The sequence below is a fragment of the Cucurbita pepo genome, chromosome 11, assembly GCF_057944985.1.
Source record: "Cucurbita pepo subsp. pepo isolate OVF chromosome 11, ASM5794498v1, whole genome shotgun sequence".
Taxonomy (NCBI): Eukaryota; Viridiplantae; Streptophyta; class Magnoliopsida; order Cucurbitales; family Cucurbitaceae; genus Cucurbita; species Cucurbita pepo.
This window is the reverse complement of record NC_141808.1, coordinates 15,023,272-15,092,688: the sequence shown is the minus strand read 5'-3', so window position 1 is coordinate 15,092,688 and position 69,417 is coordinate 15,023,272. Positions and strand designations below refer to the sequence as shown.

Genomic DNA, 69,417 nt, shown 5'->3' with positions numbered 1-69,417 from the left:
TTTTAGAAAGTACTTGAATCAATAGTTATTGATCTTTTCCTTTTCTTTTCTGGATATTTGATTTTACTTGTTTCTCGAGAATGGTGGAGGAAGAAAGTAGTGGAAATCTTCGTATTTCTCTGTTAGGGTTTGTTGCAGGTGTCTTGAATTGGTGAAATACTAGTAGTAATCTTGTTTCTTGGTTTCTTGTTTCATAGAATTAGAATTTGTGAAGGTAAGACCGACGTCGGTGGGGGGAGAACGAAATACTCTTTATAAGGGTGCGAAAAACTTTTTCTAGTAGACGCGTTTTAAAAACCTTGAGGGGAAGCATGAAGGTAAAAGCCCAAATAGGACAATATCTGCTAGCGGTGGGCTTGGGCCGTTACAAATGGTATCAGAGCCAGACACTGGGCGATGTGCCAGTGTGGAGGTTGTTTTCTAAAGGGGGTAGACACGAGGCGGTGTGCCAGTAAGCACACTAGGCCCTGAAGGGAGGTGGATTTGGTAGGACACTAGGCTCTGAAGGGAGGTGGATTTGGTAGGGGTCCCACATCGATGGGAGAAAGAAACGAGTGTCAGTGAGGACGCTGAGCCTTGAAGGGAGGTAGATTGTGAGATCCCACATCGGTTGGGGAGAAGAACGAAACACCCTTTATAAGGGTGTAGAAACCTTTCCCCAGCAGACGCGTTTTAAAAACTTTGAGGGAAAGCTCGGAAGTGAAAGCCTAAAGAGGACAATATCTGCTAGCGGTGAGCTTAGGCCGTAGGGTTTGGAAAATCTTAATGGAACAGAACTATTGTGCTGATTTCTCTTGATCTTGCTTGAGTTTCTCATATCTTTTGTTTCACATCTTAAAACCAGTTTATGGTAAATTCCTGTTGTTTATTTGGTGAAATCTTACATCTAGAACTTGTTTTTCTGACTGTTTCTTTGTTTCTTTTGCACTAGAACCAATTAAAGTGTTCTTAGGAAAAATTACAAGCTGTTAAAGTGCTTTATGAAAAAGCTCTTGTAGACTGTTCTTGACCTGAGTGATTGTTAAAAAAAACACTTAAAAACACTTCTAAAAAGTGTAGAACTAAACATCAAAGCGATTACATCAACCCCTTTGCCGAGTTTACAGTGATTATTGAACTCCCCAAGTGTTTATGTATTGTATTATTGATCTGGAAGAGGAATTTTAATGGTGATAGGTGTTGGAAGAACTTAAGTATCATGTTTAGGAAAAACACGACTCTCTATTGTATGATATTGTCCACTTTGAGCATAAGCTCTCGTGACTTTGTTTTTGGGGAAAAGGCTTCATACCAATGAAGATGTGTTCCCTACTTATAAACCCATGATCATTCTCTAAATTAGCCAATGTGGGACTCCCTCCCAACCAATGATTCGATTTGAGAATTGTCATAAAGATTTGGTCCAGGAATCTTTTAGATTCATGAATACTTGGATTGATAAATATTTTTTGGTACATTCCCTACTTCGGTTCATGAATCTATTGGACTCGATTGTTTTTGCTTTTTGGATGGATCATAACGTAGTCACAACTCAAGGTTTGTCTAGTATTATTATGGATGCGGAGTGAGTATCATTTTGTATTTACTTAGAGGCAATTATGAAAGTGAGACTTTGTAGTGTGAGAGTGTAAGAGATACACTTGTAAACACTCTGGCTATAGTGATTGGCTACCATTCATGGATGTAGTGAGTCAGCTCACTGTTTCTTGGCCACGCCCCCTGCACCTAGATATAAGATACTTGATCTAAATTCTCAAATAGGAAATTGCATACCGTTCGCTGATATACGTATAGGAACATGGGTACATGATATAGAATGTCATCCAGGTCAAAGTGCAAAGCTGGCTCGAGAATTTCTTCTCTCCTTTGTTTCTTTCTGTTCGCAGGTGTGTGAGTGCGATCGATCTTGCTTCTGCTTCCGCTTCCATCAATTCCAACCGTTTTTATGTCTTGGATGTGGGTTTTGTTTAGTAGACCGAATCATCGAGGGTGTTTATATTCTTTTATGGATCTACTAAGTATTCGAACGTTTGTCATATTATATCATTAGATATATGTTTGTTCCACAGTTTTTCACATACTTTGTAGTATTCACAGTTTCTTTTTCACAGTGGAGAAATGTCGACATGATCTGGTTAGGGAGGAAGCTTCATCCCAGAGTGGAAAGATCACATTCTTGAATTGTTTCGACATGGGTTCTGGATTACTTGCTTGTGGTGTGAAGGAGGGGGCAAAGCTCTACTTCTACAACATCCAAACCGCTCATGTCGAGACAGTACAACGCGAAGCATTCGAGACCGCCCTGGCCGACGCAGTGACAGAGGGAATGTCTGTGAATGATGCAGCAAAACACGCATGGAAAGAGGGAGTTAAGGCAGCAGAGGTGGCAAAGCAACAAGCGAAACGCATCATAGGGCTGATCATCTCTTCCGGATGGGACTTTTTTAAAGCTCTATACTATAGTGGTACTGTAACAGAAGGGGTCCTCAGGGGCTCGGGGACGCTCGTTGGCGCATACTCGGGAGGCTTCATCGGCGAGCAAGGGCTCGGGAGGCTCGGCTACCTTGTAGGAAGTCATTTAGGTAGTTGGATTGGAGGTAGAATGGGAGTGATGGCATATGATGTTGTAGTGCATTTCTTACCCAATTTTGTTCATGAAAAGGAAGATTACGTTGGAAATGAGGCTTTTTTGGACTCCCGGGTTAACAAAGCTTCTATTTATGTCAGCTTTGAAGGTTGTGAAGAATCATAGGAATTTGATGGTCTTTTGGTTTTACTTGCAGAATTATATATTACACGTTAAGGTATAACTCTCATTTTAAAAAAATATAAAACATTATAATTAATCGAGTAATATTTGTAATTAAAAAATATAATATAATATTCAACATAATTTCTAATAACATAAATTTTCTTATAAATTTCTAAAAGAAGCTACGTATGAATGTCTATATGTATATAGACAGTGAAATACTCTTGAAATCCATTCACTTGGGTGAGATAGAGGAGAGCGTTATCTCATGTGTAGGGGTGAAATTCAGAGATCTACGAAGGAATGTCAAAAGCGAATGCAGCTCTCTAGGTTTCTACTGATGGTGGGGTGCGAAAGCATGGAGAGAGACTGAGATTAGATACCCTAATAGTCTATGCCATAAACAATGAGTGTTCGCCCATGGTCTCTGTGGATTAGGGGCCCATCTAACGCGTGAAACACTCCGTTTGGGGAGTATGGTTGGATGAGACAAGGATGTAACTAGAGACAGACTAATATAACCCAACCCTATTTAACTAGGCGTGACGAAGTTGAAAATCAAAATAGAAAGAAAGAAAAGAAAAAACAAAAACAAAATGGAACTTAAATGTAAGGAACGCGATGATGAAGAGAAGCTCAGCTGGCTAGACGATTGACGAAGTGGCGAGCACGCGCCATTAGTCCGGCGCCAAGACGGAAACACGAAGCTGGCTTTACAAATTAGGGGCGAAGCAAGAACAAAAAGATGGCCAAATTCGCAGCCGAGCCAATCCCAATCCCAAACCCCAATTCCAAATCCAAACCCTTTGCGCTCTCTCTCTCTCTCTCTCTCTCTCTCTCTCTCTCTCTCTCCACTCAAGCTCGCTCAGTCCCCACCCAGATCGCTAAGCGGCTCTGCTCAAAGCCCCCTTTTACTTTTCAACTCTCTTTCTCTCGGCTTTGATCCGGCTAGGATCCATCTTGCGCCGCTCCAACCTTCTTCCCTCCATCGCTGCGCAAGTGTTTGATCAGACCCATTTTCCGGCTTCCGACGAACCCAACTCGTCAAAAGTTTCACTGAAGTTTCCGACTCCTCCAACGTGGTGGGTTCGAGTTTTTGTTCAAATTGGGAAATGGGTTTCTGTTTCTTCGGCCGTCTTTAGGAAGAACCCTTCAATGGAGTTCCGTTTTTGACAATTGGCTCCTCGTTAGAATAAGGGGCGGAAGTGTTCATGTTTCAGCTTTCAGTTCCATGTATGTCGGGGTAAGTCGTTTACTTCAGCTGCTGCTGCTGCTGAAATCTTTTGTTTTAATGTTCTTAGTTTCTGCTCTTATTTGGATTGTAGCTTGAATGCTTGTTGAGATAGAGTGATTGTTGATGGCGTTAGTATTATGTAGCTTTGTGATCAGTAAATGAGCTTGAAATCACCAACTAACCGACTGGGATTGTTTAAATTGATCATTTGTTTACTTTCTATTAGCTTTTCCAGACTTAAATCCTCTGTAAATACTTGGAGATTAGACTGAATGATGCATTATCATCAATAAAATTTCTCCAATTTTGTTTGAGCACTCTGTTTCTGAAGGGACCTTATGGTTGGGAAAAGGAATCCCATGGTTTTGAGTGATCTTGACACAGTTCAGTTTGGTGTAGAACCTTTTAGTCTCTTGCCTGAATCCTTGACTCGACGCTTGCCGTTGATGGAGGATTCAAGGGAAGAACATGAGGGGTAGTTTGGAGCAGCTTACACTAAACCAAAACAACTAAACCAAAACAATCAAGACCGTCATTACTAGCAGATATTGTCTTCTTTGAGTTTTCTCTTTCGAGCTTTTCCTCAAGGTTTTTAAAACGTGTCTGCTAGGGAGAGGTCTCCACATCCTTATGAAGAATGCTTCGTTCTCCTCCCCAACTGATATGGGATCTCACAATCCACCACTCTTTGAGGCCCAACATCCTTGTTGGCACTCGTTCCCTTCTCCAATCGATGTGGGACCTCCCCAATCCACCCCCATTCGGGGCCCAACGTCCTTGCTGGCACATCGTCTCGTGTACACCCCCTTCGAAGCTCAGCCTCCTCGCTGGAACAGCGCTCGATATCTGGCTCTGATACCATATGTAACAGCCCAAGCCCACCGCTAGCAAATATTGTCCTATTTGGGCTTTCTTGCTCAAAACAGAGCATCGATCCTCGATTTGAAGCCCGAGATTCCAAGAATTGGATAGTTCAATCAAGGAAAAAGACTACCACCCCAACAACCTGCTTTTGGCTTTCAAGAACCTGAAAGGCTTGAAGGTTTGAACCTCAACTAGCCGCAGAACGTGGAAGATCAAGAATTTTGAATGAAAATAGACCTTCCAATGTTCAATGGAAAAGCTAAGCAGAAAACAAACAGCTAGAAATACTATCAGAAAGTACATTTTGAAAGTACTAAATGTTAAAGGCTTAAAATTCCCAGCTCAAGAACTTAAATGACCATTCGACGTCCAATCGACAGGATCGAAAATGGCCTTGATGTTCGATTCTTCTTTTCTATCCTTCCCATTTCTTATTTCATTTTTGCTGTTAAACAGGGACTGTTAATGGGAAAGCAGGAAACAAATGGACTGGAATGTGAATAATGCATTCAAAAAAGGTGTTCATATACTTATGTATGATGTAATTTGCCAATGGTCTTGTTTGTGTATTGTTTCGTTGAATGTTGGCTCTGTGCAAAGTTAAGATAGTTCATTTTAATGAATGTAGCCTTTCTTTGTGTTCCTGCAACTAGATTTGGAACCCAAGTCCACGATGGATATGTCACTGATACCAAGCATTGACCCGATTGATATCGATATGGGCTCGTCTGACAAGGGGAATCCAAATCCTTCAGCAAAGCCAAGAAAAAAGACATTGACATCAGTTTATCTCAAATTTTTTGAGACTGCTGCTGATGGGAAAAGCAGAAGATGCAAGTTTTGTGGACAGAGCTACTGCATTGGAACGGCCACTGGTAATTGCAACACTATCATCTTGATTGATTATGAATCAGAATGCTTGAAAAAACATTATAATTATTCTACGTGGAGCAATCGAGCTTCTTCCATTGGCGTTGTAAATTTTTACTACAAAACATGATGCCGAGGTTCGACTTAAAAGAGTTTTGTGTTTTAGAATTTGTTTTTGTAACGGTCTAAGCTCACTGCTAGTGGATATTGTCCTCTTTGGTTTTCCCTTTCGAGCTTTCCCTCAAGGTTTTTAAAACGCGTCTGTTAAGGAGAGGTTTGCACACCCTTATAAAGGGTGTTTCATTCTCTCCCCAGCCAATGTGGGATCTCACAATCCACCTCCCTTCGGGGCCCAACGTCCTCGTTGGCACTCGTTCCCTTCTCCAATCGATGTGGGACCCCACCAAATTCACTCTCCTTCGAGGCCAGCATCCTTGGCACATCGCCTCATGTCATCTCCTTCGGGGCTCAGCCTCCTCGCTGGCACATCGCTTGGTGTTTGACTCTGATACCATTTGTAACGGCCCAAGCCCACCGCTAGCAGATATTGTCCTCTTTGGGCTTTTCCCTTTCGGGTTTCCCCTCAAAGTTATTAAAACGCGTCTGCTAGGGAGAGATTTCCACACCCTTATAAAGGGTGTTTCGTTCTCCTCCCTAATCAATGTGGGATCTCATAATCCACCCCCCTTCGGGGCCCAACGTTCTCGTTGGCACTCATTCCCTTCTCCAATCGATGTGGGACCCCCACCAAATCCACCCCCTTCAGGACCCAGCATCCTTGTTGGCGCATCGCCTGGTGTCTGGCTCTGATGCCATTTGTAACGGCCTAAGCCCACCGCTAACAGATATTGTTCTTTTGGGCTTTCCCTTTCGAGTTTCCCCTCAAGGTTTTTAAAACGCGTCTGGTAGGGAGAGGTTCCACACCCTTATAAAGGGTATGTTCTCCTCCCCAATCAACGTGGGATCTCACAGTTTTGCTCCATTATTTTAGCACCTGTTTGTCTTTTCATTTGTGATGATAAATCTTTTCATTGGAACAGGCAATTTGAGACGACACCTAAGTAATCGACATCCAGGTTACGATAAGTCGGGTGATATTATCAGTAATCCAGCACCACAGCCTATCACCATATTCAAGAAATCTCAAACTCAGTGGAAACCACAACAGATTGATTATGATCATTTGAACTGGTTGATAATTAAGTGGCATATTATCTTCTCTCCCTCCTTCAACCATGGAAGAAAAATGGTTAGCCAACTCCTATAAGTTTCTTAATCCATCTATTCAACTATGGCCGGCCGAAAAGTATAAAGCAGTTATTCGGGGAGTTTTCCGAAGCATTCAAGAAGATGTACGAGCCTCGTTGGAACATGTTTCATCAAAAATCTCGGTCACTCTTGATTTCTGGGATTCCTATGATCAAATTTCTTTTATGAGTGTTACATGTCAGTGGATTGATGAAAGCTGGTCGTTCCAGAAGGTGCTTCTCGATATCTCTCACGTACCGTATCCTCGAGGAGGTCTCGAGATCTTTCATTCTATTGTGAAAGTTCTTAAGATGTATAACATAGAAGGTAGAATCCTTTCGTGTACTCATGACAACAGCCAAGATGCCATGCATGCTTGTCATGCTTTGAAAGAGCATGTGGATGGTCAGAAAGTTGGGCGTTTCTGTTATATTCCTTGTGCTGCTCGTACTCTAAACTTGATCTTAGATGATGGATTAAGGCCTACAAAAGCAATAATTCCAAAAGTTCGGGAGTTTGTACTGGAAATGAATGCCTGCTTGGATATCTCTGAGGATTTTGTTCGATTTTCTACAGTTTATCAAGAAGGTAACTGGAAATTTCCACTTGATTGTTCTGTAAGATGGAGTGGAAATTATCAGATGCTCGATATAGTACGCAAGGTATTTTCTCTTATATCTAAAATTTTTCATACTCGTGAAATGATTTCCCACATTGGTTGGAGAGGGGAACGAAGCATTCCTTATAAAGGTGTAGAAACCTTTCCTTAACAGACGCATTGGGTTGTGGAAACCTCTCCTAGCGGTGGGCTTGGGCTGTTACAAATGGTATTAGAGCCAGCACTGGGTTGTGGCCAGAGAGGACACTAGCCCCCCAAGGGGGGGGTGGATTGTGATCTCACATCGGTTGGAGAGTGGAACGAAACATTTCTTATAAGGGTGTGGAAACCTCTTACTAGCCTAGCAAACACCCTTTAAAAACTTTGAGGGGAAACCCCAAAGGGAAAGTCCAAAGAGGACAATATTTACTAGTGGGTGGGCTTGGGCTGTTACAAAAGCCAGACACTGGGTGGCGTGCCAGCGAGGACGTTGGGCCCCCAAGGGTGATGGATTGTGAGATCCCACATCAGTTGGGAGAGGCTTGAAGCTTTCCTTATAAAGGAGTGGAAACCTCTTACTAGCATATGCTTTTTAAAAACCTTGAGGGTAAGCCCAAAAGGGAAAGTCCAAAGAGGACAATATCTGTTAGTGGTGGGCTTGGGCTATTACAAATGGTATCAGAGCCAGACACTGGGCGGCGTGCCAGTGAGGACGTTGGGCCCACAAGGGGGGATGGATTGTGAGATCCCACATTGGTTGGGAGGAGAACGAAGCATTCATTATAAAGGTGTGGAAACCTCTCCCTAGCAGACGTGTTTTAAAAACCTTGAGGGGAAAGTTGAAAGAGGACAATATATGCTAGCAGTGAGTTTGGGCTGTTACAAATGGTATCAGAGCCAGACACTAGGTAGTGTGCCAGTGAGGACCCTGGCCCCCAAGGGGAGTGGATTGTGAGATCTCACATCGGTTGGAGAGGGGAACGAAGCATTCCTTATAAGGGTGTGGAAACCTCTCCCTAGCAGACACGTTTTAAAAACCTTGAGTGGAACCCGAAAGGAAAAGCCCAAAGAGGACAATATCCGCTAGTGGTGGGCTTGGACTGTTATAACATCTAAAGACGGATACCTTGTAATCACGAACTGATATGAACGGCCTAACTATATATATCAATATTTTGTTTCTCCTAGTCATGTTTATAATGGTTGGTCAACTAAGTTTACGTGAAGTTCTAATTCATATGTAGGCAGGGAAATCCATGGCAGCTGTTATCAGGAAGTACGAGGAAACACTTAGCAGTAAAATGCTTTTAAACTCTGCCGAGAAGAACATAGTTCCTTTTACAAAACCACGAACAACATATGCACAAATAAGGTCCCAACTGTTGGGTTAGTTCTGTTCTTCATGGATCATATTTCCGAGACTATCGCCGCCTGTCGAGATTCTCGACACAACCCGGATTGGCTAAAGACTGCTGCCGAAGACATGGCCAAGAAAGCCAAGAATTATAGCCATCAAGTTTGCAACATTGCCACATACATCACCGCAATTCTCGATCCTCGAATCAAAGTCGAGTTGCTTCCAGAAAGTCTCAACTCAAGAAATCACTCGGAAGAAGCCAGATTTCATTTCATAATACACTACTAATCCTCCAACCACTTCCTATCACTGACCAGTAGCTATAGTGCTCACGAGATCAAGGACGGGGAGAGCGTCTGTTTCGCGAGGAAATCGCTAGAAAGAAGCGAAGGGTGAGCACGAGCAATGCCACGGATGAGCTAACGCAGTATTTATCAGAGCCTCCAGCTCCAATACCAACAGATGTTCTAAAATGGTGGAAGGTTAATAGCACACGCTATCCACGACTCTCTGTTATGGCTCGAGACTTCTTGACCATGCAGGCAACGTCGGTGGCTCCTGAAGATCTGTTCTGCGGAAGAGGCGACGACGTCGAAAAACAAAGATATTGTATGCCTCATGATACCACACCAGCTCTCCTTTGTATCAAATCATGGATTCAAAGTGGTTTCAAGATGAATTACAAGTCTAATGAGATTGAGTATGAGATGCTGATTGAACTAGCTGCTACATCAATTGTTGATAGCAATTCTGCTGGTTCTGACAAGAAATCAAAGTAATTGCATAGCCATGTTGGAGCGTGGAGGTTAGTTCTAACTTAGAATTAATACATCTTGTTGATGAACTTCATGTAATGCAACAGCATCTGTTTATAGCAATGCTAGCCAAGTACACACATTAGTGTCTTGTAGATCATTCATGCGCTTGTCGACGTAATTCATATTTTTCGGTGACCATTAAAGTCGTTCTTGGGAACAAAACCCGTCGATGAAAGTTCTTTTTATATGAGTTACTTAAGATCTCGAACTAATAATCATATCGATCAAAACCCTAAACTTTCACTAGTGGATCATAGTTTAAACCCTTCAATTTAAAAAGTACATTACTTTAACATATATATATGACTTTTTTAGATATGAGAATTAACATAGGCTAGAAAGAAATGCATTGTACGTACGTACCAGCCTAAGGTCGTTGTTAGCAAATATTGTCAGCTTTAGCATGTTACTTATCGTCATTAGTCTCACGGTTTTAAAACGTGTCTACTAGAGAGATGTTTCCACACCCTTATAAGGAATGCTTCGTTCCCCTCTCTAAGCGATGTGAGATCTCACAATCCACCTTTCTTCGGGGCCCGGGCCTAATGTCCTCAAGTCTACTAGGGAGTTTCCAGACCTTTATAAAGAATGCTTCCTTCTCCTCTCCAACCAACGTGGGATCTCACAATCCACCTCACTTGGAGGCTCAGCGTCCACACTAGCAAACCACCTGGTGTCTGACTCTGATACCATTTATAACAGTCCAAGCCCAACGCTAGCAAATATTGTCCGCTTTGGCCCATTATGTATTCTCATCAGCCTTATGGTTTTAGGGTTACGGTGTCGGGTTTCGGAAAAAGAAAAAAAGAAAAAGTAATATGAAAAATAATTGAGGAATGATGAAGATATAATAGATATGAAGAAAGGGACAAAATAAAGATGAAATGTCACTATAATATGAATTTGGAAGATAAGGGCATTTTTGGAAGGAAGAAAATATATAATGGTGTAACTCAAACCAAAGCCCTATATCCCATCACTCTCTAAGCTTTTAGGCCACATTTTGGTGTGGAGTGTGCCATTCACACACCCATTGGGACAAGTGGAGGCCTTTTGCTCAAATTTCACTTTCATTTTTTGGCCAATCAACACTAAATAATATCATAATTTTTCTAATTATTATTATTTTTTATTCGTATGGTCCATATTTATTATTATTATTATTATTATTATTTATTCTCGATCCATATACAAACAGACGCTACCTGTATAAATTAAAACGTCAAGGGCAAAATTGGAAGATAAAAATTTCCTCCATAATTTCATTTATGGAAGGAGATATTTAATGCGACATGCATGAGTCATGGGTTATGTGAATAAATACATTGACCCTGTGAGTAGCTAGAAGAGACGGAGTGCAGACATGTAGTGTCTCATGTCCAGGATTCAGAATCCAGATTCGACATTTGTGTAACTCAACATTCCCGTGCATCCCTACGACATTGTCAATCACCCAACATAGAATTACTTCAAGTAAAGCACTGTTAACAATGAAATGTCTACCATCTTCTACCTTGATTTGTCCTCGAACCACATCTTATTGGTAGAACTGTCGCTTTGATACCATCTATAATACCCCATGTCTAGGATATAAATCAAATTCCGTTACCGGATGAGGCATGCCTCTAACCAAATAAATAACCAAATAATAATAAAAATAATAAAAAGTTTGAATAAAAGAGCTCTATCTACCTTCACCATATTTCTCTCTTAATTATTTATAAAATTCTAAAATTGTCAATTTTTTTTAATTTTTATTTTTTTTAATAGAAAAAAATACAAAAATCTTGGGGGAGCAATAATTAATTTCTTTGCATTTCTTACAAACATAGGAAATGAAATTATTATTATTATTTAATTTCAAGATAAAAAAATTTAAATAACCATAAACTAAGATTTTAATTTATATTTTAATAAATGTCAATAATTAATTAATTTTTTTTTAATTAGTTCATGAGTTTTCTTGTTAAGACAAACAAATGATATAAGCCAAAAATAAATTTGGTATAGTGTGAGAGTTTATGGTGTGAAAGAAAGAACAAGTCTCGAGATTCTTCCAACAATTTTTCATTTATATATTCGTTAAAACGTAAAAATATCCATAAATATATTCATGCTGACCGTTAATTTTATATTTTTTTAATAAATTATTCGGTTGACATTTTTTTTTTGTTGACCAATATCGATTGACTTTTTATATCGAAGTCAAATTCTTCCATATATATATATATATTTGACTAAAGAAATTTTAAAGGATAAAATTAAATAAATTTATTTGATTTTATTTTATTCAATTTTTTGGAATATTTAGTTAAAACGTATCCACAAATTTTTACAAATAATTTATTTGTGACAATTTGATCGACACATATCGATGAGGTGACACTTTGTTAAATAAAATTTGGATAAAAATGACGTTATTTAGCCATTAGTTAGACGAAGGTATGTATAAATGAATGGACGATTATAATTAAGACTAAAGTACGATACTTTAATGATTAAGGCTAACGGGTAATTTTTTGTAGTCATATGAAATGACGTGACTTGTACTCTTAGATTAAAACGCCATTTCGTGTATAGTTTGGGACCATTGACTTTATTTAAATTGACCCTTTTAATTTATGTGACCCCGAGCTTCTATTTTGTATTTAGTTATGTTTTTTATTTTGTTAAAAAAACTATAGTGAACGAGCGTATCGTATTAGAATTTTTCTATAATCTCTCGAAATTAATATTTAGGTCTGTTGTAATTACGAGATGAGAATCAAATTTTTAACCTTAAAGAAAAAGAGTATAAGTCAATTACTCAGTTAATCTCGTATATTTACCGTCCCATTTTTGGAAATGGAGTAAAAATGGAAATATATATATATAAAAAAAAGAATTAATTTTTTCGATGCTTCCTAGGTCACATCAAATGTTAAATAAAAAAATGAAATTATCTAGTAACTTGTCGTTTTAAAATTGGCTTGTTTTGTTACATTATTTTTCAATTTAAAGTATTTGTCGAAAATCCCAACAAAAACAATGCATGAAACATGACATTTGGAATATTCAACGTTTCATTTTTCTTGAAATTAAGTTGGAAAAGCTCGATCGATCGATTTAGACCGATAACTGATCAAATTTGAACCGAATATTTATCATCAAGATTCAAATATCTTAAACTCTACTTAAACCGTTTACTTGAAGATGCAAAACTGCGTAAATACATGACTTACGAGTTTTTCCTTCCTTTCGTGATTTTACGGTCACCTTTGAGCTAAGAAAACTTGCCTCGACCTTGCCGTTCGGTGCCTTAAGCACTTTGACTCGTGATTCATCTTGACCAAGGTTTAATCTTTAGTTTCGTTTCGATTCAATTTGAGCCCAAGTAATATAGAATATTGAAGTAAATGACGAAGAGAAATACATAACTTTCACGATTACAATTGATTCTGTTATGTAAATTGCTATATAATCAAACAAATAATTAGCCCAAGTAATATAGAGAAAAAAAAAAGTTTTATGAATTTCGAGACGTTTTTACTCTATTTCAATACAATTTGAACCTTCAACCTAGATAAATGGAATACATATAATGTAACTGCCAAAATCCACGACCAACAAATATTGTCTGTATCACCGTCAGCCTCACAGTTTTAAAACGAGTATACTGGAGAGAAGTTTTCACACCCCTATAAAAAAATATTTCGTTCCCCTCTCCAACCGACGTAGGATCTCAGAATTCACCTCCTCCAGGGCCAACGTTCTTGCTGACACACTACTCGATGTCTGGCTCTGATACCATTTGTAACCCCCCAAGCCGACCAGTAGCAGATATTGTCTGCTTTCAGTCTCACGGTTTTATGACGCGTCAGGTAGAGATTTTCACGCTCTTATAAAGAATATTTCGTTCCTCTCTCCAACCAGCATAGGATCTCGTATATAATTTTTCATTATGCTAGTAGGGGTGCAACAAAAAAGAATATTAGAGACTGACCATTAAACAGAAAATAGTAATTTGATGTAACTTGTTAGACACGACCTTGAAAGGTTAATAATAACCGAACCTGTAACGCAACCCGACCACACATATATTGAGAATACAAAACCAAAATAAAATAGTGTTTTTTGGTTAAAAAAAAAAAACAAAAGTGGGACCCAGAAATGGGCATAAATAATGTAGAACCTCTAAGGATGTTGTCATAGTGTGTAAAGAAGAGTAATCCTTTCACCAAAAAATTCCCAGCCATTCCCCTGTTGGTTTAGCCATGGAAGGCCCTTTGTTGCGAGAAGTGTGCGCCCTGTACGACCAAATCTCGAGCCTTGCTAGCCTCAAGCCTTCCAAAAATGTCGACACTCTCTTCACCCAACTAGTCCTCACGTGCTCCCCGCCCGCCCCTGGCCTTGATATCGCCTCTTTGCCTCAGCCACTTCAAGCCATGAGGGCTCATCTCATCCGTCTCTGCGCCACCGCTGAGGCGCTTCTTGAAGTTCATTTCTCTTCCATTTTGGCTTCCTTTGACAATCCCATTCATAACTTGTCTATCTTTCCTTATTACTCTAATTACTTGAAGCTCTCGCTTCTCGAGTTCGATATTCTTACCTCTCATTGTCGTCGGGTGCCCTCTAGCGTTGCGTTCGTTGGCTCTGGCCCCCTCCCGCTTTCCTCCATTGTCATGGCGTCCACTCATCTTAAGGGTAACTCAAACGCTAGCTGACTAGCTCGTATTACATAACAACATGAGATTATCTCACAAAATTAATCCTCGTCTTTTCGACGTGAGATTCTCAATAAGCTCCCTCGAGATGATCCCAATTTATTTTTGACCAAATACCGGATTCGGGTTCATCAGCTTAGATACCCTATTAGATTAATATCATGTTCATCTTATTAAGATCGAGAGATTTTCAATTTTCTTTTTTTTTTTTTATTTTTAAATAAGATCTTCGAGAACTTGCTGGGTTGAGGTGTGATGTGATAGATTATGGTAGATTTGTATATCTAGCTCTGATACCATGTTAAGAATAATTCATAAACTTTTTCGTCTTATATTTCTTAATAGGTACTATTTTCCACAACTTTGACATCGACCCAGCTGCAAACACCATGGCGGGGCAATTGGTTTGTTCGGACTCAGATTTATCGAAGCGGATGGTGTTTCACACGGCAGATGTAATGGAGGTGACGGAGGCGTTTGGAGAGTACGAGGTGGTGTTTTTAGCAGCATTGGTAGGGTTGGAGGAGGAAGAGAAAGGGAGGGTTTTGAGGCATTTAGGGAAGCACATGGCACCCGGAGCTTATTTGATGCTAAGGAGTGCACATGGAGCTAGAGCATTTCTCTACCCTGTTGTCGACGTTCGTGACGTCAAAGCATCTGGGTTCGAGATTTTGTCCGTATTTCACCCTACTGATGAAGTTATAAACTCCGTTGTTATTGCAAGAAAGGTGACTGATCTCGTTCCTGACAACGATAATTATAACGACAACGACATAGATGATGAAAAACGAGCTGTTTTAGTTAACACCCCGATAATATTGGCCGAGAAGTGCTCGGGGTTTAAAGACTTCGGTCCCATGATCGAGGAGCTTGCCATAGAAGAACAACTTTCTTGAAATAGTTGCATTATTGTGAAGTATGTTTGAAATTGTCTTTTAATATTCTAAATGAAAGGATTTGGTTGGGATGTGTGCAAAAATAATTTTCCAAATTGGGAAAACAAAAATAATTGAGGAATTCCAAAAGGGTAAAGAAAGAACAAAGGATTGGTCTAAGGGATATATATATATATATATATATATATATATATATATATATATATATATAAAGATGGACTTGTGTTTTGGCTTATTCTAAAACCTTATCTTCTACCATTTTTTGTTCCAAGAACTCTCGTCTTTTGTTATATGACCGAATCGATGTTTTCATCTTCGTTTCTACTCGATAATCGGAGTTCTAAAAGTTCAGAAGATAGTTTTGAGTTGTCTCAAAATTACCGTTCATAGTTCAAAAACCTAATCTATGTTTTGGTACGAGGATGTTAGGAATCACGACTCTCCACAATGGTATGATATTGTCCACTTTGAGCATATAGTATTCTTCCCTCCCCTGAGGCTTATAGAGCTCTCGAACAGCCTCCCCCTTAATCGAGGCTCGACTCCTTTCTCTAGGAGTATGCCCTAATACCGTAGGAATCACGACTCTCCACAATGATATGATATTGTCTACTTTGAGCATAAACTCTCGTGACTTTACTTTGGGCTTCCCTAAAAGACCTCATACCAATGGAGATAGTATTCCTCGCTTATAAACTCATGATCTTCCACTAAATTGGCCAACGTAGGACTCACTCCCAATAATAATACTCAATAGAGAACAGAGGAAAGAAGAGTTTTTATCGTTTTTTTTAGTCAAATGAGATTTTTGCTCAACTGTTTGATCTTCATTTCTATCGAAAATTAGGGTTTTAGAAATTTAAAAAATAGGTATGAGTTGTCTCAAAATTATGAGAACTTAATCGATGATTCTGAAAGAGGAAATAGGAAAGGAGAGTTATCTGTCTGGTTTGTTTTTTTTTTTTTTTTAAATCAAGTAAAATTTTTACTGGACGTTTTGAACTTCATTTCTGTTCGATAACTAAGGTTTAAAATTTTTAGAAAATAGGTTTAATTTGTTTCAAAATAGGTTTAATTTTGAACTTCATTTCTGTTTGATAACTTGATTGGGGATTTCGAGGTTTCAACACTTTTACAAAGAAATGCTTCGTTCTCCTCCCCAACCGAGGTGGAATCTCATAATTTACCCCATGGAGCCAAAGTCCTCGCTGACGTTACTAGCTAGCACACATCTATTAGAGAGAGGTTTCTACAACCTTATAAATAAGGTTTCATTCCTCTCTCCAATGTGGGATCTCACAGTTCTCACCCTCCTCGGGAGCCCATCATCTTCGCTGACACACCACGGTGTTTGGTCTCACGGTCATGCATGTCCAAGGCGTGTTGTCAATGGCCGCATGACAGATATCTCAGTTTTGCTTGTCCAGGACGTGTTGTCCATGGTTGCATGCTCGTTCCAAACCCCTTTTACATGCTTTTATCTTAGATAAGTCTTTATCATTTCATATTGGGTCAGTATAAGGGTGTATAACCGTTCACCAAAATCGTGCCTACACCTGCAAGGGTTAAAATGCCCCAAAATGTACTATAGGGAGATATGATTAGTTGTCAACTTCCTACCCGATAGTTATATGCAGTAAGCCGTTGTCGTTCCCTTTTTGCTTACATGCCCATATACACAATTTCCAATTTCTCAAATCTTGCTTTCAAAACTCTCTTTCGAAATCTCTCTACCCCGTTTTCTAAAACTTTCTTCTTAAACTAGAGCCAGAGACTCGAGCATACGTCGCAAGGCCGTAGCAACGCAAGAACGAATAGGCTTAACTCACTTGTTGTTGAGAAGTGAGTGTCGCAGAATCGTAAGTCCATTGCCATCAAAGTGCGATTGTGACATCTAACTCTAATACCATTAATAACAGCCTAAGCCTACCGCTAATAGATATTGTCCGTTTTAGCTCATTACATATCCCCATCAGCCTCACGGTTTTAAAACACATCCATTAGGAAAATGTTTTTACACCCTATAAGCAATGTTTCGTTCCTCTCTCCAACCAATGTACCTTGAACATGGTTACTAAATTATCTTCAGTTTCAAGTAACGAGTTTGAAACATACGTGTGCGGAAAGTCGGGTTGTTACAAACACTTTTACGTTCTAATATATTCACGTGTTTCTGTCTAAAGTCAAGAAATTCTAAGTCTACAAAACCAAAGAAAACAAAGGGGAAGAAGAGAAGATAAACTACAGAAGAAGCTAAATCAAATTATATGGCCTGATTCAATCCTTTGATGCATTCCCCGTCCCCGTCCCCGTCCCCGTCCCCGACCCCGGCCCCAGCCCCGTCCATGAGTATGAACCGCATATCTTCGGGCGGCTTCCAATGCCGCTTTCTCTGGTTTATGAACCAGTTATTGATCTGCTTTTGATCCAAACCAGTGATAACAGAGAGTTTTGATTTTTCCTCTTCCTGTCAAACCAATAAACAACAAGATTTCAAAAAAGAGAGACAAAAGTTGATCAAAATGATTGGTTTTTTTTTGTAGAGATTGAAAGATTACTGTAGGATAAGGCCATTTATAATGAGTACTCCACCACTCAAGTAGAGCCATTCTTGCATCCTTTGGCAGCTTCTCCTTCTTCCTCTTCTTCAAGAATTCCTTCTTCAAACTGCTTAGATACCCACTGTACTTCTTTAGCAGCATTTCTTTGAGGTCTTGGTTTGTTTTTCGTGTGCTGAACGGCTCGTGATTCCCTGTCGTTTCTACCTCCCCGTAGCTGCTCGGTTCTTCCTCTGGAGTCCTGGCTACTTCGTCTACAAACACATGGAACAAATGAGGGGAAGTCGACATAAATGACAGTGTGAGATCCCACATCGGTTGGGAGGAGAACGAAACATTCTTTATAAGGGTGTGGAAATCTCTCCGAGCAGATGTGTTTTAAAAACCTTGAGGGGAAGCCCAAAAGGGGAAGCCTAAAAAGGGCAATATCTGCTAGCGGTGGACTTAGGTCGTTACAGATGATATCAGAGCCAGACAGTGGGTGATGTGTTAGTGAGGAGCCCCAAAGGGGGAGCGGACACGCTAGGCCTCAAAGGGGGGTGGATTGTGAGATCCCACGTCGGTTGGGGAGGAGAACGAAATATTGTTTGTAAGGGTGTGGATACCTCTCCCTAAGAGATGTGTTTTAAAAACGTAGGGGGAAGTCCTAGAGGAGAAGCCTAAAGAGGACAATTTCTGCTAGTGGTGGGCTTGGGCCGTTACAAATGGTATAAGAGCTAGACACCGAATAATGTGCAAGCGAGGAGATTGAGCCTTGAAGGGGGTGGATTGTGAGATCCCACATCGATTGGAGAGGAGAATGAAATATTCTTTATAAGGGTGTAAAAATCTCTCCCTAGCAGAAGCGTTTTAAAAATCTTGAGAGGAAACCCGAGAGGGAAAGCCTGAAAGGACAATATCTGCTAGCGGTGGGCTTAAGCTGTTACAAATGGTATTAGAGCCAGACACCGGGCGATGTGCCAACGAGGAGGCTAAGCCCCAAAGGGGTTGGACAGTCTGGGCCCCGAAGGAGGGTGGATTGTGAGATCCCACCTCAATTCGGGAGGAGAACGAAACATTCTTTATAAGAGTGTGAAAACTCCTCCCTAGCATACTCATTTTAAAACCTGGAACGAAAAGCCCAAAGAGGACAATATCTACTAGCGGTTTTCGAGCAAGCCTAAAGAGGATAATATCTGCTAGCTGTGGGCATCGGTCATTACAGTTTATGAGTTTCCACTCTCCGTAGAATCCCCATAAACGAACAACTTTTTCATTAAAGTTCATACAAGATTCGTCATTGCGATAAGGATAAAGATCATAACCCGAACATTGTTGTTCGACAAAAGTAGCAATGTGATTTAAAGCCAAAATGGAAGAAGAACGTACCGTTGATGACGGAGCGAGATTCGGACGTTGCAGTAAAGGATCCTTTACACAGGTTGCTTAGCTCCAATTCAATGTTGGTCAAGAACATGGCTGCTTCATCAAATGGCTTGGATAGCTCATTCTTATATTGATGAAGAACCTCACAGTATGACTCCTTCACATGAATCAATTATCAGATAAAATATTAGAAAGCAAAACAAAAACAGCAGAAAACCGCCATTAGTTTTTGTCAATTAAGCTGTTCTCTATCGAGCTCACCGCTAGTAGATATTGTAAGCTTTGACTCTCGACCTCACGGTTTTAAAACGCTTCTTTTAGGGAGAGATTTTCATACCCTTATAGGAAATACTTCGTTTTCTTCTCCAACCGATGTGGGACCGATGTGGGATCTCACAATCTATCCTCTTGGGACTCAGCGAGCCCGGTGACTGACTCTGATACCATTTGTAACAGCCCAAGTTCACCGCTAGATATTATCTGCTTTGACCCTCGACCTTAAGGTTTTAAAATGTGTCTTCTAGGGAGAGGTTTCCACTCTTATAGGGAATCCTTCGTTCTCCTCTCCAACCAATGCGGGATCTCACAATCCATCTCCCTTGGAGCCTGGTGTCCTCACTAGCACACCGCTCGATGATTGGCTCTGATACAATTTGTAACAATCCAAGCCCATCGCTAGAAGAAGTTGTACACTTTTGACTCTCGGCCTCATGATTTTAAAACGCGTCTTCAAGGGAGAGGTTTCTACACCCGTATAAGGTATGCTTCGTTCTCCTCTCCAACCAATGTGGGATCTCACAATTCATCCCCTTGGGCCAGTGTCCTCACTGGCACCCCACCCACTGATTGGCTCTAACATCATTTGTAACAGTCCAAGCCCATCGCTAGTAGATATTATAAGCTTTGACCCTCAGCCTCACGGTTTTAAAACGCATCTTCTAGACTGAGGTTTCCACACCCTTATAGGAAATGTTTCGTTCCTCTCCCCAACCGATGTGGGATCTCGCAATCCATCTCCCTTGAGCCCCAGTGTCCTTGATAACACACCGCACACCACCCGGTGACTGACTCTGATACCATTTGTAACAGCCCAAACCCACCGCTAGCAGATACTATCCACTATGACCCTCGGCCTCACAATTTTAAAACATGTCTTCTAGGGAGAGGTTTCCACACCCTTACAGGGAATGCTTCGTTTTCCTCTCCAACCAACGAATGGTCAACGTCACCACACACGTAGTTCACCCATCAATAAATAGAGCATTTTCATTCTACAAATCATCTCGAGGCTCGGGATCAAAACGGAATAACCCAAGTTTAGAGACTAAAACAATACGTAAGTTTCACAACTTGGAGATCTAAACTATAAATCATTAAGATTTCCTTGTCAAGAATGATTGAAAAAACAACAAGAAATTGAAGAACAAAGTACCATAAAGTTGTCTAGTTGAGGATCAGCTCCCAACTCAATACAAGATCTAGAAGGATGATTTTCACGGCCAATTTCTTCAAGAAGAGAAGCCACTTGTGGTGGAGCTCCAACCTAGTTCATTTCAAGCACAAAACACTACAAAATTCAAACACAAGACAACCTCAAAAACTGCTAAAAACATCCAAAAACACCTCAAACAAGAAGATTTACAAACTTTTTGGCATTCAATGTAAGCAGAAACCAATTTGGGGTAAAGGGGATGGTTGATAATCTGAGTCTTAATCATGTCAGACATGTTCAAGCCAGTGGTGGGCTCTGCTTCAAGGTGCAGCAGTTCATCATCCACCATTAGAGCTTCATGAATATCACCACAGCTGGTGCTAGCAATGGCTTCACCTCCAAGAACACCATTAGAATATGAGGCCATGACAGGGTTGTTAAGCCTGTAAAACTCATCCATTTCTTCAAATTTCTTCAAACTCCAAAGCTTGGAAGATTGAATTTTCTCTGTCTTAAACTTAAAATCCCTAGAGAGAGAGTGAGGAAAGTTTGGGTTATAAAAAGAAAAAGAAAAAAGATACTGATGTAATAATGATGATACTAAGAAAAAAACATGTTATGAGGCCAGCTAAATTCAAGGGGGGATTCCATTTCTGTCATCATATACTCATTCTAAACTAAAGTGAGTGCATCAAGGCCTCTTTCCATCTAAAAATTAACAAACCCTTTTTGCTCGTTTGGGAAAATTTTCGAGAACAACATTTAAGAACGATGAACATCTCGTAGAATAAGATATCATCTAATAACAGGTCAAATGTTTATCGAAAGATAGTTTTAGACCCTTGTTTAGCCGGTTGAACTCACTTTGTATATAAAAATTTAACGAACCCTTTTACTCATTTGGGAAAGTTTTCGATATTTCTTTCTTCGTTGTTTCTCGTAAGAACAACGTTCAAGAATAAGAGATTATATCATCTCATGACGAGTCAAATGTTCATCAAAAGTAGCACGTAAAAGATAGTGTTAGACCTTTGTTTGGCCGGTTAAACTAGGTGTAGAAATAAAAACAAACCCTTTTGCTCATCGTAAGAAAAACGTTCAAGAACGATGAACAATCCATAGAAAAAGATATTATATCATCTAATGACAAGCAGGCAATGCATTAAAAGATAGTTTTAGATCTTCGTTTGGTCTCTCAAACTCACTTTATATATAAAAACTCAACGAACCCTTTTAGAACGATGAACAATCTATAGAATAAGATATTATATCATCTAATAACAGATCAAATGTTCATCGAAACAATCACGAAACAGAGAAAAAAAACATGTTTTAGACCATTGTTTGGCCTAAAAACTTGCTCAAAAACACAAGTTTCTACAAGATTTTTCAAACATATTGAAAGATATAAGAAAAAAAGAGTAAAGAAATGAGAAAGTTTTTGAGAAATGTGGATGAAAGAACAGGTGATAGAAGGATTTGACAAGGCTAAGCTCTAGCCTGTATTTGTAGAGGTTCTATAGCTCTGTCTCTCCAAGTTTGAAGTGACATTCCTCCAGCTTTCATGATCTGATTGGCTAACTCACTGCTACTATCAACTCCATCTTTAATTTACTGTTCATTTCTCTTTCTTTTTCAATTGTTTTTTGTTTTTCCTTTCCATAAACAACAACAAGAAGGGTTTCCACTCATGGAAAAAAAGAAGACACAAAGATGCTTTGTTTTTGTGTTCACAGCTAGCTGAGCTGAGCTGAGCTGCTGCTGCTGTTGTTTGCTGTTTTGTCTGTCGGTTTCTTGGTTTGGCAGATCCATGAGATAACAACAAATTGCATATTCAATCAAGAACTCTTTTGCTATGTGATAATGAAGCTAAATTTCTTGTAAGTTTGTACTCATTGCATGAAAATGGGATCTTTAGAACAAATAATTTGCTCATATGCACCCAAAACAATTGGCATCTTGAAAGAAGAAGCGAATTATAGTTTTTAATCGATTAGAGTTGGAAAAGATAACGTAATGATCACGAATGATGACTTAGGCTGAAAGCGAACTGTGAGATCTCACATCGGTTGGGGAGGAGAACGAAGTATTCTTTATAAGAGTGTTGAAATCTCTCCCTAGTAAACGCGTTTTAAAAATTTTGAGGGTAAAATCAAATAACATAATATCTGCTAGCGGTTGACTTGAGTTGTTATACGAACAATATCGTTATTATAGTATCGTGAATCTCAACCGTTGTGGATTGGCTTGATCAATCAGTGTCGTGAGTATAGTAAAAGGTTATTACTATAGCTCGAGCACTCGTGGATATCCATCCATGATGATCAATAAGTGTTGTGAGTTGAGTAAAAGGTTCGAGTTTCCTTGATACCCAAATGATGAGGTATCAGGTAGGTTGTCTTGTGCACATAAGCTAGCTCGAAAACTCATGATGCACACTCTTTCATATGAAATATTCGTTTTCATTCGAGCTTCTATCTTAACTTAGAGAAATCAAAAGAGACGCTTGACCCAGATGGCTCGAGACGTCGAGTGAAGTCTCGATCATCTCCAAAAGCAGAGCAGTTAAGTTCGAGTCTCCCGAGGCAAATCTTGGATCTGCTGTTGTTTGTGTTTGCTAAATAAGAAATGAGTCAAAAGTTAGAGATGATTGCTACTTTTTTAGGAGAAAAAGCTTTCATTATCCCAAATTAATTTACTCCAAAATCATACTGTTGAAGATTCCAATCAGGTGCTAATTTATTTTGGTTGTCTGCTAGCTGCCACTAAAGTATCAGTTGGATCTTTGAAGATTACTTGAACATTTAGAGAAAGATTTGTAGTTTATAAGTCAAAAGAGTTCTTCATTCGTAAACGAATGTTTTATCACTAATAATTATATCGATTAAAACCCTGAATTTTTATAGTTTTGAGATCATGTATTATTCGCTTTCGCCCGTTACGTATTGTTGTCAACATCACGATTTTAAAACGGGAGTGCTTCGTTCCACTCTCTAATTGATGTGTGATCTCACAATCCATCCTTCTTAGGGGTGCAACGTCCTTACTAGCACATTGATCGGTGTCTGGATCTATACTATTTGTAACAGCACAAGCCCACTGCTAGTAGATATTGTCTGGTTTGTCCTAAAGAGGACAATACATGCTAACGATGGGCTTGTGCTGTTACAAATGGTATTAGAGCCAGATACGGAGTGGTGTGCTAGTGAGGATGTTGGGCCCTGAAGGGGGGGAGGGAATGGACATTGGACGGTGTGTCAGTGAAGACATTGGGCCTTGAAGGGGGTGGATTGTGGGGATCCCACATTGATTAAAGAGGGAAATGAAACGTTTCTTATAAGGTATAGAAACCTCTTCCTAGTAGACACGTTTTAATATCTTGAAGCTGACGTCGATACGTAACGGGCCGAAGCAGACAATATGTGCTAGCTGTGGGCTTGGACTGTTACAAATGATATTAGAGCTATATACCGGGTGGCATGCCAACGAGAACGTTGGACCCCAAGGGAGATGGATTGTGAGATTCCACATTGGTTGGAGAGGGAAACGAACAGACCAAATTTGATATGAAAGGGAGAGAATTAACACTTGAACTCTCGATGAAGTATAATATTATCAGACAAAACCATCAAAGTTAGGTCAATTGCCGTATTTGGCCGAATCAACCATTTTCACACCAAAAAAATCTTAGTGTTTAATAAACTAATTTTGGAACTAACGTAGGTCATTCTACAACCGAATTATGTTCGAATAAATTTGTACCTTAAGTCGATATACCAGTTACCTTATTCTTCTCGTCAGAAATGCTTTTAAGTTCACCAAATTAGGTGACATTTTAGAAAATTTGAGCTGAGATTCCTACATAGCAATATCGATAACCTTTTAATATGTTCGAGAGTTATAGAAGCGAGACACTTCACAAAACAATTAATTATGACCCGAAAAAATAATTGGATACTTTACACTGAAGATAGTATACCTTTTAAGATGAGCCTACACTGACAACTTCTCATACGGTACGTTTAACTCATGATTTGAAAACCCTGATCAATCTTAGGGTTAATTCATACTTATTTGAATTCTCTTCCGTTCAAATAAATGATAACTTTAGGTTCCCCTAAAGCTATATCGGATTGAACCAAACCAACTTGATCCGACCCGATCCAATCTAATCCAACCCAACTCAACCCTATCTAAACAATTGAGTTAGGTCTATCGGGTTCGATCCAACCTAACCTGATCCGACCCAACCCAATCTAATCGAAAACAATCCAACCCAACTCGATCCAATCTACAAACACCCTAGGGTTAGTCGATCCAAATTCCTTCTAAACTCAACTTAAAGAAAATGGTCCTAAAGGAATGAGGCCCATTAAGTGTGGGAGCCCAAAATAAAAAGGCCCATTAAGGAACAAGCAGACTCAAACAGAATAAATAAATAAATAAAAAAAGACACCTGGCGAGAGGAGAAGAGTTGGGGGCAGTGAGGTAAAGAAGGCGGAAGCGTACGAATAAAGTCAGAGAGGATACGTGGATGACGTAGCGAGATGGGAAGGTCAGCTGTCACATCAACAAACTCGACACGACCGGTGACATTAGAAAGCCCCATCAATTCACACCACTATCTCTCTCTCTCTCTCTCACTCTCTCTCTTTCTCTCTAAATCTCTTTCATTTATTTCTACCATAAATCAATCACTTGCTGACGTGGCAGACAGATCAGACAGCTGCTGACACAGACCACCCCATTTCCTTCTCTCTTATTTTAATATTATTTTCACAAAAAAAGAAGCTTTTTGACACCTCGACAGTATCGCGCGCGATGCGCGGGAGGCCTAGTGGGCCCCACGTCCTTTCTTTTTTCTTTTTCAGGAAATCTTATTTTAATTTTAATTTTAATTTTATTTAATTTGGTCCTTGTGTGGGACCCATAACTAACAGTGAACTAACGTCCTACTCCCTACACATCACATTTTCTTGTCTCTTTCTTTTTGTTTTGTTTTTTTTTTTTTTTTTTTAATTCCAAAATATATTAAATATATATTTGATTTAAATTGACTGAGAGATCGGTCGAGTTGTTGTCAACTTAAGTATAGCACAATTAATTTAAGTATATATTATCGACTAAGAGATCAAAAGTTCAAATGTTCTAAATTCGAAACTGTGTAAGGATCTAAATTTTCATTCTTAAGGATGACCTAGACGATGAAGAGAAACAAAGGATTCAAATTTTACAATCGAAATATGGAAAACCGAACGGATCCCTTTTGTAAATGTGGTAATTCCTACAATTCAAGATACAAAACTGTGTTTACAAACATTTTCTGTTCTTCCAACATGTTTTTACATTTTTTTTTTTTTTGGTCTCATTCTCACACAGATCCATTTCCAGGTCCTCCTAATGTTAAAAACACACCCTGAAGATCATCTCTAAGCTTGACAGGCAATGAAGATGGACTTGGTTTTATGATTGGAACTGGAGGTGGACCTGGTTGAGGTTGCCTCAAGCTCTGAGCTGACTCGGACATCAGAACCATCGGTCGTTGCTGCGAGTTTTTCGACGGTTCTATGTGATTCGAGTACAAAACTGTGTTTGTAGGAAGAGGGGGACTTTCTGTTACAATGCTGGCTGCTCTTGAGAAGACCCCAGGTCCCTGATTCAACACAAGACTTTTCAATATCTTGGAAAAGTTTTCATTTGTTTATCTACTTGAAAGGAGAGGAAGAAAGTTTGAGTTATTGGCAACGCTTACGGGTGCGAACAGGACACCTCTGTATACTTTCCCATTGACAGTAGCAGTCATCAGGAAGCCAGAGTCGAACGCCCCGTCAACTCTTCCACGCACCTCCGATCCAATCTGAAACAAACACGACGTTGAAGTATTAAAAAGTGATAAAGATGTACATGTCAGGAATGTTGCTCTTGATGATATGTTATGGTGTATTATTGAGATAAGCTACCGGGTTTTGAATGAGACCAGTCTCCAAGGACTTGTGTCGTTCGCCCACGACATGGAGAAGCTGCTGCTGTTCGGTCTTTAGTTGATGCTGGTGTCCGAAATATGAAAGCTCTTGCTGTGGAGTGCTTTGGACAACATTTTGGAACTCGGGTTGAGTCCTAGAAATGCTGTACGGTTCGCTAGTTGAGCTATGATTCACACGCTTAAGAAGTCGTAATCCTCCTCCTTGGGAGCTTGTTACTGAATCAGAGACTTTTCGAGCTGGGGTTTGTTCTTGATCGGATTGTGATGGCGATGAATGCTGGGACAGCGACAAAGAATGTTCCTCTTGCTCAGATTCAACCTCCCACACTTTCGGATTCATGGTTCTCCTCCGTTTTGGATGCAACGTCTCTGGAAACGTAATGAAAGCTAGATCGTTCAAGCACATCGAACACGTTTTGTAATCGAGAGTCGACTCGAGAAACTAACACTGAAACTGACCTGACATGAACTGAGCAGCGTGTTTTGTCTCCGATTTCGGTTCATGATCTCCCTTCCTAATCAGGTTTATGTTGTTCCCCATAAGCTTCGTTTTCTGATTCAATGAAAACACCAAATGATATAACAACAACAACTTCACGACAATGCAATAAAAACTTATGTACTTGAGTTGTGTGTTTTCGTACCATGCCGCTCTGATCTTCTCTGAAAGAATTCTTACTCTGATTATTCCAGTGGTTTCCAAAAATTTTGCACATCGAAACATTGTAACGACCATTTGGATGCGCTGCTCCGAGTTGCAAGACCAACAGATCATTGAGAGGTCGTTCATCCTCCCCACACCTACGAATTCCACAAAATAACACAGAAAACAAATGAATCGAGGAACCCGAATCAGGAATGTCGCTCAATGTCTATAAAGTTTAGCGCTAAACTACCCTCCATATATGACGATGTCCGAGTCTGCAACCACAGCTGTGTGAGAAAATCTTCCTTGAGGTTGTTGACCGCACGTTTCGAGCTGAGTCCACGAGCACGTACATAAATCAAGCACCCATGCATCGTTGTAGTATTGTCTATCTCCAACCCCACCTAGGATGTATACCTGCATATAGGAAAGATCAGTCGTGGCCTAAAGCAGCAGATGACACGATCATGAGGTTCTGAATGTTTGTGTTTTCGATTATACAATAATATCAACCGCAGCATAACGACTTGCCTTCGTTGCAATATTAACCGCAGCATGACCTGCCCGAACACCAGGTGAAGATCCTTGAACACACAACTATTGACAAAAAAGATGAAACAGCCATTGAGACAAAGATCATTGCCAATTTCCAAAGCAAAATAGTTGAAAGAAAGATCAATACTCTAGACCAAGTCAGCGAGCGCATGTCGAGCATATCGACGCCCCCTTGATATCTATCTCCACAGTCCCCGCCATAAACTAACAGCTTGTGACCAACTGCTGTAGCAGAATGACTATCCCTAGGAATTGGAACATCACCCCTCACCTCTGTATTCATCCACACCATAGTCTTGAGGTTCAAAATGTGCAGATCATTCAAGTAATTCGATTCGCCCTCTCCACTTCCCCCGAAAATAACCAGTTTGTCATCTCCAATGAGTGTAGCCGTGTGACTTTCTCGTGGTGCTGGTGGATTCCCTTTACATTCAGGTTGTGTCCATTCCTTGGTTCCAAGGTCCAAAATGTGAAGATCATTTACCTTCTTAGAGCCATTTGTACCACCAAAAACTATCATTTGGTTTCCAACAATTACAGCGCCGTGGCTGTCTCTCGGTCCCGGACTGTGTCCCGTCGTTACCATGTTGGTCCAGAGCATGGTATCAAGATTAAGTACAAGAACATCACTGAAATGCAATCCCCCACAGCATCCCTAGATTGGAGTATTGGAAGAACAAATCACAAAAACAGCATAGAAACACATAAAGAAAGCATAAAACATTCACAGGAACATAACTCAAAAGGATTTCCCTCATACACAACATCAGATTTTCTTTTTCTTATATGAATCTTTTTCTTACACATGAGTCTAGACCCAATAATTAATGTAAACAGTGCCAAGCTTAGAGTGTGTGCAAGATGAGAAAATCAAGAGGGTTAGAGGAGAATTTCCCAGCCAGCAGTTTAACTGTGTGTACAAATTTGAGTAACTAAAAACTAAAACCAGAGAAAGATAAGCCTGTTTTTAGTCAAAGATAGCTATTCAGATGAACAGAGAAATAACAGGAACAAAAAAGGGAGAGAGAAAAGAGCAGAGTATCCATTTCCTAGTAGAATTGATGAAGACATACAGCTTAAACAGCTCAGTTGCAGAGTTTCAGACAATCTCAAAGGAAATCAAACGAAGAAAAAAGAACATACCCCAAAAACATAGACATTTCCTTGGTAATAACAAGCAGAATGCCCCCATCGCTCAGAAGGGATAAAGCCCATGACCTTAGGATACAGCCACATTGCTTTCTTCTTAGAAGTTTCTCCTCCTCCTCCTCCCACAGAAGACCTCATTTGGGTTCTCTCTCTAATTCCCTCTCTTTCAGAAGTAAAGCTATTTGGGTATTTTTACTTCAACACAGTGCTTGACATGAAGTAGAAGGCAGAGAGAGGAGAAATAGGGAGTCAAAAGACGACATGAACAAGCCAAGTGATGTATCAACTATCAGAGTCGATAGACATGAAAAGATGGGAGCTTTCAAGTTCAAATCACTGTGGCACCCAACAACAACAACAGAACCTTGTGATGAGAATAACATAAGAAAAGCAAAAAAAAAAGAAAAAAAAAAGAAAAAAGAAACGAAAATGAGACACTTTTTTTTCACTTAGGCATTTTATCAAACACCTAATAGGCACATGAGTCGGGGAGCTGAGTAGACATATATATACACAATAGAATTCAAACACAAGGTGTTAATAACAAGTTAGTGATGTAATGTCATTGAGAAAGTACCTGTAGATAGAGAAAGAGACAGATTTCCATAAAAAAAAAAAAAAAATCATTTTCTTTCAAAAATTGTCTATCTAAAAATGATGAACAAAGTGGAGGGGGAGCATTGGATTATGGGAAATGATGAAGAGGGTGTTTTGGGTTTCGGGGTTCCTTTTTTTTCTCTTCTTTTGTTGAAGAAGAGAGATTAAAAAATGGTCACATGATATGGGGATTGATGGAAATGGGAAAGAAAGCTCTCTCTCTCTCTCTCTAGAAATGAAGAACAGAGATGGGAGAGAGAGAGAAACAAAGAAAGAAACAGAGACAGCATAACCAAAAACTCAATTTTCAAGGCAGCCATTGATGTCGATCTAGAAATGTGTTTTCTCGAGGGTGTTTTTTGGGGGTAAACATGGGGCGTTGGCCTTTGTAACAGAGTAGCCAAGAAATTCTTTTATCTTTCTAGTTTTGGGGAGAGGGATGCTGTTTTGATTGCCTCAAACTCCCACAAGACCCAAACCTCATCGACAATATTTGCTAGTGATGAGCTTAGATTGTTACTGAACTGTGTGCTAGCGAGGACGTTAGGCTCTCAAGGGAGTGGATTGCCAATTATTCTTTACCAGGGGGTGAAAATCTCTCCCTTTCAGATGCGTTTTAAAATTGTGAGGCTGACGGCGATACATAATGGACAAAACGGACAATATTCCTTCCTTTTATACTGAAGGTCAGTTCAGTAGGAGTGAAAATTCTTCTTAACTATCCCGTGTATTAAGATGACACGTCTTACTAGAGACCTTAGAATGTAAGATTCAATTTAAAAGTATTATGAGTTTCTTGACCCCGAAGAACATGGCTCCAAAGACCTAACGTAGACCGATAAAACAACTCAATTTAAAAATGTTATTTTAAGGCATAATTAAAAAAAAAAAAAAAAGGGTTTAATCAAATTTTTAGACTAAAATAATATTAATTCCAAACTTTTAGAAAGAAAGAATCAACTTTTTCACTCATAAAATATTAAAGGAACTCTAAAGCAACTCCTTTTTTATTTTATTTTTTTTATTTTTATAATTAAAAAATATTAAAATTAATCGACAAGGCAATTACGTAATTTGACTTTTTAGGAATCGTCCACGTGTATTTTGTTTTAACTATAATAACGTTAAATCAATAAAGGAAAATTTATTTATTCAATTTCTGTATTTTTATTGCATATTTTATTTTAATTTTTCGATTATTCAGTCCAATAAAATTTAAATTTAAAGATATATATAAATTAATTAAAGAGACGATAAAAAAATTTAAAATAGGAAAATTTTGAAAATAAATAAATAATTCGGAAAAGTTAGGAAAAAGGTGCACGTGCGTACATGGCTGCGGCTATGGTGAGCCTTTGTAGGCTTACGAGGCCAAGTGCTGCGTGACCTCTACGAGCCGCTGCCGCTGCCCAACGGCCAATGCACGCACTTGGGTTCGCAAAGATTTCTACTTCTTGGCTTTTGTGCTTGGGACTTCGAAACTAAAAAGGCATTGTAGTTCCTGCAAGGTTTGATATATCTGGTCTACTTTGACCAATTCAGTTAACTTAGGTTCAAGTCGAGTTTATCGTGTTCACGATTCTAGGCTCTTTTTTGGGATTAAGATTGTTTGTTTGTATGTGATGAATCAATTCGTGAACCGATTGTTTTCCCAAAAATCGATTATGTAATAGTTCAAACTCTGTTTTTTTTAGGTTTTCCCTTCTGGGCTTCCCCTCGACGTCTATTAGGGAGAAGTTTTTACACCGTTATAAGAAATATTTTGTTTTCCTCTCCAACCGACGTGGGATCTCACAATCCACCCCCTTGGGAGCCAGCGTCGTCGTTGGCACACTATCCAGTGTCTAGCCTTGATACCATTTGGTGTGCTAGTGAGGATGTAGGTCCCCTAAGGAGGATGGATTGTGAGACCCCACTTCGGTTGGAGAGAGAGTAAAACATTCAAGGGTGTGAAAACTTCTCTCTAGTAAACATATTTTCTCGGAAGAAAATCCCAAAGAGGACAATATCTACTCGTGGTGAGCTTAATCTATTATAGATTTGATTTTCGTCATAATTTATTCATGAATAAGGTATTCTTTTGATGACAAGAAAATATTTAGGATTAAACACTGAAAGTAAAAGTACCCACATTATTTGCGACTCCCATAAGAAAATAAGGTCTTCCTTCTAACACGTCAATGCATATTCGACATCAATGGTCATTTTCCATCTACTAAATTTGAGAGATGATGTGACGTCGATATAGATTCGACAAGAAGATTGATGTTTTTCTATTTCATTGAACGGTATTTGGTGGTTCAGTGAATGGTTACATCTATCTTGTCTACTTCAATCAATTTAGTTTCAGATCAAAGAAGACCGAGTAGAACTAACGTGTTTGGACTCTACACTCGAATTGGGGTCGAGATAGTGGTTCAGTTTGGAAAAGTTGAATGCATGAGTTTCAAAGAATATAGCAAAAAAAGAAGATTCCATTGCACAAAGGAGAATAGACTGACCCTTCCTTTTTCTATCACTAGAAGTGTCATCTGAGCCTCTTTAACCTGGCTGGCTGGTGAAAGGAAACTGAGTGGAAAAAAGAAAAAGCTAACCCATAAGGTAAATGGCTTTGAATGAGGCAGCCCCCCCACCAATAAATGCCACAATGAGGCAAGGACAAGCAGGGCAAGAATGAAATGAAGAACATCGAAGAGTCAAGTTCAAGCCTACCACTAGTAGATATTGTCTGTTTTGACTCGTTACGTATTTTAAAACGCGTCTACTAGGGAGAGGTTTCCACACCCTTATAAGGAATGCTTCGTTCTCCTCTCCAACCGATGTGAGATCTCACAATCCAATTTATAACAGCCCAAGCCTATTGCTAGTAAATATTATCCGTTTTGGCCCGTTGGAATTTTTAAGCACGTTTGGCCGACGGCGATACGTAACAGGTCAAAGCAAACAATATTTACTGGCGGTGGGCTTAAGCTATTACATTTTACAGAGCTGGACACTAAATGGTGTACCAGCGAGGACGCTGGCCTCCAAGGGAATGGATTGTGAGATTCCACATCGGTTGGAATGGAAACCTCTCCCTAGCAGACACATTTTAAAATCGTGAGGCCGATGGTGATATGTATCGGGCCAAAGCAGATAATATCAACTAGCGGTGAGCGCTTCACTAAAAGATTCTCAGATTCTCAACAGTAATGAAGCTAAATGGAGTGATTGCTTTACAAGATGAACAGGAAATGTATGTACAATGTCAGAATATATGTTGAATCTAGTGTCTAGCATTTGAAATATGTGGTGGCTGGTTAATTTCATTTCATTGTGTATTCATTTACCCACAAAATAAATATGAGCACATGAAAGAGAGGATAGTATGAACTTGACCCTCCACAACTTACATATTAATTTGTGTCCTATGTATCAAGAATCCAACAGCTCCAGCTTATGTCAAGCATAGCTTTAGCATCAGGGCATCTGCCAACATTGAATGAATTGAATGAATTGTCAGGCAACATTAAACAATAATCCTCATCCTCCAAGTTACTTGCAAATGATAAAAAATGATTTTGGAAGTTTATGGTACCAAATGCATATCCAGCATTCTTTAGAAGAGTGTGGAAACATCTCCCTAACAGACGCGTTTTAAAAACGTTGGAGGAATCTCAAAAGGGAAAGCCCAAAGAGAACAGTATCTACTAGTGGTGGGCTTGGGCCGCTACAAATGGTATCAGAGCCAGACATTGGACTATGTGCCAGCGAGGAGGCTGAGCCTCGAATGGGGTGGACATGAGACAATATGCTAGCAAGGATGTTGGGCCCAGAAGCAGGGTGGACTGGAGGATCCCACATCGGTTGGGAGAAGATCGAAATTTTTTTTATAAGGGTGTGGAAACCTCTCTCTAGTAGACGCATTTTAAAAAACTTGAGGTGAAGCTTGAAAGGGAAAGCCCAAAGAGGACAATATTTGCTAGTAGTGGGCCCGGGCTTGGGCCGTTACAAATGGTTTCAGAGTTAAGACACTGGGCGATGTGCCAACGAGAAGGCTGAACTCCGAAGGGGGGTGGACATGAGGCAGTGTGCCAGCAAGGGCGTGGGCCCTGAAAGAGGGTAGATTGGGGGTCCCATATCGATTAGAGAAAGGAACAAGTACCAGCGAGAATGCTGGGCCCCTAAGGGGGTGGATTGTGAGATCCCACGTCGGTTGGGGAGGAGAACAAAACATTCTTTATAAGAGTGGAAACCTCTCTCTAACAAACGCATTTTAAAAACTTTGAGGGAAAGCCCGAAAGGGAAAGCCCAAAGAAGACAATATGTACTAACAGTAGACTTGTAGACTTGAGCTGTTACAACCATTATCTGACCTTACTACATTTAGTTGGCCAGAGACCCTTATGACCTGTCTGCGCTTAGATCCACCTACATTTTCCCTAACCCGTTCGTTAAGAGTTAAAAGACAAGAATCTCAAGTCTCTGGTTGACAACTGAAGACCTACTTATATACCCAATATCGAAGATCCCGTATCTATAGTGGCACGACATTTCGTCGATCCTTCTAGATTGAAAAGGGCATCTTGTTTTAGCTGAGCATATTTTTCATAATGAGTTCTAGATTGGAACCACAACGTGCACCTTGTTTACATAACGAGTTTTAGCGTACGTACCTCAAAGGGAGAGCTGAAAGAGAAAAGTTTTCTTTGTTCATCAGTTGGATTCAACAACCAGTGGCAGAACATCACTGCAGCTCCAACAACAGCCAAAAGTGATAGCATCGCTAGAAATCCAAAATGCGAAGTATCGTTTGCAATTATTGCAACTCCCAACATTATAGACTCTGCTAAACTAGCAACTGAGACCTCAGTTGATGCAATGAGGTTCGTTTTCGATGATGGTATCCCGGTTTGAAGAATCTGTTGCCCCACGACATCATACGACATGTGTCCCAGCCTCGATAATACCTGCATATAGGACAATTAGAACGTTAAGGGTTCAGTAACGTCCGATACACAAGATGAATCAGGTCGTTAGATCCTTACGATCATAGATAAGAAGAAAAGAAGAGCGCTCTGCCGGGAAAGAGGCCCGCTCCAGTACACAGCAACAGCAACTGTTAGAAGTGCAGCTTGAAATATTAATCCAACTGCTCCAGCCTGAAAAATGGAACTAGGAAGTGCATGAGACTACAATCAAAATATAGAACAGCATGGAATTACAAGAACAAACATAGAAGAAAATATAACCTTCAAAATTCCGAATTGTCTGACCAAATTTGCGGATACAAAGGTTGCAGTAACACCCATGAAAGCACATAATCCACTAAAACCACCAATTATTGATGGACTAAGACCTGTAAGTTAATACCAACCAGAAGTAAAAAAGTTTACTCATTCGAAGCCAAAGAGTAAAGTCTAAGAAAGCAAGTCAAGGAATAAACATAATTTAGCACGAGTTATAAATAAAGGAGTATTGGTGTACGTTTTAGTTTTAGTTTTTTTTTTCTCTCTTTCTTGGGGTAGGGGCTTTTAGTAGCGTTGTTGTGAGATCTCACATTGATTGGGGAGGAGAACGATGCATTCTTCATAAGGGTGTGGAAACCTTTCCCTAGCAAACACGTTTTAAAAACCTTGAGGGGAATCTCGAAAGGGAAAGCCAAAAGAGAACAATATCTGATAGCGGTGGGCTTGGGCTGTTACAAATGGTATCAGAGCCAAACACCAGACGATGTGCCAGCGAGGAGGTTGAGCCATAAAGGGGGGTGGACACGAGGTGATGTGCCAACAAGGATGTTGGGGCCCCAAAGGGGGGTGGATTGGGGGTTCCCACATCCATTAAAGAAGAGAACGAGCAACAACGAAGACGCTGGGCCTCGAAGGGGGTGGATTGTGAGATCCCCACATCGGTTGGGGAGGAGTACGAAGTATTCTTTATAAGGATGTGGAAACCTCTCCCTATCAGACGCGGTTTAAAAACATTGAGGGGAAGCCCGAAAGGGAAAGCTCAAAGAGGACAATATCGGTTAGCAGTAGACGTGGGCTGTGCAGTTAGAATCCAATAACTTTCTAAGGACTATGGGATTAAATTATTTGATGTAATCCAATTTTTCAATGTGATCTAGCTAATGTTTTAGACGAATAACAGAGCTAATGGTTCTATACGAGGTGGGTGCACGTTAAAGCTACATTTTCTTCGAACGACAAATTTTGAAATATTATAATCATATCAAGTAAGTCGTAAACATACCTTGTTGAGTTAAGAATGCTGTCATCAAACTGCCTGGAGCAAGAACAGCATTGAAGTAGAGAAGCACATAGGCAAGGCTGGCAGGAAGAACTGGTTGCTGTAAATACTCCATCCATCCATTTTTAATAACTTCTACACCCACATCCACTGAAAGCACAATAAATGATATCATTAGAAAAACTATCAGAACGACCCTTGATTAAATTACATAAAAGTTTGTGAAGGTTTACTTATACTATCAGCTCTAGGTGAAGTTACTTCAGTGGGATTGCCACAAGAAGTTTGCGAACATTTTGCTCGATCAAGAACACCGGTGGAGAGTTGGTTCGTTAGCCAGGTAAGTAGTACCTGATAAAACACGTGTAACGATTAACAAACTCATTTCTCAAGAAGTATCTGTTGAGGATTGTCGGGAGGGAGTCCGACATTGACTAATTTAGGAAATGATCATGGGTTTATAAGGAATACATATCTATTGGTATGAGGCCTTTTGGGGAAGCCCAAAGCAAAACCTCGAGCTTATGCTCAAAGTGGACAATATCATACCATTGTGGAGGTCCGTGATTCCTATATGGTATCAGAGTCATGCCCTTAACTTAGCCATGTCAATAGAATCTTCAAATGTTGAACAAAGAAGTTGTGAGCCTCAAAGGTTGAGTCAAAAGTGACTCAAGTGTTGAACAAAGGGTGTACTTTGTTCGAGTTCTAGAGAAGAAGTCGAGCCTCGATTAATAGAGGCTATTCGAGGGCTCCATAGGCCTCAAGGGAGGCTCTATAGTGTATTTTGTTCGAGGGGAGGACTGTTGAGAATTGTTGGGAGCGAGTCCACATCGGCTAATTTAGGACTAAATGATCATGAGTTTATAAGTAAGGAATACATCTCCATTGGTATGAGGCATTTTGGGGAAGCCTAAAGCAAAATCACGAATATGCTCAAAGTGGACAATATCATACCATTGTAGAGGTCTATGATTCCTAATCGTATTTAGTTAGCACGGGAACGAGTAATTACCACGACTGGCAAGGACCATAACATTAAACCCGCAGCGAACTTCAAGCAAGTTACTGGATCATACTTGGAAAGGATAATGCCAAATAAAGATGCTCCAACTATCTGCACATTAAAAAACAGAAAATCAAGATCACAAGGATCTGGAAAAAAAAAAAGTTGATCTCAGAAGGCTCATTTACCTCACAGAGAAGGTCAATTCGATTAAGAACAGCATTAGCTTCTGCAAGTGCGATAGGTCGATTGATTCCGGCTAACTGACGTGGAATTAGAACGCTAGTTTTAGCGATACATCTTGAATAACAAGGACACAAATAATTTAAAAATGAACGTACCAAGACGACCCAATCACGCTCCATAGCAACCCCCAAGGCTATTCCAGATAGCCTCTCTATGGCACCAGCAAAAATCAGGGTAATAAACCAAGGCTGAAGAAGTATGGATGATGATGCAGCAGAATGTGGAATAGAATGGGCATAAATTACCATTGAAGCAGATAGCAATTGAGCAGCAGCCTGATGAAAACAGAGAAACCTTAAATTTAACAAAAACCAGACCATATTCAAGTCGAGTGCTACGGCTTTGGCTAGTTAAGTTCCATGCGTGCTCGAATATTTGACTTCTTATATTAAGCATGTTTGAATGGACCTACCTGAACACAGTTCAGGCAAGTATATGCAGGTACTCTCGGAAAATTATCCATAAACTTCCCGACCAACGGACCTCCGACTATTAATGCAAGCTGTTAACACGTTTAACATATTAGAAAGGGTTCTCTTGCATCGTAATTCAAAATGTTTTATCTCGACGAACAGCTAGTTACCTTTGTAAAGAATCCCATAACTGCAACTGGAAGAAGACTGTGATGAAGCAATGCAATGGCAGAAGGCCAAGCAAAATTCCAAAGCTGTTCTACCAAATTGCCCGCAATACATGTGGCGTATAAAGCTGTAAGAGAGCAGCATTATTTATGGTTGGGAACAACCACCAGGATCGAAAAAGGCCTTATAGTTCACATCTACAAGTATCGTCGTCATACAATGGCTGAAACATTCCAAGCCCACAGCTAGTAGACATTGAGATATCTCTAGCACCATGTAACGGTCCAAGCCCACCGCTAGCAGATATTGTCCTCTTTGGGCTTTCCTTTTCGGGCTTCCCCTTAAGGTTTCTAAAACACGTCTGTTAGGAGAGGTTTCCACACCCTTATAAAGAATGCTTCGTTCTCCTCCCCAACCATGTGGGATCTCACATTTCAGTATCAAAATTTCGGAAGGTTCTTACCGTACAATGCAGCAGGATGAGCTGGAGTTGCCGCAAGCACATTCTGCTCCCCCTCAGATAAAACCTACAATTACAGAACCAGAGTTGATTTAATTACACTATCTTCCATCATAAAAGTCAATTACATTAAATCATAGAGAAGGAGAAATAACCAAGGCAGCATACAGGCAAAGTTGTCAAAAGACTATCGACATAAGTTCGTTCGGTCAATAAACCCAAAGGTTCTGTTTGTAGAGTCAATGTATCAGCCTCCAGGAATCCAGAATTCAATTGTACGATTGAAAGTGAACAATCAGCTTCTACAGAAGATAAAGCTTCTTGAACATCATCTTCCACAGAAACTTGATCGAGTTTTACATCGGAGTTGGTTATTGAACATTTCGAAATGACTCTCTGAAGCCTGAAGCCAAAAAATTCCAGTAGAGAGGGATTTTGATCACAAATTCCAACAAGAAAGCAATATTTCAAGATTAACTAAAGGGAATTGGTGAGCACAAATGTTTCGGAGTTTGAAGATTGTAATAGCCTAAGCTCACCGTTAGCAGATATTGTCTGCTTTGGCCCGTTACGTATTGCCGTCAGCCTCACAGTTTTAAAACGCGTCTATTAGGGAGAGGTTTCCACACCCTATAAGAAATGTTTCGTTCTCCTCTCCAACCAATGTGAGATCTCATAATCCACCCCCCTTGGGGTCCCAGCGTCCTCGCTGGCACACGGCTCGCTGTTTTGCTCTAATACCATTTGTAATAGCCCAAGTTCATCGCGCATATATTGTCTGCTTTGTCCCGTTACATATCGCCGTCAGCCTCACGATTTTAAAACGCGTCTATTAGGGAGAGGTTTCCACACCCTATAAGAAATGTTTCATTCTCCTCTCCAACCAATGTGAGATCTCATACTCCACCCCCCTTGGGGTCCCAGCGTCCTCGCTAGCACACCGCTCACTGTCTTGCTCTAATATCATTTGTAATAGCCCAAGTTCATTGCTCAGATATAACTTGCTTTGGCCCGTTACATATCGCCGTCAACCTCACAGTTTTAAAACACATTTATTAGGGAGAGGTTTCCACACCCTATAAGAGATGTTTCGTTCTCCTCTCCAACCAATGTGAGATCTCATAATCCACCCCCCTTGGGGGCCCAGCGTCCTCACTGTCTTTCTCTAATACCATTTGTAATAGCCCATGTTCATCACTCAGATATTGTCCGCTTTGACCTGTTACATATCGCCATCAGCCTCACAGTTTTAAAACACATATATTAGGGAGAGGTTTCCACACCCTATAAGAAATGTTTTGTTCTCCTCTCCAACCAATGTGGGATCTCATAATCTACCCCCTTGGGGGCCCAACATCCTTGATGGCACACCGCTCGGTGTCTTGTTCTAATACCATTTGTAATAGCCCAAGTTCATCACTAGCAGATATTGTCCGCTTTGACCCGTTACATATCGCCGTCAGCCTCACAATTTTAAAACGCATCTATTAGGGAGAGGTTTCCACACCTTATAAGAAATGTTTCGTCCTCCTCTCCAACCAATGTGGGATCTCCTAGAGATATACAAGATATGCCCATTGGACCTAAGTTGCCGTATTTTCATTATCTCAACATGATAAGAACATCAGTTGCACAAGACTCTCTTTCACCAACCACGACATTCAAATTCCAACTCACAGGATCAATTGTTATATGAACAAACCGAAACATTTATCAGCTAAATCATTGGCTAAGCTAAGGTATATCAGACAACAAATCCAGCTACTTACCCTCTACGAATTCCATCAGACAAGAACATCACAATGTTACAATATAATCCTTTTTGTCGGTCATAGGAATTACCTGGAGCTGGAAGAAATGCAAGCCTGATTCAGATTCTTCAACCGTCGGCAAGAAATGAAGCGATTACGAACTCGAGAAGAATGCCACGATAAAGAAACTTCACGGATTGAAAATCTGAAACAGCTAAAAGAGTATGTCTGAGTGAGCGCGAGAGTGTAACAAATAGCCATGGCTGCTGCTGTTGCTGTTGCTGTTGCTGTCGCTTTTGCTTCCAGTTCAAGCTCCCAAACTTGAAGAGCCTACAAAAGGAGTTTCGCCCACTCATGCAGCCCCTCAAGCGAAAATCAGCGACTGGGTTTTATTTAAGAACATGGAAAAACAATTCCCAAAACGATTTCGTTACCAATTTCAAAAACCCTCGACTCAAATCCTGTTGGGTAATCGAAAATGCTTGAATTTCGAAGCAACCCACGATTTGATTCCTGTCGAACAATCTGGGTTGATAAATTTTGTGGGTTATCGATGGTTTTGGGAGTGGAAGAGAAGCCGGAAAAGAGCCTTATCTTTGTACCGTCTGATTTTGGTTATGAATAGCAACCAGCGGACAGTTCAAGGCTGGGTGGCGTATGATCGCTTAAGGCCTCAAGTTAGGTGTGCTTTGGAGACTCGGGGGTTCGTGGGCCATTAGAAATTTAGCGTTTAGATAGCGTAAAATGGTTTACAATAGAAATTGAGATGGAAATTAATCGGAGTTCATAGTGGAGCCTAGCGCTTGATTTGATCGAGTATTTGTTCTTGGAGCTTTGTCTTGTTTTAAAAATATCTTGCCTTTTTTCTTTTAATTATTTATTTATTTATCAATAGCGAGTTTTTTAATTTCACGATAAGATTTTACATGTCGGTTTTATCAGAATCTGTCCCATAATGAGTCAAATGACTATACGTATTTTAAAACCGTGAGGCCAATAACGATACGTAATGAGTCAAAGCATACAATATCTGCTAACCGTGGATTTGGACTGCTACAAAGATAGTCATCATGGGTGGCAAAGTCGTATACAACTAGTTCATTCTATTCATGGGCTGCTTTGTCCGTCACTATTTTTTTCTCTGTCCGTGTTGATATTTTAATTGAGCTCAAACTCCGCACGGTTGAAAGTCAATGACATCATCATGGTTGTCACTGTCTTCAGCAATGTCATTACATAGATTTTTCTCACACTTAGTAAACACCGAGTTCGTTTGTTTCGGTGTAGGTCCTATCTCGAGAGTTTCAATTTTATATTTAATTAGTCAAATTTAGAATATAAAATTTTAATTTATATCTGATAAAGCTAATTAATTTTTATTAAGATTTCAAAATTTAAAGATCGAATAAACGAAAACCTCTTAATCAGAAGTAGGGTTCGATTTTGCTTCCTCAAATGCAAACCAATCTTCGGCGGACAAATCAATGGCATTTGTCGCATATGTTCGCAGGCCGAAGAATCTGGCTATGGCTGTCCATGGCGAGAAGCTGGATATTTTCTCAGGTAACTATTCAGACTCTGCCACTTTTCATTTTTCAGATTTCCAGTCTCAATAACAGAAGCATAATGGTGTTTTCTGGCTGAATTCGATCCACGAATCTCTGTTTTTTTTAGTGGATTGGAAAATTAGGGAAAATTTTAATTAGTTAGGGTTGTTGATGAGAATTAGCTGGTATCGCTATCAGGTGGATCATCGATCATCCGTCCTTTTGTGAATTTCTACTTTGTTAGGTCGTCTAACTTGATCTCTTTTTTATTTTCGTTTATATTAACACTCGTGACGGGGTGAAGTGGAGCAGTTTCGAAGAACATTCGAGTGTAGTGTTTAGTAAAAGTTTAGAGGATCAACTTCAAAACGGATTAATCTAGTTTTCTTTTTCTAGCTTTTGTTGTTCTTGGCATTAAATTTGAGCATAGAGTTAATGAAGTTTTGAAAAATAAGATTAAATTTTCTTGAAACAATTTTTGATGACTCTGAGAGGTATTGAAATTTTTGATACAGCGCCCGAAATCGTGAGTGAGTTCGAATGAGACTCGAAAAATCCTCATCAGAAAGTAGTGTTCGATTCTGCTTCCTCAAATGCCAACCATTCTTCAACGGGCAATTCAATGGTGTTTGATGTTTGCAAGAAGAAGAAGCTATGGTTGTTCACCATTAAGAATTTAGATGTTTTATCAGGTACTCTACTAAGATTCTGCAAGTTCAAAGATATTGTGTAACGACCCATAACTACCGCTAGCAGATATTGTCCTCTTTGGGCTTTCCCTTTCGGGCTTCTCCTGGCTTTAAAAGCGTCTGCTAGGGGAAGGGACGCATAACTACCGCTAGCAGATATTGTCCTCTTTAGGCTTTCACTTTCGGGCTTCTCCTGGCTTTAAAGCGTCTGCTAGGGGAAGGTTTCCACACCTTTATAAAGGGTGATTTGTTCTCCTCCCCAACCAATGTGAGACATCACAATCCACCCCCCTTCGGGACCCAGCGTCCTCGCTGGCACTCATTTCTTTATCCAATCGATGTGGGACCGCCCCCAAATCCACCCCCCTTTGGGGCCCCGGGGAAGGTTTCCACACCCTTATAAAGGGTGATTTGTTCTCCTCCCCAACCAATGTGGGACATCACAATCTACCCCCCTTCGGAACCCAGCGTCCTCACTAGCACTCGTTCCTTTATCCAATCGTTATGGGACCGCCCCAAATCCACCCCCTTTGGGGGCCAGCGTCCTTACTGGCACACTGCCTCGTGTCTACCCCCTTCGGGGAACAGCGAGAAGGCTGGCACATCGTCCGGTGACTGGCTCTGATACTATTTGTAACGACCCAGGTCCACCGCTAGCAAATATTGTCCTCTTTGGGCTTCCCCTTTCGGACTTCCCTGGCTTTAAAACGCGACTGCTAGGGGAAGGTTTCCACACTAATGTGGGACATCATTGTGTGGTTTGAAACATGAATAGAGTTCTCAAATTTCATTTTTTCTTTATAATGAAGCATTTCCAAACAGAAAGCTTGAAAACCGAAGAAGAAACCCAAATCACAAAACAAATTTCTTATAAAATTTGTATACCTGTTGTAGAAGGAAAATATGAAACTAAACCACCCTAAATTTATTCACCGGGTGAGTTAACAGAATTAAGGTCTAATCATCATGAGTTCAAGTATAACCGTGTTTCAAAGGAGTTTGGGAATCCACCCATCTTGGTTAATGAAGGATTCCACGGAGTAGCTGTTTAGTTGTGAGGCTCCTTGCGTCTTTGTCCACGAAACCCCTTTGGAAGGGGAAGATTGCGTCTTTGCCCATGGAACCCTTTTGGAAGGGGAAGATCCTATCCCCCTACTATTCAACTCGATGTACATAAAATTTTTCCTACATAATGTAACACCAATTAGAACCTGACAATAAAACTTGGAACTCTAAAAGTTTTTTTTTTTTTTTTTTTTCATCTTTTTGGGTTGTGAACTTACTCTTTGCCCCTGAAGTTCCAGGCATTCCATCCCTCTGGTGCTACCACGTTCCCCATGTTAGTATCTTCGAATACAACTCTAGAAAAAGGACCATATGCTCTTCCCAAAAAAGCTTTGCCCGACCCCATTATGGTGCATTGTTTAAATACAAATCCGCTCAGATCTTTTGGGGATTGTCGACCTTGTGCAGTAATGTATCCTTGGTTGACTTCAGGGAGAAGTCCAACATTAACATATATCAAGCAGCCCTGCATTTTTAGTCTCTCCAATTGTGTTATTAGTAGAACATCGCCAATGACAGTTTGCAGAAAAAGGAAGTCGAACCGATTACCTCATAAACTGATTGACCATTACCAAAGATGAAATCTATAGCACCTTCAATGTAACAACTTTTGAAATAATGGCGGCCTTTTACATCCCATAATGTGTCTTGAAACCCTTTGAATCCACAGTTGATAAAAGCCGATTTGTCACCGTAGATTCTTGCAGCTAATGCTTGTGTATAGAAAGTTTCAGCACTTTGAACAAACAATTGTGGAGCATTTGCCAGGTTGAAGTAGTTCTGTGTGCAGTGCAAGCATAAAAGCAACAATTCAAATAAGATAGACTATGATTAATGATTGAACAATCGAAGTCTTCTCTGACTGCTCAGGTGTGTACTAACACTTATACTCTTCATGCATCTATGAGCTTTAAGTTCAATTTATAGAAGCTGCAATACCTGAAAGGTAATGCCTCTCACAATAATGTTATCAGCAAATGAACTAAATGTAGCGCTAGTATCTGTTTGTTGATGGTCATTGAAAGTGATAATCGTTGTATTGCGGTCACCTCCTTGTAGAAAAATGAATGGTTTTTTTGACGTGATTGTCACCTTTTCTCTGCAAATGACCATATTAGAACAAAACTTTTCTAGAATTAGGCATATTCATGCGTTGTATTACCTGTATACACCAGGATTGACTTGAATCTTAACCCATTTGTTGTTGTTAAGTGGAACTGAGTCGATGGCTGCTTGAATGGTCTTGAAATTGCCTTTACCAGACTTGTCAACAACAATGACGGATTGAATTTTAAAGTCAAGGGCCCTTGTAGAGTTCATTGCAGCATTAAACAGGGTGAAGAGCAAGAGAAATGGAGATAGTAGCTGCATTCTTCTCGGTTGAGAAGGGAGCTGAATTCTGTAAGTTGACTATATTAATAAAAATATTCGAAAATTTAGTAATTATCTCAATAATATCTTTAAGCTTTATGATTAGTTTTAAAAAGTGATTAATTTAGTCTCATTATTTAAATTAAATCCATGAAATGACGACGATAATAATAATAATAATATTATGAATTGGCATACCTTATCAAATCTCCCTTCTCCCTCTCTTTTGCAGTCAAATGGACACTTTGAATATGCAATGAAACAAAAAGAATTCCAACTTTAATAGAGCTTAAAGATAGGTATGATAAACTTACTATAATTAATTATAGAAAATTCTATAAATATTAAGTAGGAGGGTTCATATTATAACTTAATAACTCGACTACCAACTAAAACCATAAAAGCTGAATTAAGGTTAGATTATGTTAGTTTTTTTTTTTTTTTTCTTCTTGTTTGTACTGGATTAAATTTTTGGAAAAACAAAAACTCACGATCAGTTTGTGGTTGACATTTTTTCGACGGGTCAACCCTACCAACTCGAAAACATGGTTACAACCCGATCCAACCTTTCCTTATTTTTACGAATATTAAGAATATTTGATATTTGTAATCGATGTTAGTACTATACTGTGACTTGTAAATGTTGGATATTTAAACTTTAGTTATTAATGAAATTTGTATTATGGATGAGTTGAATTTTTTAAAAAATAACCCAACTCAACTAGAAAATAAAGGTTTCAGCTAGGTTGGAAACTCTATTCAAGTTTCTCGGGTCACCACTTCAACCAACCCGAAATTTTGAATTGGTCCAAACGATTTTTTCAACCCAATTTGTTTACCTCTCTAATGACATACACCAAGAAGTTAGATTTTGTTTTCTAATATAAGAAATAAATTAAGCATAACTAAAATTTAAGACAAAATCAACTAATTTAAAAAATAAAAAATATTGTTAATTTGAATATAATAAATTTATATTTATAAAATTAATTAGTATATATTAACTAAAAGAATTTAGTGGCAAATATAGCAAAATAAATAAATAAATAAATAATAATAAGAGAATTGAGTGGCAATAATAATAATAATAATAATAATAATAATAATAATAATAAAAATAATAAAAATAATGCCTCCAACACGAGCACGCACCCTATTTGTAGATATTTAATATTTGGAGAATATATTATAATAATTGATTAATATTCTTTACTTCATTATTTGATTAGTAGTATATTTTATTTTATTCTCAATATATAATTAGTTTATATTTTCATTATTGGTAGGTATTAGTTGGTAGCTTGTATCCTATTTAAACGTTATGAATATAATACACACCTTCGATCCCAATTCTATTTCTCACTCTTAATATGGTATCAGAGCACCGATCTTGATATTCTTAAATATCAAAATTTCTTCTTGAGTTAAGGTTGGGTATCAGAGCCAAACCCTAACAAAATCAGTGAAACCTTTACAGCCGCGGTTCATCCATTGTGATAAGTTTCATCGTGATAAATCCAATCGAGTATCACAACAACTACATCTTCCTGCTTTCAACAACTTCCAAACCATCGCCATTGCTTCCGAATCTCAATCATTCTACTAGACCGAGAACTGTGGTTGGCAAACTATTCTCGATCATCCAATATCAAGAATACGTTATAAGCATCTTCAAATTTCTCACCAAGCTCAAAGGTGGCATATTCAAGATGTTTGTATTTTCTTTCACAACCTCTCAAGTGATCCAGAGCACCTATCTTGGTGTTATTATCCAACTTCAAAACTTCGGATGCTTATTTAACACATCCTTATTATATTTATCACAGTCAGGATATTCACTTGTTCCAATCAAATTAAATGGAACAAATTACTAATCCTGGAGTGGATCACAGCTCTTCAAATTCTGAGATACATCAAAAGGCAGTCTATTTATGAGTTTTGCATCTTTTTGGGAAATTCAATAATTTCTTGATAAGTCTAAAAAGCAAACCAATATGTCTAGATCATCAACAAAAACAATTTGGGTGTTATTGACCTACACTCGTAAAGATAAGTTGGGTGTTATTGACATTTACTCTCCAACTTGAGGGGAGTATCGAGATATAATATTTGGAGAATATATTATAATAATTAGTTATGGAATATATCTTATATATTCGTAATTAGTTAATATTCTTTCCTTTATGATTTGATTAGTAATATATTTTATTTTATTCTCAATATTTAATTAGTTTATATTTTCCTTATTTATAGGGATTAGTTGGTAGCGTGTATCCTGTTTAATGGTTATGAATATCAATGAGAATACACACCTTATTCTATTTCTTATTCTTAACACTTCGCCACGTCCCTCTCATATCTTTTTTTTCTTTTTCTTTCTTTAATTAATTTTTTTTTCTCCAAAATCCAAAAAAAAAATAAAATAAAAAAATCTTTAATTTATATCTAATAATTCTTAATATATAACTCACTATTTCAAAATTTTATAACTTGGTCTATTATATTTAAAATTGAGTAATATATATAATATGACCTAAACTCAAATTAAAATTGTCTGGGACTCAATAAAGCGAAAGTTTGGTAGAACCTAAAAAGTAAAGGAAATCTCTTCTCATTGCAGTAAGAGATAATTTGAGGTCGTAAAGATAAGTTGGGTGTTATTGACATTTACTCTCCAACTTGAGGGGAGTATTGAGATATAAGAGATAATTTACGACTTTAGGTCAATAACACCCAAGTTGTCTTTGAGAAGAGAGTGTAGATCAATAACACTTTTGTCTTCACAGTAGTGAAAATATCTTTAAAAAATAGACCGCCTTTGATTGGTTTGCATTTTTAGACTTTCAAGAAATGATTGAATTTCCAAGAAAGATGTAAAACTCAGAAATAGACTGCAATGATTGACTCGAGGATTGGTAACTTGTCCCATTTAATTTGATTGGAACAAGTGAATATCCTCCCTGATCACTTCTTGGTCCATGCATAAATGATTTATTCTAGGATTTATAATTTGTTCCATTTAATTTGATTGGATCAAGTCAATATCCTGGCTGATCAGAATGATGAATATAATAAGGATGTGTTAAATAAACATCCGAAGTTTTGAAGTTGGATAATAACACCAAGATCGGTGCACTAGATCACTTGAGAGGTTGTGAAAGAAAATACGAACATCTTGAATATGCCACCTTTGAGCTTGGTGAGAAATTTGAAGATGCTGGGTTTGGCTTTAGGTTTAACAGAGTCCAAGGGGTATTAGGAATACCAAGATCGATGCTTTGATATTAGGAATACCATGTTAAGAATGAGAAATAAAAATAAAATTAGGAAGGTGTGTATTCTCATTGATATTGATATCCTTTAAAAAGGATACAAGCTAGCAACTAATACGAAAATATAAACTACTTAAATACTGAGAATAAAATAAAATATATTATAAATCAAATCAGAAAAGAAAAAATATTAAAATATAATATCTAAGATATATTCCATAAATAATATATCTCAACATTTGAAGTTTTGAAACAGTTTTTTACGACTACGAGATTGGGATTGAAAATTTTGATTCGAAATCGGGATTGAGTTCGAATGAGACTCGAAAAATCCTCATTAGAATCAGTGTTTGATTCTGCTTCCTCAAATGGCAACCAGTCTTCAATGGGCAATTTGCAATGGCGTTTGATGCATATGATGTTCGCAAGAAGAAGAATCTGACTAATATGGTTATGGCTGTTCACCATTAAGAATTTGGATGTTTTATTTGGTACTCTACTCAGACTCTGCAACTTTGCATTTTCAGATACCTACACAAAAATAGAGAATCAAAATTAGAAGTGTAATGTTTTTTTGTTTTTTTGTTTTTTGGTGAATTCGATCCACAAATTTCATCATTTTGTACTGATTGGAAAATTAGGGTAAAATTCAATTAATTAGGATTGCTGATGAGATACCGTGATTGTGTGTTGAAACTTGAGATCATGTGCTATTAGAATATAGTTTGCATGTAATTAGTTTAATGACTCAAAGTTTGGACATTCCTAATGTGTTAGGTCTAATATGAAGTGTTAGAAAATTTCTTTAAAATTAGAGGATAAGAATCACAAAAAGACTCTAAGAATGTTCGGTAATGATTTTTAAATAGCTTAAGTCACTTTTGTTAGGTTCTTGGAAATAATGTTTTTAATCATTTGAAACCAATTTTTTTGGTAAGAAAATTGTGTTCAAATTTGTGAACTTGAGTATTAAGTTGATTTTAGATAATCTCGAAGACACGCTTGAGAGTGGTCTTAAACATGACAAAAGTCATTTTAGCTGTTTCATAATCGGTTCAAAACTTGGCCTTCGTTCTCTTAGAATTGACTTTTGGCCTTTTCTGCATAGTGTCACAACCATACTAGGAAGAGAGTAGGTTGTGACCATCATGTGCATACAAGACGAATGTCATGATGCGACCGAAGAGAACGGTGCATCATCTAACACACCAAAGGAATGTGCATTGAAGCTAAATTGAGGCATCACTAAAATGGAGCCAACGAGTGGACAAGAGGGGCAAAGATAGGCTTGATGAAGGGTAGGGTAGGGCTCCAAGCCTAAAACTCGAAAGTTACGGTTATGGAGAGAATTTGGGCATGTGGCTTTGGAGTTATGTCCATCCATATGAAATATGAATGCTAGCAAATTTTGTGTCAATCAGACACTGAATCATCGTTCCACGAGGCCGTATGGTCGTTAAGCAAAATCACGTCTACTCCAAAAAGATTGAAAATGCCTTAGAATGTACCTTAGGGGAGGTATGGGGTCAGCTCTCCACCACCCTTGTGGCCTAAACAAGCTACCCTTTGGCACATACGTGTCATAGTCAGGGTTAGCATTGCGAGATTAGTGTCTCAGACGACTTCTTTTGAAATGAGATTTTTAATAACAAAATTGGACGGCACGGATGTGCCATCATTGCTCTCCAGCCCATGTGTCGGAGGTTGGATCATACACCTACCATTTAATACATAGTTCATAAATGATACGACATGGACACGGGAGGGACCAATGCCTCAATAAACGCAATGTTGCATTGAGAGACCTTGCCCCTGACTAGAGGCGAGGTCGAGCCGATTACTTGGTCTAGTGTAGAGGTAAGTCGATCGGGTCACAAAAGATTGAACCTGCACGCGCAGACAGCTTGTGTAGCAAAACCAGCTTGGATTTCACACGAGTTATATTCGGTTGGCGAAGACAAACCTCGCGTAAGGTCCGACGAAGCCTAAAAAATTGGCAAAAAATGTATATGGGATTTGGGCTTCCCTCAAGGGTTGTCGTAATCGTGTTAAGATCACGACACTGCACAGTTGAAAATGTATGACTGTGACACGTAGTAACATAGGTGGAAGCGAAAAAGGCCTCTTTTGGAGGGCTTATGGTTTTTTTAAAAGAGGAAGGTAATTACTCTTTTCTTTGAATTCTAAGGTGAGTTCTAATTTGTGCACGAAAACTACTACTAATCACGTGTCTCCATGAGAGAACTCATGTCCTAAATGATATCTTAACTTTTATAGAAAGATTTGTTAGTGAAAGAGGGAGTGATTGAATGGTTGATGAGAATATTATATTATGAAGAGCAAGAATGCTCTCTATATATATATACCAAGAATACAAAAAGATATTTAGAAAATCTACCAAAAAAATCGGTAGAAAATTGGGTAACAAACTAGTAAACAAATAAAAAATTAAATCAAATCAAAACTAAATCAACTCCTAACTATAAGGAGATTTAATCGGATACTAATTCACAACAATCTAAACAAATACGTGATCTTTAACACTCCTCTTTGTTTAGATGCTGTGAACTCCAAGATTTGTTTTGAACACGCATCTTACTCCAATTATCTTTCTTTGTAAGGGTTGTTCAACCAACTCCCAGGTTTTGTTTTTCTCGATCACCGAAAGTTCCTCCTCTAACAGGTGCATCATCAACCAAAGCATCTTGTCGTTCATCTTCAGACTCTTCTTGTTGTTCATCTTCAGACTCTTCTTGTCATTCATCTTCAGACTCTTCTAGTCGTTCATCTTCAGACTCTTCTAACATGCTACCAAGGATTAAATTGTTTGATGCATTAGAAATCTAATTCACCTTGGTCTGTTCTTCCCAATTCTATTGCTCATTTAAGCAAAATGAACATCTTGGCTCCCAATAACACAACTAGTGTGTGGTTGAAAAACTCTATAAGATTTGGATATAGTGCTATACCCAACAAAGATCCGAGCTTTTGCCTTTTTGTCAAGCTTATCACGCTTGACCTATGGAATGTAAGTGAAGCAAAGCCACCCAAATAATCTAAGGAACTTTAAAGAAGGTTTGTAGCCATACCAAACTTCAAATGGTGTCAGGTTCTTCATAGCTTTTGTTGAAATTCAATTTGGCAAGCCAATAGCAGTGTTTGTTGCTTTTCCCCAAAAACGTTTGGGAAGATCCTTCTCATGAAGCATGCATCTCGTTGTTGACTCTTGGCAAAACGTCGAGGAAAAACAAACGGCCGAAGAAAGTTTCTTCGAAGAAATAATAGCGGAAAGTAAAAAGAGAGAGGGAGAGAGTGGGCGAAAACTTCGCCCAAAGTTAGCCAAAAACGACCGGCCAAATTTACGCTCTTCCATTAGCGTGAATTCAGAAATTTAAAAGGTCAAAACAACTTAACTAAATTTAAGGACCATATCTTTTATTTAATAATCTCCTCCTAAAAGCTGTGCTATATCTACCTTATTATTGGAACTCCGATCTTTGAGCGTAGTTCTTCAAATTTTACCCACGCCAGGGACTTGGTGAAAATGTCTCCAAGTTGTTCCTCTGTTCGGATGAAATCAATCTTGATGAGCCCTCGATCTGCACATTCTCGAATGTAGTGGAATCTGATTTCTATGTGCTTACTCCGGTCATGCAAAACTGGATTTTTGATCAGGGAGATCGTAGCTTTGTTGTCCACGTATAGCATTGGTGGATCGCTTTCTCTCCCGATGAGTTCTTCCATTAGTCGCGCAAGCGAGACCCCCTGTGTTGCTGCCATCGAAGTGGCAATGTATTCTGCTTCGCAGGAAGACAAAGCAACTACCTTCTGTTTTGTTGATTGTCAACAGATCGCTGTTGAGTTATGGAGTCTGCTCCCTGTATTTATAGCTTGGTCAACGGCTATATCCGGTAAAGCTATATTTGGTAAAGCCATATATGGTAAAGCTATATCCGGTAAAGCTATATATGGTACATAGCTATATATAGTAGATGGTTAAATTTGGTAAAGCTATATTTAGTGGACTGAACCATATATATATCCCGTCCAGTAAAGCTTTGAAATGTACTTTCTATTCTCTGTACTCTCTCTTGTTGTACATACCTGAAGTCATCAATAAAAAATTCTTTTAGCCAGAGTTCTCCTTGCAATTCTCTCTATCCTTTTCTTTGTGATCATCTAGATCGAGCGTGTGCGTTGTTGTGCGATCCTAACAACTGGTATCAGAGCAAGGCAAAATTCACCACGATCTGTGAAGATGGAAAGTTCAAAGATTGGAATTGAGAAGTTCGATGGATCCGATTTCGGTTTCTGGAAGATGCAGATTGAAGATTATCTGTACCAGAAAGGTCTTCACGAACCTCTGTTGGGGGTGAAGCCGGATACCATGACCACGGAACAGTGAAAGCTCAAGGATCGACAAGCCTTAGGGATGATCCGGTTGACGCTATCCAGAAACGTGGCGTTTAACATCATCAAGGAGAAGAGAACGTCAGATCTGATGAAGGCGCTGTCAAATATGTATGCAACACCGTCGGCTATGAACAAGGTGTATTTGATGCGTAGATTGTTCAATCTACAGATGTCTGAAGGTGGACGTGTTGCGGATCATATAAATGAATTCAATATGATCATAAGTCAACTGGGTTCGGTGGAAATTAATTTCGAAGATGAAATTAAAGCGTTGATTTTGATGTCATCCTTACCCGAGTCATGGGATACTGTTGTTGCCGCAATCAGCAGTTCCCGAGGATCTGATAAACTGAAGTTTGATGAAATTCGAGATGTATTTCTCAGCGAAAGTATTCGCAAACGGAAAACTGGAGATTCATCAGGCAATGCTCTCAGTGTTGATCGAAGGGGAAGAAGCAAATCAAAGAGCTCAAACAAACATGGGCGTTCAAAATCAAAGAACTGGGGAAAATCTCCAAACAAACCCAACGTAACGTGTTGGAGCTGTCGGGGAAAAGGACACTTTCGGACAGATTGTATAAAGCTAAAGAAGAAGCAGAATCATAAATCTGAAGATGATGATGATTCTATATACACAACAGAAGATGCTGAGGACGTTTTAATCCTTAGTGTGGACAGCCCAGCTGAATCTTGGATTTTGGATTCAGGTGCATCGTTCCATTCGTCTCCAAGTAAGGAATTGTTTCGAAATTTCAAATCAGGAAATTTCGGGAAGGTGTATCTTGCCGACAACAAAACCTTGGAGATTGAAGGAAAGGGAGATGTCTCCATACAAACTCCAGCAGGAAATCAATGGACATGACAAGATGTCAGATATATTTTTGGTCTCAAGAAGAACCTGATCTCTATTGGTCAGTTGGATAGCACAGGCTATGCAGCAGAGTTTGGAAAGAGTTCCTGGAAGATTGTGAAGGGCGCCATGGTTGTTGCACGTGGCACAAAATTCGGAACCTTATACACTACTGCAGAGTGTATAAACATGACTGCTGCTGCTGAGAGTGCTTCTAGTTCAAGTCTATGGCACAATAGACTTGGACATATGAGCGTCAAAGGAATGAAGATGCTGACTGCGAAAGGAGCTTTAGAAGGCTTAAAATCTGTTGATATGGGTCTTTGTGAGAGCTGCGTTATGGGCAAACAGAAATGAGTTAGTTTCACAAAGGCTGCTAGAGAACCGAAGAAAGTGCGGTTGGAAATGGTCCATACAGACGTCTGGGGACCATCTCCAGTTTCATCACTTGGTGGATCAAGGTACTACGTCACATTCATCGATGACTTCAGCAGGAAGGTATGGGTTTACTTTGTGAAACACAAGTCAGATGTGTTTACCACCTTCAAGAAGTGGAAAGCTGAAGTTGAAAATCAGACCGGCTTGAAGATCAAATGCCTGAGGTCTGACAATGGAGGAGAGTACAACAAATCAGAGTTTATAACATTTTGTGCAGCTGAGGGAATTAGATTAATAAGAACAATTCCCGGTAAGGCAAGACAAAATGGTATTGCAGAAATGATGAACAGAACCTTGAATGAGCGAGCAAGAAGCATGAGGATTCATTCTGGATTGCCAAAGACATTCTGGGCTGATGCTGTGAACACAGCAGCATATTTGATTAATAGAGGGCCGTTAGTACCCTTGAAGTTCAAATTGCCCGAAGAAGTATGGACAGGAAAAGAACTCAAGTACTATCACTTGAGAACCTTTGGCTGTACTGCGTATGTTCATGTTGATCCAGAGAAGAGAGATAAGCTTGATGCTAAGGCTGTGAAATGCTACTTCATAGGCTATGGCTCTGACATGTTCGGGTACAGGTTTTGGGATGAGAAAAATATGAAGATCCTAAGACAATGTGATGTGACCTTTGATGAAAATGTCATGTACAAGGACAGAGAGAAGATAAACTCTGAGACTACGAAGCAAGTGGGAGTTGAACTTGAGTGGCAAGAAAATTCACACAGTGATGGTACAACAGAAGCTCAAGAAACTCCTGATCCTATTGCTGAAGAACGAGACGTGGAGCAAGTTGCACCTGAGCAGGTGTTGAAAAGATCATCCAGAACTACCAGAGCACTAGATAGATATTCAACCTCATTACATTAGCGTTGCTGACTGACGAAGGAGAACCAGAGTTCTTTGATGAGCCCTACAAGTGGAAGATTCAACCAAGTGGGAGCAAGCCATGGATGATGAGATGAGCTCACTTGAAAGGAATAATACGTGGGTGCTGACTGAGTTGCCTACAGGAAAAAGAGCTCTGTTGAACAAATGGGTGTTCAAAATCAAGGTTGAACCAGATGGCAGAAGGAGATTTAAGGCTCGGTTTGTAGTTAAAAGATATTCACAAAGAAAAGGCATTGATTATGCTGAGATCTTTTCTCCAGTTGTGAAATTAACTACTATCCAAATTCTACTCAGTACTGTTGCATCAGAGAATTTGCACCTTGAGAAAATGGATGTAAAAACGGCATTTTTACATGGAGATCTAGATGAGGAGATCTATATGCAACAACCCGAAGGATTTGCAGCTCCAGGCAAGGAGCACATGGTGTGTAAGCTCAATAAGAGCTTGTATGGACTGAAACAAGCACCGAGACAATGGTACAAGAAGTTTGACTCCTTCATGAGCAAGAGTGGTTTCCACAGAAGTGAAAAGGATCAGTGTTGCTACCTCATGAAATACACTAATTCTTATGTGTTTCTACTCCTGTATATGGATGATATACTAATTGCTGGATCAAGTATGAGGGAGATAAACCACCTCAAGGCAAGCTTGTCTTCAGTATTTGAGATGAAAGATTTAGGTGCAGCGAAGCAGATCCTTGGGATGAGGATTTCTCGAGATAGATCTGCGGGCACATTAAATCTATCCCAAGAACAGTACATTGAGAAGGTGTTGTCCAAATTCAAGATGAATAACGCTAAACCCAGGACTACCTCCTTGGCAAATCATATTAAATTGTCAAAGGGGCAATCTCCCAAGACAGTTGAGGAACGTGAGCACATGGCATCAGTTCCGTACGCTTCTGCAGTTGGGAGTTTGATGTATGCTATGATCTGCACTAGACCTGACATAACACATGCAGTGGAAGTTGTTAGCAAGTACATGGCAAATCCAGGGAAGGAACATTGGGAAGCTGTGAAGTGGCTTCTGAGATATCTGAGAGGTACATACAATACTACACTTTGTTATGGCAATGGCAAAGTAGTTCTGCAAGGTTTTGTGGATGCTGATATGGGTGGAGATGTAGACTCCAGCAAGAGCACATCTGGGTATATCTACACTATAGATGGAACAACAGTGAGTTGGATGTCCAAGCTTCAGAAATGCATTGCTCTTTCATCTACTGAAGCTTAGTACGTGGCCATAGCTGAAGCTGGAAAGGAGATGATATGGATGACAGACTATCTAGAAGAATTAGGCCGGAAGCAGTGCAAGAAGATTCTTTATACAGATAGTCAGAGTGCCATATAGTTGGTGAAAAACACAGTCTATCATTCAAGGACAAAACACACTAGAAGACGGTACCATTTCACTCGCATGTTAGTGGAAGAAGGCGATATGTGTTTGGAGAAGATAGAGGGTGCAAAGAATCCAGCAGACATGTTGACAAAATGTGTTGATGTTCGAAAATTAAAGCTATGCAAAGCCCTAATTGGTATGGTGTAGGATCAGTCTCCAAGTGGGAGAATTGTTGAGTTATGGAGTCTGCTCCCTGTATTTATAGCTTGGTCAATGGCTATATCCGGTAAAGCTATATTTGGTAAAGCCATATATGGTAAAGCTATATCCGGTAAAGCTATATATGGTACATAGCTATATATAGTAGATGGTTAAATTTGGTAAAGCTATATTTAGTAGACTGAACCATATATATATCCCGTCCAGTAAAGCTTTGAAATGTACTTTCTATTCTCTGTACTCTCTCTTGTTGTACATACCTGAAGTCATCAATAAAAAATTCTTTTAGCCAGAGTTCTCCTTGCAATTCTCTCTATCATTTTCTTTGTGATCATCTAGATCGAGCGTGTGCGTTGTTGTGCGATCCTAACAATCGCACCACCGGAGAGGAAGTAGATCATTCCGCTGGTGCTCTTACGATCATTAATGTCACCGGCCATGTCACTATCACTGTAGCCGATCAGCTTGAGTTTCTCCTTTCCTCTCCCTGCACAGTATCTTACACCCCAGCCTCTGGTTCCGGCTACATAGCGCAGGATGCGCTTGACAGCCACTAGATGCTCCTCCCTAGGTGCTTTCATAAACCTACTCACATATCCAACAGAATAAGCAAGATCAAGATGAGTGTTTACCAGATAGCGCAGACTCCCAAAAATGCTGCAGTAATTGATGGAGTCGACTGTCGTCGTAGTGCCGGCCTTCCTTAGTTGGAGTCGGGCCTCCATTGGCGTCCTTGTAGGATTACTGTCCGCAAGCCCAGTTGTGTCCAACAGCTTTTTTGCATACGCACTTTGGCAGATGGAGATGCCAGTAGAATTCTGTTGCACTTCGATGCCGAGGTAGTAGCTGAGCACGCCGAGATCGCTCATCTTGAAGTTCTTTGACATCTTCTTCTTGAACCTTTCGAGGACTTCCATGTCGCCTCCAGCTATTAGGAGGTCGTCGACGTACACTCCCACGATCAGTCGCTGCTCGCCATGGCCGTGCGTGTACATGCCATGCTCAGAGGCACAACGCTTGAACTTCAGTGATAGTAGGGTAGTGTCGAGCTTCGTGTTCCAGGCTCGTGGGGCTTGTCGAAGCCCGTAGAGTGCCTTGTGCAGACGCAGTACCTTACCCGGGTTGTCGTTGTAACGACCCAAAAAAAAAAATTAAATAATTAAATAATTAAAATAATGATTTTCCCTAAACTACTCCCCACTATCCCCCTCCCTCTCCCAACTATCTCTCCCCAACCAACTCATCCGTAAAAAAAAACCCAAATCAGAATACTGGATGCATCGGAGGTTCCTACAATGAAAAAAAAGAAAATACCAACAACGAGATTGCAAGGAGAGTTGGAGATTTAATTATTGGAGAGAGATCTTGCTTTGTTATTACGGTAAGTCATATTTCATATCTCTTTTTCATTTATCCCAATCATCAGTTTTCCTTCTCCTTTATCTAATTAATCCGAATAAAATCTCTTGTTCCCTGCCTGTTTATTTAGATTTTTGGTTATGATGTTAGGTCATAGAAAAATAACTAAAACAGATTTTCTTTTCCTTTGTCTAATTATTCAGAATTAGATCCCTGGTTCTCTTGACCAGATATTTAGATTTTTGGTTATGATGTTAGATCATAGAAAATAACTAGAACATATGAGGCAAATAAATATTTGTCAACCGAACAGATAGAAAAATAAATACAAAATAGAGAGTAAAAGAGAAGAATCGGAACAAAAAATTAACAGGTAAATAAGAAAGGAAAGAGGAAAGAAGAAAGGAAAGATTTGAAATGAAAATTTATCGGTGAATTTTAGATTTTAACAAAATTAAAGGAAGAAAAAAAATAAAATACATACAAGATAAAGGAAAGATTTGGAAACAAGAATTAATTAGAATACAAAAAAGAGAAATATATATATATATAGATAGATAGATAGAAGGCCAAATACCGTAAACAAAATCAAAAGGAAAGAGAGAAAAGTAGAAAGACAGGGAAAAGAAAAAAAAAAATAAATAAAGAGCATGAAGTAAAGAGAAAATACATAGAGCAGGAAAGAAGTAAAAAGAGAAAATACAGAAAAGGCATACAGACAAAAAAAAAATAGAGAGAAGTAAAAGAAAAAAAAATACAGAGACGGCATATAGAGTAAAAAAAATAAAATAGAAAAGGCAGGGGAGAAGAAAATACTGAGAAGGAGAGAAGTAAAAGAAAAAAAAATACAGAGAAGGCATATAGAGTAAAAAAAAATAAATAGAAAAGGCAGGGGAGAAGAAAATACAGAGAAGGAGAGAAGTAAAAGAAAAAAAATACAGAGAGGCATATAGAGTAAAAAAAAATAAAATAGAAAAGGCAGGGGAGAAGAAAATACAAAGAAGGCCAGAATAGAAAATCAAAAGAAAAAAATACGAAGAGAAAAATAAAAGGGAAGAGTTGGGAGTAAGAATGGATCCGAATTGACCAACAATATGATTAGGTAAGAATCGATCAAAAATTGGTCAAGAATATGTCTTGAACAAAATTGAGAGAAAAAGCAGAGTAAGGAAAGAATATCAAAAAACATGAGAGAAGTCAACCGAAATAAAAAATAGAAAATGAAATCTTAATATAAATAGAATATATATATATAATATGCGTACTTGATATGTTTGATGCACTTTGTGGCAATATGATGAGTATGATGATTGCGTGACGTTTACCTTAATATGATGATGTATTCCATATTGAGCATGTTATATGATGATGAGTGCCATATTGCATCATGTCGTTAGATCGACATAGGACACAACCCTTAGGGCGTGAAAATGATATTAATATAAATATCCACGAGTATGTGTTACCTAGAGTAACAAAGAGATGAGACTAGAGGGTTGTGTCAGAAGAGACATTACGATGGATTTAGAGGGACCTCATGCATATTGTATGTTCATAAGCATAGGGCTACTTCCCCTAGAGATGATGAGTGCGGACGCGCACCGTATGATGAGCGCGTATGCGCACAGGTGCGAAAGCACACAGATGAGGGTGTTCATGAGGTGCATGACACTATGGGGTTCCGCTGACCTCCGGACGTCGCTACAGATTAGCTTGACCAGAGGGTCCAGGGGGTGTGCGAGTGCCCTGAGGATTCACACTCGCACGTGTGAGTCGTGTGTAGGGAAGTACTACACATCCAATTTGTCCGAGACTGGAGGCCACCCCTAAGATGATTAGAGATAGGTCCCTAAATCATGATTGCATGTGTTTGCATTTGCATGGCCCCCTATAGTGGGGCCACTTACTGAGTATTCTTTGAAATACTCAGGCCGTGTGCCACATCATTTTTTTCAGGTAAAGGCAAGGCGCACTTGTACGGAGGACGACGGCATCGCGAGCAGAGACTGTGGCACGTGCATAGGGTAGACTCATATTTGAATTTCTGGTCATAAGTTAGAATAGGTTGTTTTGCATTTCATTGTTTTAAATTATTTTGTATTTGTTTTTGTTTTCTCTAAATTTCAGTATTTCATATTTAAACACGTAAGACCATGGCTGTGTTTTTCAGAGAAGAAGTTGTTTTAAACGTTTTTTTTGAAGTTTACGTTATCAGTTATATTCATGTAAGAGTTATATTTCCGCATTATAGATGAGCATGAGACGTTAGTAGCGACTCTGAGTATGTGGAAATTTAGGGTCGTTACAGTCGTTGTCCAGGAAGCCAGGTGGTTGTCGGACGTAGATAGTCTGCTTCAGCTCTCCGTTAAGGAAAGCAGACTTCACGTCCATATGGTGGACCTCCCAAGAGCAATGTGCCGCAATTGCCAGCAAAAGGCGGACAGATTCTAACCTTGCCACCGACGCAAATACCTCTTCGAAGTCCACTCCTTGCTTCTGGATGTAGCCCTTCGCCACCAGACAGGCCTTGTGCTTCACAACTTCTCCCTTTTCGTTGCGCTTCAGTTTGAAGACCCATTTAAGCCCTATGACTCGGTGTCCCGGCGTCATATTCTCCAGTCTCCACGTCTGGTTCTCGGTGATGGATGTCATCTCCTCCTGCATTGCCTTCGCCAGCACGGGTTCCTTTCTGCTTTGTCAAAGGTGTTTGGTTCATCTGCACTGATGGCATGCAGTTCGGCCATTCTTCGAGCTCACGCACTGCCAGTCCAGGTGGTTCACCTCCTCCCACTAGGTCGTCCATCCTCCGATACCTGGCCACCAGATCATCATCGTGATCGGCCTCCAGCGTCGAATACGCAGTCCGTGGTGTTGCAAATTCCACTCATTCAGGGGGTGTGTTAGGTTATGGAGCCTGCTCTTTATTTATAGCTTGGTCAACGGTTATATTTGGTAAAACTATATTTGGTAAAGCTATATATAGTAAAGCTATAGATGGTAAAGCTATATCCGGTAAAGCTATATATGGTAAATAGCTATATATAGTAGATGGCTAAATCTGGTAAAGCTATATATAGTAAACTAAACCATATATATATCTCATCCGGTAGAGCTTTGAAAATGTACTTTCTATTCTCTGTACTCTCTCTTGTTGTACATACCTGAAGTCATCAATAAAAAAAAAAAAAAAAAAAAAAAAAATCCTTTTAGCCAGAGTTCTCCTTGCAATTTTCACTATCCCATTCTTTGTGTTCATCTAGATCGAGCGTGTGCGTTGTGCGATCCTAACAACTGGTATCAGAGCTAGGCGAAATTCACCACGATCTGTGAAGATGGAAAGTTCAAAGATTGAAATTGAGAAGTTCGATGGATCCGATTTCGGTTTCTGGAAGATGCAGATTGAAGATTATCTGTACCAGAAAGATCTTCACGAATCTCTGTTGGGGGTAAAGCCGGATACCATGACCACGGAACAGTGGAAGCTCAAGGATCGACAAGCCTTAGGGATGATCCGGTTGACGCTATCCAGAAACATGGCGTTTAACATCATCAAGGAGAAGACAACGTCAGATCTGATGAAGGCGCTGTCAAATATGTATGAAAAACCGTCGACTATGAACAAGGTGTATTTGATGCGTAGATTGTTCAATCTATAGATGTTTGAAGGTGGACGTGTTGGTGATCATATAAATGAATTCAATATGATCATAAGTCAACTGGGTTCGGTGGAAATTAATTTCGAAGATGAAATTAAAGCATTGATTTTGATGTCATCCTTACCCGAGTCATGGGATATTGTTGTTGCCGCAATCAGCAGTTCCCAAAGATCTGATAAACTGAAGTTTGATGAAATTCGAGATGTAGTTCTCAGCGAAAGTATTCGCAAACGGGAAACTGGAGATTCATCAGGCAATGCTCTCAGTGTTGATCGAGGGGAAGAAGCAAATCAAAGAGCTCAAACAAACATGGGCGTTCAAAATCTAAGAATCGGGGAAAATCTCCAAACAAACCCAACGTAACGTGTTGGAGCTGTGGGGGAAAAGGACACTTTCGGAAAGATTGTACAAAACTGAAGAAGAAGCAGAATCATAAATCTAAAGATGATGATGATTCTATATATACAACAGAAGATGCTGAGGACGTTTTAATCCTTAGTGTGGATAGCCCAGCTGAATCCTGGATTTTGGATTCAGGTGCATCGTTCTATTCGTCTTCAAGTAAGGAATTGTTTCGAAATTTCAAATCAGGAAATTTCAGGAAGGTGTATCTTGCCGACAACAAAACCTTGGAGATTGAAGGAAAGGGAGATGTCTCCATACAAACTCCAGCAGGAAATCAGTGGACATTACAAGATGTCAGATACATTCCTGGTCTCAAGAAACCTGATCTCTATTGGTCAGTTGGATAGCACAGGCTATGCAGCAGAGTTTGGAAAGAGTTCCTGGAAGATCGTGAAGGGCGCCATGGTTGTTGCACGTGGCACAAAATCCAGAACCTTATACACTACTGCAGAGTGTATAAACATGACTGCTGCTGCTGAGAGTGCTTCCAATTCAGGTCTATGGCACAATAGACTTGGACATATGAGCGTCAAAGGAATGAAGATGCTGACTGCGAAAGGAGCTTTAGAATGCTTAAAATCTGTTGATATGGGTCTTTGTGAGAGTTGCGTTATGGGCAAACAGAAACGAGTTAGTTTCACAAAGGCTGCCAGAGAACTGAAGAAAGTGCGGTTGGAAATGGTCCATACAGATGTCTGGGGACCATCTCCAGTTTCATCACTTGGTGGATCAAGGTACTACGTCATCTTCATCGATGACTTGAGCAGGAAGGTATGGGTTTACTTTGTGAAACACAAGTCAGATGTGTTTACCACCTTCAAGAAGTGGAAAGCTGAAGTTGAAAATCAGACCGGCTTGAAGATCAAATACCTGAGGTCTGACAATGGAAGAGAGTACAACAAATTAGAGTTTATAACATTTTGTGTAGCTGAGGGAATTGGATTAATAAGAACAATTCCCGGTAAGGCAAGACAAAATGGTATTGCAGAAAGGATGAACAGAACATTCAATGAGCGAGCAAGAAGCATGAGGATTCATTCTGGACTGCCAAAGACATTCTGGGCTGATGCTGCGAACACAGCAGCATATTTGATTAATAGAGGGCCGTCAGTACCCTTGAAGTTCAAATTGTCCGAAGAAGTATGGATAGAAAAAGAACTCAAGTACTCTCACTTGAGAACCTTTGGTTGTACTGCGTATGTTCATGTTGATCCAGAGAAGAGAGATAAACTTGATGCTAAGGCTGTTAAATGCTACTTCATAGGCTATGACTCTGACATGTTCGGGTACAGGTTTTGGGATGAGAAAAATATGAAAATTCTAAGACACTGTGATGTGACCTTTGATGAAAATGTCATGTACAAGGACAGAGAGAAGATAAACTCTGAGACTACGAAGCAAGTGGGAGTTGAACTTGAGTGGCAAGAAAACTCACCCAGTGATGGTACAACAGAAGCTCAAGAAACTCCTGATCCTATTGCTGAAGAACCAGACGTGGAGTAAGTTGCACCTGAGCAGGTGTTGAGGAAATCATCCAGAACTATCAAAGCACCAGATAGATATTCAACCTCATTACATTATCTGTTGCTGAGTGACGAAGGAGAACCAGAGTTCTTTGATGAGGCCCTACAAGTGGAAGATTCAACCAAATGGGATCAAGCCATGGATGATGAGATGAGCTCACTTGAAAGGAATAATACGTGGGTGCTGACTGAGTTGCCTACAGGAAAGAGAGCTCTGTTGAACAAATGGGTGTTCAAAATGAAGGTTGAACCAGATGACAGAAGGAGGTTTAAGGCTCGGTTAGTAGTTAAAGGATATTCACAAAGAAAAGGCATTGATTATGCTGAGATCTTTTCTCCAGTTGTGAAATTAACTACTATCCGAATTCTGCTAAGTATTGTTGCATCGGAGAATTTGCACCTTGAGCAAATGGATGTAAAAATGGCGTTTTTACATGGAGATCTAGATGAGGAGATCTATATGCAACAACCAGAAGAGTTTGCATCTCCAGGCAAGGAGCACATGGTGTGTAAGCTCAATAAGAGCTTGTATGGACTGAAACAAGCACCGAGACAATGGTACAAGAAGTTTGACTCCTTCATGTGCAAGAGTGGTTTCCACAGGAGTGAAAAGGATCAGTGTTGCTACCTCAAAGAATACACTGATTCTTATGTGTTTCTACTCCTGTATGTGGATGATATACTAATTGCTGGATCAAGTATGAGGGAGATAAACCACTTGAAGGCAAGCTTGTCTTCAGTATTTGAGATGAAAGATTTGGGCGCAGCGAAGCAAATTCTTGGGATGAGGATTTCTCGAGATAAATCTATCCCAAGAGTAGTACATTGAGAAGGTGTTGTCCAAATTCAAGATGAATGATGCTAAACCCAGGACTACCCCCTTGGCAAATCATATTAAACTGTCAAAGGGGCAATCTCCCAAGACAGTTGAGGAACGTGAGCACATGGCATCAGTTCCGTACGCTTTTGCAGTTGGGAGTTTGATGTATGCTATGGTCTGCACTAGACCTGACATAACACATGCAGTGGGAGTTGTTAGCAAGTACATGGCAAATCCAGGGAAAGAACATTGGGAAGCTGTGAAGTGGCTTCTAAGATATCTGAGAGGTACATCCAATACTTCACTTTGTTATGGTAATGACAAAGTAGTTTTGCAAGGTTTTGTGGATGCTGATTTGAGTGGAGATGTAGACTCTAGCAAGAGCACATCTGGATATATCTACACTATAGATGGAACAGCAGTGAGTTGGATGTCCAAGCTTCAGAAATGCGTTGCTCTTTCATCTACTGAAGCAAGGTACGTGGCAATAGCTGAAGCTGAAATGAGATGATATGGATGACAAACTATCTAGAAGAATTAGGTAGGAAGCAGTGCAAGAAGATCCTTTATACAGATAGTCAGAGTGCCATACAGTTGGTGAAAAACCCAGTCTATCATTCAAGGACAAAACACATTAGAAGATGATACCACTTCACTCGCAGGTTAGTGGAAGAAGGAGATATGTGTTTGGAGAAGATAGAGGGCGCAAAGAATCTAGCAGACATGTTGACAAAATGTGTTGATGTTGGAAAATTAAGGTTATGCAAAGCCTTAATTGGTATGGTGGAGTGATCGTTTGAGAATGAAATTCTTGGTTGACTGGATCAGTCTCCAAGTGGGAGAATTGTTAGGTTATGGAGCCTGCTCTTTATTTATAGCTTGGTCAACGGTTATATCCGGTAAAGCTATATTTGGTAAATCTATATATAGTAAAGCTATATATGGTAAAGCTATATCCGGTAAAGCTATATATGGTAAATAGCTATATATAGTAGATGGCTAAATCTGCTAAAGCTATATATAGTAAACTAAACGATATATATATCTCGTCCGGTAGAGCTTTGAAAATGTACTTTCTATTCTCTGTACTCTCTTGTTGTACATACCTGAAGTCATTAATTAAAAAAAAAAAAAAATCCTTTTAGCGAGAGTTCTCCTTGCAATTTTCCCTATCCCATTCTTTGTGTTCATCTAGATCGAGCGTGTGCGTTGTTGTGCGATCCTAACAGGGTGCACCTGCTAGCGGCGGTGACGGTTCCTGATGCTGGGCTTCTCCTTCTTCTGACTCAGTGACGAGGTACTCCACCGTGAATTGATTTGGGTTGTGGTCTGCCTCGATCACGTCGTTCCATTGCCAGAAGGTGCTTTCGTCGAAGATGACGTCGCGAGACACGTGAGCTCGAACCCTACAGGATCATAGAGTTTGTACACCTTGCTCCCAGGTTCATAGTCGATGAAGACGGCCTTCAGCCCCCTGGTTTCGAGCTTGGCGAGGTGGGGACGCAGTTGAACATGCAGAAATGATGTACCGCTGGCTTTTTGTTGTACCAGGCCTCATATGGCGTCTTCCCGTTGAGGCTTCGGGTTGGTGACCAATTGAGGAGATAGACGGTCGTCATTACCGCCTCTCCCCAGAATCTTCCAGGCATCCCGACCGTCACCAGCAATGACCTCGCTGTCCCGACGATGGTCTGATTTTGGCGCTTCACCACTCCGTTCTGTTGGGGGGAGTAGGGCGCTGTTAGGTGTCGTTGTATGCCGAACTCATCGCAGTACTTACTGAAACTTGTCAAGGTGAATTCTCCGCCTCGATCTGTGCACAGCATTCGCATCTTCTTCTCACATGCGGCCTCCGCTCGCGCTTTAATGCGCTTAACCGCCTCTGCCGCCTCACTTTTCGCTTGCAGCAGGGTCAGCCACATGAAGCGGCTTTTGTCATCGACTAACAGGAGGAAGAGACTCTTACCGCCTGGGGTCTCTGGCTTGATGGGCCCGTAAATATCGCCATGTACAAGCTCTAACGGCTCATCGGCGCGGTAGGATGTCTGAGACGAAAATGGTGTGTGCCTCTGTTTGCCGATGAGGCACCCGTCGCACAGCTTGTTCACGCCTTTGATTGCCGGCAAGGCGTGCACCATCTCATCCTTCTGTAGCTTTTCTAGAGTAGAAAAGTTTAAGTGCCCGTACCTTGCGTGCCACCTCCAAGATACCTCTTCGATCTTGGCCGAGAGGATGACGGGTTGCTCTATCTCTAACTCTATGATGTAAAGACGGTTTTTCGTGCGTCGAACCAACGTGAGCAGCCGCCGTCGATCATTGCAGATTTTGAATAGCCCGCTCTCGATGGAAATGAAGCAGTCTGCCTCATCGAGTTGACCCAGGCTCACAAGGTTAGCCTTGAGCCTCAGGATAAAGTAGACGTCGGTCAGCTTGCGGTGCTCGCCTCCCTTACTGACGAACAGGATGCTGCCGCGCCCGTTGATCTCGACAACGGAGCCGTCGCCGAATTTCACCGTCCCGTGAATCCCCGAGTCGAGCTCGAAGAACGCAGATCTAGCCCCAGTCATATAGTTTGTTGCCCCTGTGTCGAGGATCCATCGTCGATGCTCGTGTTGCTCGTCCCTCTCACCGATCTGAGCGAACACTCGCTCCTCATTCAGTTGAATTGGCTCCCCAGCTGGTGCCTTCTTTGCTACGCCCAGCTGGAGCTCTTCCTCGGGTTTGACGTCGTCGTCGATTACCTCCACCTCCGTGGATTTGGAATCGAAATTGGGGACGTATGCACTTGCCATGAAGAAAGCTGGCTCGTCCTCCTCAGGTGACTTCTCTTCCCGCAGTTCGAGCACTAGATCGACCTACCATCGGTCGAGACTTCTTCTTTTGATCCCCATCTTTCCCGCACGTGCGCCCGTGAGCTTTCCATGGCTTCTTACCGCCTTTGCGGCTGGAGGGCCCGTTGCTCTCGCCAGTGTTGTCGCGAAGCTTTAGGCGTGCAAGCCATTCTTCCTTAGTGAGGAGTAGACGACCCTCCTTGTCGACAGCTGAAGCGGTATTTTTCTTCCGCTGCTCGACGTTACTCAGTCTTCCGGTCACCTCTTCCACCGTTAGGTCGTTCACGTCAAGCAATGTCTCGATCGAAATCGTAACTTGCTCGTGGTGATCGGGGACGACCTGCAGCATCTATTTCACGATTTCGGTCTTGCTGATGCTCCCACCGAGAGTGGTGATGCTGTTGGCGAGCCCCGTGATACGCATTGAAAAATCATCGACGGATTCGCCGTCCTTAAAGTGGATCTACGAGAGCTCCTTCCGCAGCTGCTCGATGTTGGATTCCCGCACTCGCTGCACACCAACCTACGCGATTTGATTCCCTCACAGGCCGATTGCACGGTGCGCTTGGTGGAGAGATATGCCAGCATCTCTGAGGCCACAGACCGTAATATGGCGGCGAACGCCAGCCGATCTTCCCGGTACTCGATCGTTTCTCCTTCCTCTGGCTCGACAGCGTGCCATTACCCTTGCGCCTGTAGATTGACGCGCATCAACAAGGCCCACTCGTTGTAGTTAGACCTTGTCAACATCGGGTACTGAACGGTGGCGGTCGTCGTCTCCCTGATCACTCGCTCAACGACAACTCGACGCCCGTGATGACGGGCGTCGACCTCTTTGTGGCGGTGATGGAGATGCCGGCACACGATGGCGGCGTGGAGGAGTGAGTGAGCCTGCCCGGGATGAACCCCACGATGTGTGTTTTTTTGCACTTTGCATTTTCTTCTCCTCGGAACCTGAGACCTGTGTGTTGTTAGGTCGTCGCTCTAACCACTTGAGCTATTCAACTTGACTGTTGATTAAATTGGCTCCTCCGTAATGATATACCATTGATGGCTTCAGCCGGTCTCTGATACCACTTGTTGACTCTTGGCAAAACGTCGACGAAAAACAAACGGCCGAAGAAAGTTTCTTCGAAGAAATAATAGCGAAAAGTAAAAAGAGAGAGGGAGAGAATTTGCTGAAGACCCGATGTTTATTTCTCATTCAGTTGAATTCTTTAAATAACAAACCTAATTACAAAAATAGAAAGAGTGGGCGAAAACTTCGCCCAAAGTTAGCTAAAAATGGCCGACCAAATTTACCCTCTTCCATTAGCGTGAATTCAGAAATTTAAAAGGTCAAAACAACTTAACTAAATTTAAGGACCATAGCTTTTATTTAATACTCGTCATCTCCATTATGAATCTATTCCTCTTTTCACTGACGTCATTCTGTTCAGGAGTTTATGGTGCTTTAAATTTATGTTCAATTTGCAGCCTCTTCAAAAACCTGTTAAAAGTTTCTGAAGTGTACTCCTTGCCATTATCTAATCTTAAAGTTTGAATCAAGCATGCACTTTCATTCTCAACTCTAGCTTTGAATTTCCAAAACACACCCCAACTTCTGACTTTTGCTTCAGCAAGAAGATCCAACCCATTCTTGTTAGATCATCAATAAAAAAACAGTGTAATAAAGATTACCATTTAATGATGGTGTTCGCTGAGGACTACAAAGATCAGTATGAACGAACTGTAGTTTTTTCGAGGGTCTCCATGCTTGTTTAGGAAAGGGTTGCCAATGTTGCTTCCCAAAATTACAAGCATGGTTAGGAGGCATGTCATCATCAATGTTAGCGAGTCCTTCTACCAGCTTCTTTGACTGCATCTGAAGCAAACCTCGATGATGAAAGTGTCTAAGTCTTTTGTGCCAAATCTCAATGGCACTAGCGATGGCTATAAAGGTCGTCGGATTTAGAGCAAAGCCTTTTCCTTTCATTTTGACATTGAACAAGTCTTTGCCACTAGCATCTCTGATCAAGCATTGCTTGGTCTCAAACAACACTTTATAGCCTTTATCAAGTAACTGACCAACACTTAAGAGATTTTGATCAATTTTAGGTACAAATAAAACATCTGAAATAAATTTTGTACCCTCATAACTTGTTATAACTCCTGTGTCTTTTCCTTTGACTTCCAAGTGTTCACCATCGCCAATCCTCACTCTATTGACTTTAGTGTCCCTTAGTTCCTCAAAAAACTCCTTGTCATATGTCATATGATTTGTGCACCCAGCTCTCGCTTGATTCTTTGCCTGAGAAACAAGTGACCACAAACAATTGATCTTCTTCTTCTTCTTGATCAATTATCTGTGCATCTACTTCTTTCACCTATCCTTTGACTTTGCAGATCACAACTTCATGTCCAAGTAGATTGCATTTGGAGCATGTGGGGTCAGGTATTCTCCAACACTTGTATGGTGGATGACCTTTCTTCTCACAATGGCGGCACGGTGCATAGGATTTTTTGAAACCTCCTCTTTTTGTCTTCTGATAATTGGCAGAAGAATCTCCATTCGTCGATTGGTTTTTGAAAATTTTCTTATTTTTATACCTGCTATTGTCTTGATGCTTGACATGTAAGGCACCTTCAATCACCCCTTCTTGCCTCATAGACCGCCTTTGCTCTTGTGCTTGTAAAGCATTCAAGAGCTCTGTAAGAGAAATCTTTGATAGGTCTTTGATGTTCTCGAGAGTAGTAAGGGTGGCTTCAAACTTCTTTGGAACAGTGACCAACAACTTTTCAACGATCCTGGAATCATTTAACACAGAACCAAGCAATCTCACCTTGTTGGCG

The 69,417-nt window shown here is 40.0% G+C and overlaps 6 protein-coding genes and 1 pseudogene across 9 annotated transcripts in view; 2 read left to right on the top strand and 5 right to left on the bottom strand.

Moving 5' to 3' along the window:
- Positions 1-2,810, top strand: part of LOC111804760 (uncharacterized) — a 3,114-nt gene extending 304 nt beyond the window's left edge. The window contains exon 2 of one of the 2 annotated variants that reach the window (XM_087128708.1): positions 2,098-2,810. In XM_087128708.1, the coding sequence (XP_086984834.1) occupies positions 2,098-2,752 (655 nt within the window). In that variant the 3' untranslated portion in view covers positions 2,753-2,810. The remainder of the gene's footprint in view (positions 1-2,097) is intronic. The other variant, XM_023689550.2, reaches the window with a different exon arrangement.
- Positions 2,811-13,940: 11,130 nt separating this feature from the next.
- LOC111804749 (nicotianamine synthase) lies at positions 13,941-15,535 on the top strand. Its single transcript, XM_023689530.2, has 2 exons — positions 13,941-14,424; positions 14,790-15,535. Exons 1-2 carry the CDS (start codon positions 13,995-13,997, stop codon positions 15,338-15,340), a joined length of 981 nt encoding a protein of 326 aa, XP_023545298.2. The 5' UTR covers positions 13,941-13,994; the 3' UTR covers positions 15,341-15,535.
- A 1,876-nt stretch (positions 15,536-17,411) lies between these two features.
- LOC111804751 (homeobox protein knotted-1-like 1) lies at positions 17,412-22,137 on the bottom strand. Its single transcript, XM_023689532.2, has 5 exons — positions 20,910-22,137; positions 20,696-20,806; positions 19,267-19,420; positions 17,899-18,152; positions 17,412-17,807 (listed from the first exon to the last, which is right to left on the bottom strand). Exons 1-5 carry the CDS (start codon positions 21,153-21,155, stop codon positions 17,604-17,606), a joined length of 969 nt encoding a protein of 322 aa, XP_023545300.2. The 5' UTR covers positions 21,156-22,137; the 3' UTR covers positions 17,412-17,603.
- Positions 22,138-25,900: 3,763 nt separating this feature from the next.
- On the bottom strand, positions 25,901-30,016 carry LOC111804721 (uncharacterized). Of its 3 annotated transcripts, XM_023689487.2 has the most exons (10): positions 29,606-30,016; positions 29,023-29,364; positions 28,007-28,534; positions 27,856-27,921; positions 27,575-27,741; positions 27,323-27,479; positions 27,138-27,231; positions 26,656-27,047; positions 26,448-26,552; positions 25,901-26,348 (listed from the first exon to the last, which is right to left on the bottom strand). In XM_023689487.2, the coding sequence occupies exons 2-10, from the start codon at positions 29,164-29,166 to the stop codon at positions 26,067-26,069; spliced, it is 1,935 nt and encodes a 644-aa protein (XP_023545255.2). In that variant the 5' UTR covers positions 29,167-29,364; positions 29,606-30,016; the 3' UTR covers positions 25,901-26,066. The 3 variants fall into 3 exon arrangements, with proteins under 3 accessions (XP_023545255.2, XP_023545256.2, XP_023545254.2); XM_023689488.2 differs by lacking the exon at positions 29,023-29,364; XM_023689486.2 differs by lacking the exon at positions 29,606-30,016 and having other exon boundaries at positions 29,023-29,503.
- Positions 30,017-32,817: 2,801 nt separating this feature from the next.
- On the bottom strand, positions 32,818-40,620 carry LOC111804724 (solute carrier family 40 member 3, chloroplastic). The gene is made up of 14 exons (XM_023689492.2): positions 39,989-40,620; positions 38,315-38,549; positions 38,150-38,213; positions 37,689-37,813; positions 37,518-37,607; positions 37,201-37,380; positions 37,048-37,122; positions 36,869-36,970; positions 36,087-36,204; positions 35,857-36,003; positions 34,857-34,963; positions 34,653-34,766; positions 34,281-34,574; positions 32,818-33,093 (listed from the first exon to the last, which is right to left on the bottom strand). The coding sequence occupies exons 1-14, from the start codon at positions 40,156-40,158 to the stop codon at positions 33,085-33,087; spliced, it is 1,830 nt and encodes a 609-aa protein (XP_023545260.2). The 5' UTR covers positions 40,159-40,620; the 3' UTR covers positions 32,818-33,084.
- A 2,406-nt stretch (positions 40,621-43,026) lies between these two features.
- On the bottom strand, positions 43,027-44,673 carry LOC147790411 (putative pectinesterase 29). The gene is made up of 3 exons (XM_087128680.1): positions 44,359-44,673; positions 44,138-44,199; positions 43,027-44,023 (listed from the first exon to the last, which is right to left on the bottom strand). Exons 1-3 carry the CDS (start codon positions 44,567-44,569, stop codon positions 43,694-43,696), a joined length of 603 nt encoding a protein of 200 aa, XP_086984806.1. The 5' UTR covers positions 44,570-44,673; the 3' UTR covers positions 43,027-43,693.
- Positions 43,123-43,670, bottom strand: LOC147790412 (putative pectinesterase 52 pseudogene; annotated as a pseudogene).
- Positions 44,674-69,417: the final 24,744 nt, after the last annotated feature.

What these genes read in the sequence shown, in the direction of transcription:
- LOC111804749 (XM_023689530.2), top strand. Translation starts at nt 13,995, where the DNA reads ATGGAAGGCCCTTTGTTGCGAGAAGTGTGCGCCCTGTACGACCAAATC. An exon ending in GGCGTCCACTCATCTTAAGG is followed by an intron (nt 14,425 to 14,789) that starts GTAACTCAAACG and finishes ATTTCTTAATAG; the next exon opens with GTACTATTTTCCACAACTTT.
- LOC111804724 (XM_023689492.2), bottom strand. Translation starts at nt 40,158, where the DNA reads ATGGCTATTTGTTACACTCTCGCGCTCACTCAGACATACTCTTTTAGC. An exon ending in AGCGTGATTGGGTCGTCTTG is followed by an intron (nt 37,123 to 37,200) that starts GTACGTTCATTT and finishes ATTCCACGTCAG; the next exon opens with TTAGCCGGAATCAATCGACC. An exon ending in ACCTAGAGCTGATAGTATAA is followed by an intron (nt 36,004 to 36,086) that starts GTAAACCTTCAC and finishes TTGTGCTTTCAG; the next exon opens with TGGATGTGGGTGTAGAAGTT.
- LOC111804751 (XM_023689532.2), bottom strand. Translation starts at nt 21,155, where the DNA reads ATGGATGAGTTTTACAGGCTTAACAACCCTGTCATGGCCTCATATTCT. An exon ending in CTCAACTAGACAACTTTATG is followed by an intron (nt 19,421 to 20,695) that starts GTACTTTGTTCT and finishes ATTCATGTGAAG; the next exon opens with GAGTCATACTGTGAGGTTCT. An exon ending in ATCTCGCTCCGTCATCAACG is followed by an intron (nt 18,153 to 19,266) that starts GTACGTTCTTCT and finishes ATGTGTTTGTAG; the next exon opens with ACGAAGTAGCCAGGACTCCA.
- LOC147790411 (XM_087128680.1), bottom strand. Translation starts at nt 44,569, where the DNA reads ATGCAGCTACTATCTCCATTTCTCTTGCTCTTCACCCTGTTTAATGCT. An exon ending in CAATCCTGGTGTATACAGGT is followed by an intron (nt 44,200 to 44,358) that starts AATACAACGCAT and finishes ATCAACAAACAG; the next exon opens with ATACTAGCGCTACATTTAGT. An exon ending in TGAGAGGCATTACCTTTCAG is followed by an intron (nt 44,024 to 44,137) that starts GTATTGCAGCTT and finishes CATTAATCATAG; the next exon opens with TCTATCTTATTTGAATTGTT.
- LOC111804721 (XM_023689487.2), bottom strand. Translation starts at nt 29,166, where the DNA reads ATGAGGTCTTCTGTGGGAGGAGGAGGAGGAGAAACTTCTAAGAAGAAA. An exon ending in CGGTTAATATTGCAACGAAG is followed by an intron (nt 27,742 to 27,855) that starts GCAAGTCGTTAT and finishes TCCTATATGCAG; the next exon opens with GTATACATCCTAGGTGGGGT. An exon ending in GAGAAGATCAGAGCGGCATG is followed by an intron (nt 27,232 to 27,322) that starts GTACGAAAACAC and finishes TCATTGAATCAG; the next exon opens with AAAACGAAGCTTATGGGGAA.